The sequence below is a fragment of the Phacochoerus africanus genome, chromosome 4 (genome assembly GCF_016906955.1).
Source record: "Phacochoerus africanus isolate WHEZ1 chromosome 4, ROS_Pafr_v1, whole genome shotgun sequence".
In the NCBI taxonomy this organism is placed as follows: Eukaryota; Metazoa; Chordata; class Mammalia; order Artiodactyla; family Suidae; genus Phacochoerus; species Phacochoerus africanus.
In genome coordinates, this window is record NC_062547.1 from 70,686,177 (window position 1) to 70,758,265 (window position 72,089).

The following is a 72,089-nucleotide window of genomic DNA, read 5'->3' on the forward strand; positions in this document are numbered from 1 at the left end:
ATTTCAATAGAAAACTCCTATTCCACTGTTTTGTTGACATGACTCTCTTATTGATCCATACTAATTTAGAAGTGTGTTGTTTAATCACCACACCTTTAGGGGTTTCCCAACTATCTTGGGTTTAATACCATTGTAGTCTGCAAGGATATTTTGGATTATTTATACTCTTTGAAAAAAATTAGGATGTGTTTTATGTCCCAGAATATGGTCTATTTTCAGGAATGTTCCGTGGGAACTTGAGAAGAATGTGTATTCTGCTGTTTTTGGATGGATTTTAATTAAATCCACTTGTTCGATGGTGCTTTTTGTTCCTTCATTCTTTGTTTTTTCTTTTCTTTTTTTTTTTTGGCTGCTCTTTCAGTATGTGGAAGTTCCTGGGTCAGGGATCGAACCTGGGCCACTGCAGTGACACTGCTGGATCCTAAAACTGCTGCACCACAGTGGGAACTCCTTATGCTGCTTTTAATTTGAAGTTCATCTTAATTTTCTGCCTCCTGAATTCTTTGTTTTTTTTTTTTTTTGGTCTTTTCTGGGCTGCACCCATGGAATATGGAGGTTCCCAGGCTAGGGGTCCAATCAGAACTGTAGCTGCTGGTCTACGCCACAGCCATAGCCATGCCAGATCTGAGCTGTGTCTGTGACCTACACCACAGCTCATGGCAACGCCAGATCCTTAACCTACTGAGCAAGGCCAGGGATCGAACCTGCCACCTCATGGTTCCTAGTCGAATTTGCTTCTGCTGTGCCATGATGGAAACTCCCCGAATTCTTAATTACTGATGGGGTGTGCTGTTTGTCTCTAATGATAATTGTGGATTCATCTATTTCTCCACACAGTTTTATCATTTTTTTTTCTCATGTTTTTTGCCAATCTGTTGTTATGCATATACACACTAAGGATTGCTTTGTCATCTTGGAGAATTTGACCCTTTTATCATTATATAATGTTCTTGTTTACCTCTTTAAGTTTTTTTTTCTCTGAAGGCCACTTTATCTGCAATCCACATAGCTATGCCTCTTTCTTTTGTTTAGTGTGGCAGGGCATATCTTTCTCCATCCCTATACTTTTAATCTATATGATTCTTTATGATTCTTACAGACAACATATAAGTAGGTGCTTTTTTTTTTTTTCTTTTTCTTTTTAGGGCCGCACCTGTGGCATATGGAAGTTCCCAGGCTAGGGGTCTAATCAGAGCTGCAGCTGCCAAATTTTGCCATAGGGCAATGAGGAATCCAAGCCGCATCTTATGTCACAGCTTGCAGCAATGCCCAATCCTTAACTCACTGAGCAGGGTAAAGGATCAAACATCCATCCTCAGGGGCATACTATGTCAAGTTCTTAACCTACTGAGCCACAATAGGAACTCTAGGTGTTATTTTTTGAATGGCCACCCCCATGGCATATGGAAGTTCTCAGGCCAGGGATTGAATCCGAGCCACAGCTGCAGCAATGCTGGATCCTTTAACCTACTATGCCAGGCTGGGGATCAAACCTGCACCTCCATAGCAACCCAAGCCGTTGAAGTTGGATTCTTAACTCACTGCACCACAGCAGGAACTCCTTAAGTGTTATTTTTTTTATCCATTGTGACAGTTTTTTTGTGTTTCATTTGTTTTTAGACCATTAGTGTTTAAAGTGATTATTGATATAGCTGGATTAATATCTGCCATATTTGTACAATTTTAAAAAATTTGTTGCCCTTGTTCCACGCCCTTATTATCTGCCTTTTGAGGGGCATTTTACCTGATTCCATTTTTTTCTCATCTCTTAGTGTACCATTATAACGCTTTAAAAAATTTTTAATCATTGCCCTTGAGTTTGGAATATACATTTACCACTAACTCAAGTACTCTATGAAGTAATACCATAGCACTTCGCTGTATGTGCAAAGTCTCTCCTTGTCCCTTATAACATTTCTGTCACTCACTTCACTCATCCAAAAATTATAATTACTGTATATGTTGTTGCCGTTATTATTTTAAACAAAATGCTGTCTGGCAGATTAAGAATAACAAAAATAAATGATTTTATTATTAAACTTTCATTTGTTCCTTCTCTAACACTTAACCTTCATCATTTACCTTCTTCCTGATGAATTTCTTTTAACATTTCTTGCAAAGCAGGGATATTGGTGATGAATCCCTTCAGTTTTTTGAAAGTCTTTATTTCTCCCTCACTTTTGTATTTGTGGCTGCACTCACGGCATGCAGAGGTTCCTGGGCCAGGGATCAAACCTGCATCATAGCAGTAACCCAAGCCACGGCAGTGACAATACCGGATCCTTAACCCACTTAGCCACCAGGCAACTCCTTCTCTCACTTTTGAAAGATAATTTTACTTGACCCAGAATTCTAGTTAGGTGGTTTCTCTTTCAATACCGTATTTCACAAAATTCTCCTGCTGCTTTCATGGTTTCTGAAAAGAAGTCCAATTTATGTGTTATGTTTGTTTCTCTATAAGATTTTTTTTTGTTTTTGTTTTTGCCTTAGCTTCTTTTAAGGTTTTTATCTTTGGTTTTCTTTGAATTTGAATACATATTTCCATGTGTTCATTTTAGTGTTTTATCCTGTCTGATCATCAATAAGCTGCCTAGATCCATATTTTGGTATCATTAATTTGAAGGGAAATCTCACTTACTGCTGCTTCACTTATTCTATTCCTTTCTTCTCTTGCATATATGTAAATTTTGTGTATGTTACACCTTTATTATTAATTTTCCCAAAACTCTTGGATTTCTGTTTAGTCTTTTTATTCTTTTTTTTTTTTCCACCTTTGCCTTTCAGTTTGGAAAGTTTTAGTGACATCTCTTCAAGCTTGCTGATTCTTTTTCCTCACACATTTCCATTGAAATGATAAGGTCCCTCTCCAAAAGGAATTCTTTATTTTTATTCTGTTCTTTTGGTTTTTTTCTTTCTTTCTTTAGTTTCCTTTTTGATTCTTTCTCAGAGTTTCCATCTCTATGTACATTACCTATCTGTTCTTTTATGTCATCCATTATTTCCATTAGAGCACTCCACATATGGTTGCATTAAGTTTCTAGTCTGATAATTCTAACATATCTGTATATCCAAATCAGGTTCTTTTGCTTGTCCTAATCCTGGCAATGTGTTTTAAATCTTTTATTGTGCCTTTTAATTTTTTTTGAATACTAGACATGATGTACTATGAAAAGGAACGGAGTATATAGGCCTGTAGTATGAAATTTTAGATTTCTCTGACTAGGGTTTAGGCTATGTTTATTATTTGCTCTGTCAGAGGCTAAAGTATCTTCAGGTGTTCTTGCTTTTGTCATCCAATGTCAACTTTAGGGGTAGGACAGAGACTTGTAAATAATTCTGAAACATAGAGTTTTTTCAGTGTTCTACTGAAACTAGACAGGTGTTATTAGACAGGCGTCTTCTTAATGTACTGGCATGTTGAAGGTGGAGAAAAAATGTTCTGTAGTCCCATGACTGGGTCTTAGTATGTGACTGTGGGCTGTGACCTTCTGTGGTATATATAATAAGAAAGATAGGCAAGTTCCCCTTGTGGTGCGGTTGAAATGAACCCAACTTCTATCCATGAAGATGCAGGTTTGATCCCTGGCCTCGCTCAGTGGGTTAAGGATCCGGCATTGCTGTAAGCTCTGGTGTAAGTCATAGACACAGCTTGGATCCCACATTGCTGTGGCTGTGGCATAGGCTGGCAGCTGTAGCTCCAGCTCAATCCCTAGCCTGGAAATTTCCATGTGCCTTGGGTGTGGGCCTAAAAATAAAAAGATGGGAGTTCCCGTTGTGGTTCAGCTGTTTAAGGATCCAACTTTGTCTCCAGGAGGATGTGGGTTCAATCCCTGGCCTTACTCAGTGGGTCAAGGATCTGGTGTTGCTATGGCATAAGTTGCAGATGTGTCTCAGATACAGTGTTGTCATGGCTGTGGCACTGGCTACAACTGCAACTGCAATTTGACCCCTGGCCCAGGAATTTCCATATGCTACAGGTGTGGCCATAAAAAAAAAAAAACAAAATAGTAGAATGATGTCTGGTCTTTGTTCATGGTTCCTAGCAAAGATCTCCTTGGAAAGTCCCATATGATAAGGGTGATAGGAGCATCTTATGTTCTAATGAGGCAACTGTTTGCTGGCCCCTAGATGGCTTCAGGATGGGGAGTGGTCACCAGGAAGATCAAGCTATGATTAGAGGCTTAGAACTTTCAGCCCAGCCCCCAACCTCAAACCCCAACTTGGAAATTTCATCAAAACCCCTAAACCTTGGGATTAAGAGAGATCTGAGTTGGTGAATGCATCACTCTGCTGGGAGGCAGTCATGCCAGAAGAGGGCATGGAAGCTCCCTACTTCCCACTCCACCCTCATCCTCTACTTTGCCCTGTGCACCCTTTCCATATGGTTCTTCCTGACCTATATCTTTTTAAAATTAACTGATAACAAGTAAAGCATTTTTCTTAGTTCTAATAGGTATTCTATCAAATTAAAAAGCACAAGGGGTTCTAGAGAACCTCAGAATTTGTAGTTGGCCATGGAAAAATGTGTGGCCTGGGCCTTGCATTTGCAGCTGGCATCTAATGTGGGGGCAGTTTCGTGGAACTGAGCCCTTAAACTATGGAGTCTGATGTTATCTCTGGTTAGTGGTAGAATTGAATTGAGTTATAAGACACTGTTAACTGGAAAAAAAAAAGCACAACCTAAAAATTGAGAATTGGAGTTCCCTGGTGGCTTAGTGATTAAAGGGTCTGGTGTTGTTACTCCTATGGCTCAAGTTGGATCCTGGGCCCAGGAACTTCCACATGTCAAGGGACTGCTCCAAAGAGGTAATGCAGGAGCCAGGATATATAGGAGTTTTTACAACAAAGACCAGTTAGAATTTCAAAAGATAACTGGTAATTAAAACCAAGCATCTTAATGAATTTAGCACTTTTTTATAGATGGGAAGATGCAAAAGACTGGGCTATGGAAATCATTCCTTTGATAGGCACCTCAGCTCTCTGGGGCCAGTATCCTGTTTTCCCATCCTGAGTCTCCTCAGGGTTCACTGTTTGTGGGTGGCTTCAGTGGCTGCTGGCTTGAGGGCAGGTGTCCTGTTTCTATCCTGAGTTCCTTCAGGGCTTATGGTCAGGGCGGCTGTAATTGATGCCTTCAACATCCTTTGTTCATTGATATAGCAGGCAACATTTTCTCACTCATAGTACAATACCCAGTTGGAATTGCAGAGCTGGAGAAGTGGTTTCAGAAAATACACCATGTGTTTGCTGTCAGGAGTTTAATTAAAAAACAAATCAACTTCATAAGTCTTTCTAAGTTCCCCCTCACCCTCAATTTAGGTCAGACAGGCAGAGGACTCAAGTTGGCCGTTTCCCTCCCACCATGTCAGTTAAGCACTGGTAAAACAGAATCTTTTGAGGACAGGCATTGTTAAGAACAGAATATTGTGGACCTATTTCAAAATTGCTGTTTTTCTGTCTCTCTTCCCAAGTTGGCCCTGTGATTCATGATTTGGTAGATCTGAATCCTTCATTTTAAGTTCGCCTTTTTTTTTTTTTCTGGTGAGGATAATAGGAATGACTTCTAAGCTCTTTTCATGCCAGATGAGAATCCAGAAATCTATGACTCCATTTTTTTTTTTTTTTCTTTTCAGGGCTGCTTCCATGGCATATGGAAGTTCCCAGGCTAGGGGTTGAATTCGGAGCTGCAGCTTGCCAGCCCACACCACAGCCACAGCAACACAGGATCTGAGCTGTGTCTGCAACCTATACCACAGGTGACAGCAGTGCCCACTGATTGAGGCCAGGGATTGACCTGTGTCCTCAAGGATACTAGTTGGGTTCGATACTGCTGAGCCACAAAGAGAACTCTATCTGACTCCAGTTTTTAATGTTTGACTGCTGACAACGTGAAAACCCCCGTCCTGTCTTCTTCCTCTGGTGTCCCACATCTGTACAAGGTGACAAGAAGGTCTGGATCCTCACTCCTTTGATTTTGGCAAGAGATTCAATCCCAGAAGATTTTGTGTGCAAAACCTCACTGTAGTCCACCTCCTAATAGCAATTAAAAACTCAGGCCAGACTAGGCTCCTTTCTTTGTCTGTCAAGGCACTTCTCACCTGCTTGAGAGGTGCACACTTGCACGTGCCCCCACCCCATTATGGTAGTAATAAACTCTTGTAGTTCCTGGCAGTAGTGTGTTGTCACCCCACCAACCTAGGGTGGGGGCCCATCTAACACAGTTACAGAAGGGGAAGGTATATCTATCAATACACTTTGCTTAATTGTTCTATTGATAAATACTCCTGGTTTTTTTTTTTTTTTTTTTGTCTTTTTAGGGCTGCACCACAGCATATGGAAGGCTAGGGGTCGAATCAGAGCTGTAAATGCCTGTCTATACCACAGCCACAGCAACACTGGATCCAAGCTGCATTTGTGACCTATACCACAGCTCATGGCAACACTGGATCGTTACCCACTGAGCAAGGCCAGGGATTGAATTTGCATCCTCATGGATACTAGTCGGGTTCATTAACTGCTAAGCCATGATGGGAACTCTCAGATTTTTACATATCAATACATGCCACTCTTCATTTTAAAATAATTTTTTTTAGGTTTTTATTTTTTCTATTATAGTTGATTTACACTGTTCTGTCAATTGCTGCTGCACAGCAAAGTGACCCCGTCATACACACACACACATATCCCATTTTTTTCTAAATAGATATGTGACTTTTACTGTGGGTGAAAGATGTCGCCTGCCATATCAGTAAACAAAAATGTTGCAGCCATCCAGCCACCAGCCACTGCAGCCACCCCAAGTGTGCTTCCTAAGGGGATTTAGGGTGCAAAACAGGATCCTGGCCCTCGATAGTTGAGGTGCATATCAAAGGAATGAGTTCAAGGAGCCCAGACTCTTAATCTTCCCATACACAGAAAAGCACTAAATTATTATTATTATTATTATTTTTTGGATTTTTAGGGCCACAGCTGAGGCATATGGAGGTTCCCAGGCTAGAGGTCCAATCAGAGATGTAGCCGCTGGCCTATGCCACCACCATAGCAACACAAGATCCAAGCCTCATCTGCAACCTACACAATAGCTCACGGCAATGCCAGATCCTTAACCCACTGAGCAAGGCCAGGGATTGAACCTGTGTCCTCATGGAAGCTAGTCAGATTCATTAACCACTGAGCCATGACAGGAACTCCACACTAAATTACTTAACTTGGGATATTGGTTTTCTTTAATCAGCTATAACTTTTTTATGTTCTAACTACCTGGTTTTCACTGCAAAACTCCTACCTATCCTGGCTCCTCCCTTACCTCTTCAGAGCAGTCACTCAGAGCTATCTGAGAGACAGCTCCCAGGCTTGAGTCTTCAGAAAGTCCACCAGATAAAACATAATTCTCAACTTTTAGATTGTGCATTTTTTTTCAGTTGACATTCCTAATTTTTGCTGCCAAAACCATGAATGAAAACTCAGACTGCCACCTTACAGGGCAAATAAAATATATACAAATTACGTTTTTTTCCAAACTGATTTTCTCTTAAAAATTTTAATCATAAAATATGTTCAGAAAAAATGTGCAAAATGTTTTTTGATAAGATTTATTAATAATGTACATCCTTGGGAGCTACCATTGAGGCTCAGCATGTTAAGAACCTGACTAGTATCCATGAGGATTCCTGGCCTCGCTCAATGGGTTAAGGATTTCACTTCGCCGAGACTGCAGAATAGGTCTCAGAGGTGGCTCAGATCTGGCATTGCTGTGACTATGGCATAGAATGGTAGATGGAACTCTGATAGCTCAGGAATTTCCACATGCCACAGGTGCAGCCCTAAAAAGAAGAAAAAAAAAAAAAGGAAAACATACACACACATACATCCTCGGACTCATCATGAAGATTCTTTTTTTATTTCTTTTTAGGGCTGCAGCATATGGAAGTTCCCAGGGTAGGGGTGGAATGAGAGCTGGAGCTGCCAGCCTACACTACAGCCCCGCAGGATCCGAGCTGTCGGTGACCTACACCACAGATCAGGGCAACTTGGGATACTAAGCCACTGAGCGAGGCCAGGGAATCTGCATCCTCATGGATACTAGTTGGGAACTGGCTGAGCCACTATGGTCACTCCCATCATGAAGATTCTCAAAAGGCCTGTGGGCCCTGGTGAGTGCCTGATGTTCCCATTCCTAACTTATCTCTGTCCTGCTTCATTCATGACCATTGTCCTGATTTTTTTATCTTTCATACTCTTACCATCTATTATTTTTCATTCAGCAGTGTTCTTTCAGTTTTACCTCTTTTGACCTTTCAACAAATAAAAATTTAAGGAAGTCCACTGAAAAGATTTTCCAGTGGTTTCTCTGCTTCAGTGTTTCACACACACTGGAGTCTGAGGCCTGGGGCTTGGCCTAGGACTTTGGGGATCATCCTTCCACTACAGCCAAGTGCCCCTGAGACCTGGGGACTTTTTAAAGTATCAGATGAGGAGTTCCCGTTGTAGCGCAGTGGTTGACCGAATCCGACTAGGAACCATGAGGTTGAGGGTTGAATCCCTGGCCTTGCTCAGTGGGATAAGGATCCGGGCTTGCCGTGAGCTGTGGTGTAGGTTGCAGACGCAGCCCAGATCCCACATTGCTGTGGCTGTGGCATAGGCCGGCAGCTACAGCTCCGATTAGGCCCCTAGCCTGGGAACCTCCATATGCCGCGAGTGCGGCCCTAGAAAAGCCGAAAAGACAAAAAAAAGAAAAGTACCAAATGAGTGGGAATAAGGAGGAATGTATGGTCTCCCACTGGAAACTGTCAAAGATCTAAGTGGAGTCAGACTCAATTTTACCTATGATGAGGTCACTTTTACGTGTCCGTGTGTGTGAGTAAAAAGGGTCACAGTTCCGTGAGGGCCTTGCAGCCATAGGGTTTGATGCAGTGTCCATGGAGCGAGAGAGAACATTTCGGGCCGCTGCAACGACCAGCTTGGTTCCAAGATGCGACCTCTGGGCTTGCCATCACTCAGGCGTGGGAGGGCGGGGCTCTGTGAACTGTCCAATCAGGGGAGTCGCCAGTTATTTTACGTGGCAGCGTCGCTCGGATGATGGCGCAGAGCGCGGACCGCGTTCTCTGTGCCGCTCGCTTTCCTGCGGCCGTGTTACCTCTTGCTGACCTTAAAGGCCAGATGGCTAAGCCACGTTCTGTGTTGTTGTGACCTGCACTTGCCGCAGCAGTTGTAGAGTGAACCTCCCGAAACCCCAGGAACCAAAAAATGGTGAGTGTGAGAAGTCCGGGTGTTGGGAGATGGAGGCGGTGGAGCTGATGGAACCTGGCCTCCTGCAGCCAACTCCGGAGTCTGCGGACGAGAGCCCACTGGTGGCGCGGCACGCAGCCTGGGGGCTGGGTTGGCAGCTGGGAGCCCGTTGGTCACCTGTCCCCTCACTACTAACCTCTGTCTCCCAAGACTGTGCGATGACCATGGGAAGGGTCACAGGGCAATTCTGACTCTGGGGGTTTGTGTGTGGGAGGACCGGTGGGCTGTGGGGTGTCCGGTTCCCCCTTTCTCTCTAGAGGAGTCATTTTATTCTTTTTAAAATGTTTGAGGGGCAGGGTCTCAAATCCACTACCTTGTCTTCCCAGCGTAGCTCTTCCTGGGGCGGGCAATACAGCCGTAAATTTCCAGGTCTTTCCCACATTACCCACTCTCCAGTTTATAGTATTATTATTATTAACTATTTTCTTCCATGGTGAATTTCAAATTGACGCAGTATTTTAATTGTTTATCATTTATCCACAGAGCCATAGATGGTTCTTTTTAAAGACTTATTTGTATGGCTGTTGTACATGGGAGGAAAGCAAAGAATAACTACCTGGAATATGTTATATGGAATCCTTGTGTCTCTCCTGTCAGAATCTTCCTTGGTCACAGGCATCCCATGGGAAGACCTTTGGGTACTCTTGAGAAACTTTCCTGGGTGATCTGTCTTTTTAGCACTGCCTCATACCCCCTCCCCCTGCCCCAGTTTCTTTGAAAAGATTTATTGACTTGAGATTGAGACTTAGTTTTTCAATAAATTTAAATGTTATTTATTCAGCAGACCTGAGAAGACAGTATAAAGTTTTTACAAAAAGGCATGAAAAGTGAATTTCAGAAAAACTATTTCATTATTACATTCTATTTGTTCAAATTTTTGTCTCCCTTTTTCTTACCCTGAATGGATGTAGTTATATTCCAAGGTCTGTTCTTTTGATCTGTTCTTTTAAATTGGCATATCAGGACTTAGACTTGCAATATCTGGAAGTGTTAATATTATTACTTGTTTTCAAATCAGTTTCTTTTTGGGGGGGAAATAATAATTACCTGACATCTTCATTTTCTGAGAGGACTAGGGGTTTCCTTTTTTTTTTTGGTCTTTTTAGGGCCGCACCCGTGGCATATGGAAGTTCCCCAGCCAGGGGTCGAATTGGAGCTGCAGCTGCTGGCCTACACCACAGCCTCGGCAATATGGGATCCGAGCCATGTCCATGACCTACACCACAGCTCGAGACAATGCTGGATCCTTAACCCACTGAGTGAGGCCAGGGATTGAACCTGAATTCTCATGGATACTAGTCAGGTTCGTTACAGCTGAGCCACAATGGGAACTCTTGGGGATTTTTTTTTTTTTTTGCTTTTTAGGGCCACACCCACAGCATGTGGAAGTTCCCAGGTTAGGGGTCTAATTGGAGCTACAGCTGCCAGCCACAGCCACAGCAACGCCAGATCTGAGCTTTGCCCTTCACCTATACGACAGCTCATGGCAACGCCAGATCCTTAATCCACTGAGTGAGGCCAGGGATCGAACCCGCAACCTCATGGTTCCTAGTCGCACTCATTTCCACTGTGCCACTACAGGAACTCCCTGGGGGTCTTCTTAATGAACAAATTGTCTTACAGGTTTCTTTCTTCTTTACGTATAAACACTGGGTTGAGTGATTTTGCTAGATTCTTCAAACTGGCTTCATGGCATTTAAATTATCTGTTTTGATCTAGAATATTGTGACTGAGGAGTAGAGGCCTGAGGCCGGTGACTCCAAACTAAAGCCCCTCCCCACGTCCCCTTGGAACCAGCAATGAACGTTTTCTTTGGCCTAGATGTATTTACATGTTATGTTTGAATTTTGCATGCATGACAAAGGTGCTTGCAGAATGTATTTTGTGTATTGAAAGTTAGTGGTCAGGAGTTCTATCTCCTGGGCAAAGAGTTTATGAATTTGGGATTTTGGACCTGATGTTAAACTGAATCTCCCTAAGTTTCCTTACTGGTGAGAATGTAAGGAGAGTTCTTTCTGGTGACTTCTCAGGTGTCCCCTATCCCCATTTCCTCAGGGACTGATCCACTTTAGGGGTTATATCTCAACCTGGAGTTTCTAAACCCAAGCTTGGGAATGTGTTTAACTTTCTAAATGTAGCTTTTCCTTTTTAACTGTGGGCAGGTAGGCTGCTTATATGAGCTGATTTGAATATTTGTGTTTCTTTTATTTAGATGCCTTTATCTATTGAATATGTCAGTCCTTTAACTGTAGTTTCCCTTAGTTTGAAGTTTTGAGTGTATAAGATTTGTGATTTCTTAGGCATTGAAAATATAAATTGATTGAAAAATATGCGTATAAGGCAAGAAACTCCTGGAACCAAACAGAATTTTTGCTCCTTTTAGGCAACAGAATCTTAAGCTGTGAGATGAATGTATTTAAGTTCTCAGGCACATTTTTCATTTTTAGAGCAATTTTTGTATGTGCATGTCCCTAGAGAACTTTGATATTTAAAAGGCTGTACAAGTATTAAGGCAAATAAATGTCTACTTGGATTGATGAGTGGAAGAAGCTATTAAATTTCTATTTTAATTGATATGGGAAAAACTTAGACTTAGGGAAATCTTTGAAAATCCTAGTACAATTCTTCATGGATTAAATGAAAACTTCTGGAGTTCGCGTCATGCTCAGCAGAAACAAATCTGACTAGTATTCATGAGGATGCAGGTTCGATCCCTGGCCTCACTCAGAGGGTTAAGGATCTGGTGTTGTCTGGCCGTGATGTAGGCCAGCAGCTACAGCTCCAATTAGACTCCTAGCCTGGGAACCTCCATATGCCATGGTGCAGCACTAAAAAGACATTTGAAATTTTTTACTCTTTATGATCTGCAGTTTTATTTAAAATTTTTTAAATTGAAGTATAGTTGATTTACACTGTTGTGTTAGTTTCAGGTGTACAGCAAAGTGATTCAGTGTTTTACATATATATGTGTGTTCTTTTTCAGTTTCTTTTCCCTTAGAGGTTATTACGAAATATTGAGTATAATCCCCTGAACTATACAGTAGGTCCTTGTTCGATTATTATAGTTTGCAGTTTTATACCCATTAGTGTTTAAATAATTAAATCTTAAAATGATTTCTTATGTAGAAAAGTTAAAATTAATTTAAAATTAAATTTAGGAGTTCCCGTCATGGCTCAGTGATTAACGAATCCGACTAAGAACCATGAGGTTGCAGGTTCGATCCCTGGCCTTGCTTAGCAGGTTAAGGATCCAGCGTTGGTGGGAATTCTGGTGTAGGTGGCAGACGCGGCTTGGATTCCGCGTTGCTGTGGCTCTGGTGTAGGCCGGTGGCTACAGCTCCGATTCGACCCCTAGCCTGGGAACCTCCATATGCCACAGGAGTGGCCCAAGAAATGGCAAAAAGACAAAAAACAAAACAAAACAATAAAATTAAATTTAGAATAGAAAAATTAAAGACACTTAAATAGTAAAATATGGTATTTTTACTTAGTAAAATATGTTAATTTTACCTTTTTCTTTTTCTTTTTCGGCTGCCCCATGGCATATGGAGTTCCCAGGCCAGGGATCGCATCTGAGCTATAGTCCTAAGCCACAGCTGCTGCAACCCTGGATCCTTATTAACCCATGGTGCCAGGCCAGGGATTGAACATGCATCGTAGCACTCCCAAGATATCTTGCTGCCTATCTTGTTACACCACAATGGGAACTCCTGTTAATTTTAAATAATGCTTGCAAAAGATTAAAAAAGGATTTAAACACTACTAGATTAAAAAAAATCAGAAGGTATGAAACAATGAGATTTCAGGGTTTTTTTTTTTTTTTTGGTTTTTGTTTCTGTCTTTTTAGGGCCACACCTGCAGCATATGGAGGTTCCCAGGCTAGGGGTCTAATTGGAGCCACAGCTGCTGGCCTATGCCAGAGCCACAGCAATGCCAGATCTGAGCCTCGTCTGCAACCTACACCACAGCTCACGGCAATGCCAGATCTTTAACCCACAGAGAGATGCCAGGGATCGAACTCATAACCTCATGGTTCCTAGTTGGATTCGTTTCCACTGCGCCACGATGGGAACTCCCAGGGTTTTTTTGTTTTGTTTTGTTTTTAAAGAACATTCTAGGTTTACAGGAAAAATTGATCAGGAAATAAGAGTACCACTTGACTCCTCTGCATCTTATTTTGTACTATTTTTTTGCATCTCATATTATTATGGTATATTTGTTATAATTGATTATCAATATAGATGCATTAAAGTCTACTGTTTATATTAGGGTTGACTCTGTGTTATACAAGCTACAGGTTCCGGCAAATGTATAGTGACATTATGCATCATTTCTATATCATATAGGATAGCTTTATTTCCCTAAAAATACCCTGTGCTCCACCTATCCATTCACCCCTTCCTCAAAGCTCCAAATCCTTCACAAAGATCTTTTTTTTACTGGCTCATAGTTTTTTCTCTCTCCCAGAATGTCATATACTTGGAATCATACAGTGTGCAGTTTGGTCAGAGTGTCTTGTTCCACTTAGCAATAAATATGCCTTTTAAGTTTCCTGTTTTTTTAGGCAAATTATGTTCAGAGACTGAGATTGTCTCTGCCAGTAGTTTCACTGCAGGAATCATAATTTTTAATAATGTTTCACAAGCCAGTAGCAAACAGGATAATGTCTCTAAATAAGCCAGTAAAGAAAGAACATACCCCAAACCAGTAGTAGATTAATTATACTACTGTTCCACCCAATGGGAAGATGAGAGAAAGAAAGACAGTTCAAATTTAATTGTTTTATCTTTATATGAATTGGTTCTTGGTAGAGTTGGTCCTTCCAGTGAAAAGCTGGGTATCAGATGCCAGCTTAGGTCCCTCCCTGATGGGGGCATGTAGCTGCTGGGCAAAGGCACCAGTGTCAGCAGGCAAGCTAGGCTGCTTGAAAGGTGGTTATTCCAGGGACCATTACATGGCCTGTACCACTGCCTGTGAGGAGTAGGCTCACCAAGGCAGAAATGAATGTCCCTTTTTTTCTCCGAGACTGCTGCTTGGTTCAGCACCACTGCTCACCGAGAGTAAATTGGCCACAAGCAAGGACAAGTGTCTCATGATCTTCTGAGAGTTGTTCAGATCGGCAAAGAATAGCCTTGCTCAGACCAAACCTCACAAATTCTTGGCATTTAAAGCTTAAATGTCTATCATGTGATTGTCACTCCTCCATATATTCATATTGATAGAGCAAGTTTGATGCCATCCTGACATGGCCTATGCAAAGTAAACAAATTCACTTTTAGACCAAAATACTTTACATGAGCCATAAACAAGTGGATCAAAACAGTTTCACTTCAGCCATAAATAATGTAAATTTGAAATTGTAACAAACCATTATATAGCAGTTTCTTCCTTGTCTGTTCATGGCTTCATAGCTCATGTTTTTATCATCACTGAACAATATTTCATCATATGGCTATACCACAGGTTGTTTATTCATTTCTGCTCTTCTAATATTGAAAGATATCTTCTTTAACTATAAGTCTAGGCAGTTATGCATAAAATATCTATAAACATTCATTTTCATATTTCTGTGTGAAGACAAGTTTTCGACTCATTTCAGTAAATACCAAAGAGTATAATCTGGAACCCAGATTCTATGGAAAGGGTATGTTTAGTTGTATAAGACACTGTCTTCCAAAGCTGGCATACCATTTTCCATTTTTGCCACCAATGAATAAGGATTCCTGTCACTTTACATTTTCATTAATATTTGGTGTTCTGAGTGTTTTGAATTTTACTCTTTGTAGTGTCTAGTGATATTTTTGTTTTATTTGCAAATTACTAACGGTATTTGATGTTGAGCTTTTCATATGTTTATTTAACATCTATATCTTCTTGTGTGTTCAACTCTTCTGCCCATTTTTTTAATTGAATTGTTTGTCTAACTGTTTTAAGAAGAGACCTTTGGACACGTTGGATGCCAGTCATTTGTGAGATAAAAGAGTTCTACAGATATTTTCTTCTACTCTGTGACTGTCTTTACATTCTTTTACCAAATGTCTTTTGTAGAACAGAGGACTTTTCATTTTAATGAAGTGAAGCTTATTTTTTTTCTTTCTTGGATCTTGTTTTTGGTGCTGTATCTTAAAATTTGTCAGTAAACAAAAGGTCACCTTGATTTTCTCCTATGTTGTCTTCTAGGAGTTTTTTACTTTTACATTTTACATTTAGAGCTGTGATCTATTTAAGTTAAGTTTTGTGTGACGTCTGTGTCTAGATTCATTTGTTTGTTTTTGCACGTGGATATCCACTATTACCAGCACTGTTGAAAAGACTTTTTTTCTCTCTATTGGATTGCCTAATAGTCCTTTGTCAGAGATCAGTTGGCTATATTTCTGTGGGTCTATAGGAAAGCAGATGACTTCTGTATTCAGTCTTTCTATACTGTCTTATTAATTCCTAGAGTGATTTCTGGTGTTTCATATTCTTTCAGATGTTTTACGTAGAAAATTGTGTTATATGCAACAAAGACAGTTTTATTTCTTGCTTTTATATATATATATAAAAGCATACATACATACATTTTGTTTCCTTTCTCCCTTTATTGCATTAGCTAAGTCTTCCAGTACAATGTTGAATAGGAACGGTGAGAGGAGATTTCCTTACCTTTTTTCTTATAAGAAAAATATCTAGTTTCTCACCATTAAGTATGATGCTGAGTACAAGTTTCATGAAGATATTCTTTCTCAAGAGCAGGACTTCCCCTCTATTCCTAGTGTGTTATTATAAATGGATGTTAGATTCTATCAAATGCTGTTTCATAGTATGCTCTTTTCATTCTTTTTTGGAGGGCCACACCCATGGCATATGGAAGTTACCAGGCCAGGGATCAAACCTGAGCCATTGCAGTGACAATGCTGGGTCTTTAACCTGATGTCCCATAAGAGAACTCCTTTTCAATCTTGATATTACTAATTTCATTCTTCCCTCCTTTCTCAGTTATCTTGACTAGAACTTTATCAATTTTACTGATTACTTCAAAGCACCAGCTTTCAGTTTTGATAGTCTATATTCCTGCAATTTTGATGTCTTCCCTAATTATTTATATATTTTGGTCATTTTATTTTACTTATTTCTATTGAGGTATTATTACTCTAAAGTGTACAGTGTAATGATTCGATATTCATATATATTATGAAATACTACAGTAAGTTTAGTGAACTAGACTAACATTATCACACATGGTTACAGTTTTTTTCTTGTGATGAAAGTTTTTGAGATTTCTCTTGGTAACTTGCCAGTATGTAATACAGTATTAAATATTCTTAACTGCAGTCACAATGCTGTGTATTATATACCTTGATATATTTTATAACTTAAAGTTTGTAATTTTTTACTTTCTTCACTTACTTCTCCCATCTCTCAATACTTCCCCCCCCCCCCCCTTAATTCCCACCCCTGGCAACCACCAATCTGTTCTCCATATCTCTTTAACTTGGGGTTTTCTTTGTTTTAGATTCCATATATAGGTGAGATCATATGGTATTTGTTTTTCTAACTTATTTTATTTAGCATAACACCCCTAAGGTCCATCCATGTTAGGGAGAAGATGGAGGGACGAAAACAGTTACAAGTAGAGCAGTTTGGTGTCCTTCCAGAGCCCTGGGTAAAAATATCTCTCCTACCACCCCTGCCCACCTACCCTTGAGCAGCCCCCCAAGGGTGAAGGCAGTCAGGGAAACAGGGAGCATCTTGCAGAGTTGAGATGTGTCCATGGTGAATCCCCAGAGTGCAGGAGCAGCCCCCTGTCCCACTCCCCGGGCCTTCCCCTGCTCCCCAAAGAAGGTCCCTCCTCAGCAGTTATGGGATTCTCCCCCTTTCTGCAGTATATCTTTTTTTTTTAAATATTTTTTTCCATTAAGGTCATCTTCTGGTTTTTCTGTTTGGGTTTTTTTTTTTCCCTAATTCATCCCCCCTTCTCTTTTTTTCCTCTCTCTCCTCCTAATACACATTATTATTATTATTTTTTAGTCAGGGGAATACCATGATGTCACTCTAGCTCAGCCCCTGTAGACGTGACCCTTGGCCTGCAGTTAAAACCACTGTAGATTCGAGAGCAGGAACCGTCATAGTTGGTGATCTGGGCATGGTATCAGGCTCGTGGAAAACCCTGGTCTGTCGTGCTGGTGCCCAGTCTGTTTGTTCCTTTTGGGATCACCTTGATTTGTCTTCCTCTAAATAGGGACTCGTGTAAGGCCATGGAAGTCCTCACCGACCCTTTTTCTGAGAACTCTATATATGCAAACCCTTTGGGATGGCCACTAAATTTGTCACAGAGTATAGTATTGTGGTTGACTGAACCACAGCCATGAAAGTGTGCTTCCAGCTCTTCTGCTGTTGCACCAGAGTCCACATTGCCAACATAGATAGAGCGGGTGTCAGCTTCCGTCTTCTCCTCAGTGGACACGATAACTGGGCCAGTATTGCCTGGAGGTGGATTCATATTCATCTGCTACTTTACTTCATTCTGTAGCTCCCTTAGCTTCTCAGCTTCTTCCTCCATCTCCCCGACTTTGATGGCTTCCATCTCCGGGTCCTTAATGGCGCCATCTCCCAGGCCACCCTCCACCATTCCTGGCTCCTCCTCCTCCTGGTGGCTGGGGGCTCCCAAGCCAGGCCCAGAGCCCAGAGCTGTGGTATGGGGGGCGGGGGGCTGGGGCAGCTCCTCTTCAGGCTCAGGCTCTGGCTTGGGCTCCAGCAGCAGCTCCTCAGACTGCAAACTGTTCATGCAGTCCCCTGCATCCCCCACTCCCGGCTTCCCCACAGGCCCGGGCACAAGACAGCGCTGCCATCCCGCCCCAAGCCTGGACTGCCCTCAGCCCCTGCTGCTGCTGCCACAGCCGCCATTGCCCTGTATGAGTTCTTTATATATTTCTTTTTTCTTTTCTTTTCTTTTTGTCTTTTTGCCTTTTCTAGGGCTGCTTCCACGGCATATGGAGGTTCCCAGGCTAGGGGTCTAATTGGAGCTGTAGCCACTGGCCTACACCACAGCCTCAGCAACGCGGGATCCCAGCCGTGTCTGCCATCTACACCACAGCTCACGGCAACGCTGGATCCTTAACCCACTGAGCAAGGCCAGGGATCAAAGCCTCAACCTCATGGTTCCTAGTTGGGTTCGTTAACCACTGTGCAGCAACAGGAACTCCCTGATATATTTGATATATATAGTTATTCCTTATCAGATATATGATTGTACATATTTTCTCCCACTCAGTAGGTTATCTTTTCATTTCGTTGATAATTTCCTTTGCAGTGCAGCAGCTTTTTGATTTGATGTAGTACCTTTTGCTCACTATTGCTTTTGTTGCCTTTGTTTTGGATGTCAAAACCAAAAAAGAAAATCATCTCCAAGATTGAGTTTGCTGTCTGTTTTCTTCTAGGATTCTTATGGTATCAGGTCTTATGTTCAAGTCTTAATCCATTTTGAATTGATTTTTGTGTGTGGTAGAAAATAGTGGTCCAGTTTCATTCTTTTGAGGGTTTTTTTGTTTTTTGGACATTTTGCGAATTTATTTTTAAAGTTTTATAGAGCATGGTTGATTTACTGTGTTGTGAGAATTTCTGCTGTACAGCAGAGTGATTCAGTTATACATATACACACATCCATTCTTTTTCAGATTATTTTCCCATATAGATCATCACAGAATATTGGGTAGATTTCTCCCCAGCTCTCCATCCAGTTCCATATACCTCAGTGTGCATATGCCAATCCATCCCTCCACCCCACCCCTCCCCTTTGGTAACCATAAGTTTGTTTTCAAAGTCTGTGAGATTATTTCTGTTCTGCAAATTTCTATCCTTTTTTTAGAGTCCACAGATAAGTGATGTCCTATGTTTTTTCTCATTTATTTCTCTCGTATGATAATCTCTAGGTCCATTCTTATTGCGGTTAATGGCATTATTTCATTCTTTTTATGGATGGGTAATATTCCATTGTGTGTGTGTGTGTGTGTGTATATACATATATCACATCTCTTTTATCTATCCCTCCATTGATAGACATCAAAGTTGCTTCCATGTCTTGGCTATTGTAAATACTGCTGCAATGAACACTGTGGTGTGTGTATCTTTTCAAATTATGGTTTTCTTGGATAGATGCCCCAGGAGTGGGATGGTTGGATGATATGGTAGTTCTAAATTTTGTTTTCTGGGGAAGCTCCATACTGTTTTCCACAGTGGTTGCACCAGTTTACATTCCCACCAACAGTGTAATAGGGTTACCTTTTCTCCACACCCTCTCCAGCATTTTTTGTCTGTAGACTTTGATGATGGCCATTCTGGCTGGTGTAAGGTGGTACCTCATAGTAGTTTTGATTTGCATTTCTCTAATAATTAGCTACGTTGAATATCTTCTCATGTGTTTTTTGGCCATCTGTATTCCTTGGGAAAATGTCTATATAGAGCTTTTGCCCATTTTTTGATTTTTTTTTTTTATTTTGAACTGCAGGTGTTTATATATTTTGGAGATTAATCTCTGTCAGTTGCTTCATTTGGAAATATTTTCTCCTTTCTGTGGGTTGTCTTTTCAGTTTTCTTAGGGTTTCCTTTGCTTTGTAAAAGCTTTTAAGTATAATTAGGACCTATTTATTTATTTATTTTTGTACTAGGAGGTGGATCTGAGAAGATACTGCTGTGATATATGTCAGCCTATGTTTTCCTCTGAGAGTTTTACAGTATCCAGTCTTCCTTTAGGTCTTTAATCCATTTTGAGTTTGTTTTTGTGTGTCTGGTGTTAGAAAGTATTCTAATTTCATTGTTTTGCATGTAACTGTCCAATTTTCCTAGCACCACTTATTGAAGAGACTTGTTTTCTCCATTGTATATTCTTATCTCTTTTGTTGTAGATTAGTTGTCTGTAGGTGTACAAGTTTATTTCTGGGATTTCTGTAGTGATCCTTAGATCTATATTTCTGTTTTTGTGCTAGTACCATTCTCTTTTGGTGACTATAGCTTTGTAGTATAGTGTAAAATCAGGGAGTCTGATTCCTCCAGCTCCATTTTTCTTTCTCAGGATTACTTTGACTATTCAGGGTGTTTTGTGTTTCCATACAAATTTTAATTTTTTTTTTGGTTTTACTTCTGTAAAAAGGGGCATTGGTAATTCGATAGGGATTGAAATGGATCTATATATTGCCTTGGATAACATAGTCATTTTGGCAATATGGGTCTTCCAATCCAAGAGCATGGTATATCTTTCCATGTATTGGTGTCATCTTGGTTTCTTTTAACAGCATTTTACACTTTTCAGAGTGCAGGTCATTTGCCTCCTGAGGTAGGTTCATTCCTAGGTATTCTCTTCTTTTTGATACAATGGTAGGTGGGATTGTTTCCCCAGTTTCTCTCTCTGATCTTTTGTTTTTAGTTTATAGAAATGCAGTTGATTTCTGTGTATTAATTTGGTATCCTGTAACTTTACTGAATTCACAAATGTGCCCTAATAATTTTTTGAAAGCATCTTTGGGATTTTCTATGTACAGTATCATGTAATCTGCAAACAGTGACAGTTTTACTTTTTCTTTTCCAATTTGGATTCCTTTTCTTTTTCTGTGATTGCCATGGCGAAGACTTCCAAAACTGTGTTAATAACATTGTTGAGAGTGGACATCCTTGTCTTTTTCCTGATCTTAGTGGAAATTGTTTAAGCTTTTCACCTTTGAGAATGATGTTAGCCATGGGTTTGTCATATATGGCTTTTATGATGATGAGGTAGGTTCCCTCTGTGCCCACTTTCTGGAGGTTTTTTTTTTTTTTTTTTAAATCAGAAATTGATATTGGGTTTTGTCAAAAGCTCTCTCTGCACCTATTAAGATGATCATATGGTTTTTATTCTTCAATTTGTTAGTGTGGTGTATCACATTTATTGTTTTGTGGATATTGAAGAATCCTTTCATCCCTGGGATAAATACCACTTGATCATGGTGTATGATCCTTTCAGTGTATTGTTGTATTTGGTTTGCTGTTATTTTGTTGAGGATTTTTGCCTCTGTGTTCATCAGTGATATTGGCCTATAATTTTTTTTTTTGTGGTGTCCTTGATTTTGGTATCAGGATGATGGTGGCCTCATAGGATGAGCTTGGGAATGTTCCTTCCTCTGCAGTTTTTTTTTTTTGAAAAGAGTTTCAGAGGATAGGTGTTATTCTTTAAATGTTTAATGAAATTTGCCTGTGAAACTATCAGGTTCTAGGCTTTTGTTTGTTGGAATTTTTAAAATCACAGTTTCAATTTCAGTACTTGTGATTGGTCCATTCATCTTTTCTGTTTCTTCCTGATTTAGTCTTGGAATATTGTACTTTTCTAAGAATTTGTCCATTTCTTCTAGGTTGTCCATTTTATTGGCATATAGTTGATTGTAGTAGTCTTTTATGACTACTTTGTATTTCTGTGGTGTCAGTTTTAACTTCTCTTTCATCTCTGAATTTTATTGATTTGACCCTTTTCCCTTTTTTTCTTGGTGAGTGTGGCTAAGGGTTCATCAATTTTGTTCATCTTTTCAAAGAACCTGCTTTTAGTTTCATTGATCTTTTCTATTTTCTTTGTTTCTATCTCATTTATTTCTGCTCTGAGCTTTCCTTCTGCTAACTTGGGTTTTGTTTGTTCCTCTTTCTCTAGTTGCTTTAGGTGTAAAATTAGCTTGTTGGAGATTATTCTTGTTTCTTAAGGTAGGCTTGTATTGCTATAAACTTTCTTAGAACTGCTTTTGCTTCATCTGATAGATTTTGGTCTGCTGTGTCTTTTCATTTTTCTCTAGGTATTTTTAAATTTCCTCTTTGATTTTTTTCAATGATCCATTGGTTGTTTAGTAGCATGTTTTTTAGTCTCCATGTGTTTGTGTTTTTTTTTGCAGTTTTTGTCTTCTTGACTTCTAGTCTTATAGCATGCTTGGAAAAGATTCTTGCTATTATTTGAATTTTGTTAAATTTATTAAGGCCTGATTTGTGGCCCCAAATCTGATCTATCTTAGAGAATGTTCCATGTGCTCTTGAGGAGAATGTGTATTCTACTGCTTTTGGATGGAACATTCTATAAATATCTATTAAGTCCATCTGGTCTAGTGAATCATTTAAGGCCTGTATTTCTTTGTTGATTTTTCTGTCTGGATGATTTGTCTATTGCTGTAAGTGGGGTTTTAAGTCCCACACCATTGTATTATTGTTGATTTCTCCTTTTAAGGCTGTTAGCAGTTGCTTTATATATTGAAGTGCTCCTATGTTGGGTGCCTACATATTTACAAGTGTTCTGTCTTCTTGGATTGATCCTTTGATCATTATGTAATGTCCTTTGTCTCTTGTAACATTCTTTATTTTACGGACTATTTTGTCTTGAGTATTGCTACTCCAGCTTTCTTTCTTTCTTTCTCTTTTGTCTTTTTTGTTGTTGTTGTTGTTGCTATTTCTTGGGCCGCTCCCATGGCATATGGAGGTTCCCAGGCTAGGGGTTGAATCGGAGCTGTAGCCACTGGCCTACACCAGAGCCACAGCAACGAGGGATCCGAGCCGCGTCTGCAACCTACACCACAGCTCTCGGCAACGCCGGATCGTTAACCCGGAGCAAGGGCAGGGACCGAACCCGCAACCTCATGGTTCCTAGTCGGATTCGTTAACCACTGCGCCACGACGGGAACTCCCAGCTTTCTTTTAATTTCCATTTTCATGGAATATCTTCCATCCTCTCACTTTGTTTGTATGTGTCCCAGGAACTGAAGTGGGTCTCTTGTAGACAGCATATGGATCTTGTTTTTGTATCCATTAAGCCATTCTGTGTCTTTTGGGTAGAGTACTTAGTCTATTTACATTGATATGTATGTTTTTAACTGCCATTTTGTTAATTGTTTTGGATTTGTTTTTGTTGGTATTTTTCATCCCTTGTTCTTTTCTCTAGTGATTTGATGACTATCTTTAGTATTGTGTTTGGACTGCTTTTCCCTATTTGTGTATGTAACTATTGTAGATTTTTTGTTTGCGGTTGCCATGAGGTTTTGATATAAGGTGTGTGTGTGTGTATGTATATCTTACACATTCACACCCACACACAAGATTGTTTTGAGTTGCTGGTCTCTTAATTGCAAATACATTTCCAGAATCCCACATTCATACTCTTTACTCATGATTGCTTGTTTTGGTATCCTGTTTATGTGTGGATGATTCCCTACCTTTACTATATGTTTGCTTTTCCTCGTGAGCCTTCCCTTTTGTAACTTTCTTGTTTCTAGTTGTGGCCTTTTCTTTTACACTTAGGGAAGTTCCTTTAGTATTTGTCGTGTAGCTGGTTTAATGGTGCTGAATTCTCCTAACTTTGCTTATTTGTAAAGCTTTTGATTTCTTTTTCAAATCTGAATGAGAGCCTTCCTAAGTAGGGTGTGCTTGGTTGTAGGGTTTTTCCTTTCATTGTTTTAAGTATATCATGCCACTGCCTTCTGGCCTGCAGAGTTTCTGCTGAAAAATCAGCTGAAAACCTTATTGGGGTTCCCTTGTATGTAATTTGTTGCTTTTCCCTAGTTGCTTTCAGTATTTTCTCTGTCTTTAATTTTGGTCAGCTAGATTAGTATTTGTCTTGGGGTGTTCTTTCTTGGGTTTATTCTATACGGTATTCATTATTGCTTCCTGGACTTGAGTTAGTGATTCCTTTCCTATGTTAGGGAAGTTTTTGGCTATTAACTCTTCAGATATTTTCTCTGGCCCTTTGTCTCTCTCTCCTCCTTCTGGCACCCCTGTAACACAGATGTTGGTGTGTTTAACATTATCTCAGAGTTCTCTTAGACTGTCCTCATTTCTTTTCATTCATTTTTATTAATCCCATGTTAATGATTTCTGTCAGTCTGCCTTCCACCTCACTTATTCATTCTGCCTCCTGTATTCTGCTAATTGTTCCTTCTGGTGAACTTTTAATTTCAGCTATTGTATTTTGCATCTCTCCTTGTTTAATCTTTAAATCGTCTATTTCTTTATTCACATTTCTTGTAATTTATAGATTTTTGCCTCCAGGTTTTTTTTTCCCTGAGATCTTGGATCATCTTTACTATCATTACTCTAAAGTCTTTTTCATGGAGATAGCTTATCTCTAGTTCAGTTAGCTGTTTTTCTGGGGTTTTGTCTAGTTCCCTCATCTGCCTCATATTTCTCTGCCTTTTCATTTTTTACAGCTTTTTGTGTGGTCTCCTTTTTGCAGGCTATAGGGTTGTAGCCTCTCTTGTTTCTGGTGTCTGCCCACTTGTGGGTGAAGTTGATACAGAGGCTTGTGGCAGGCTTCCATATGGAAGGGACTGGTTCCTGCCCACTGGTAGGAAGAGCTGAGTCTTGTTCTCTGGTGGTTGGGGCTTTGTCTCTGGTTTTGATTAGAGGCAGGTGTATGCCTAAGAGGACTTTAGGCAGCTTATTTGCTGATGGGTGGGGCTGTGTTCCCACCTTGTTTGTTGTTTGGCCTAGGGTTTCTCAGCCCTGATGGGTAGGGCTATATTTTTCCAAAATAACAGCCTCCAGGGGAGTTCATGTCAATGAATATTCTTGGGACCTCTGCCTCCAATGTCCTGCCCAAACAGTGAGCCACAGTAGCCCCCTGCTTTCCCAGGAGACCCTCCAAGACCCACAAGTATGTATGGCCAGATTCTTAAAGAGTTCCTGTATTAACCAGGGATCCAGTGCACATGAAACCCTGTGTGCACCCTCCAAGAATGAAGTCTGTTTCACCCAATCCTGGGGGAACCCAGAATATAAAGTAAGGGAAACCCATGCTCAAGCCCTGCTGGTCCAAATGGCTCTGGGGGCTCCTCTCCCAATTCCAGACTCCCAGTCTGAGAAACCTAATGTGGGGTTTGGAATGCTCCTGTAGGAGAGAGCATCTTCGCTATAGGTATTTTCCAGTTTGTGGGTCACCCAGGGGTATTGGATTGCTTATATCACAAAAGCACTCCTCCTACCATCTTGTTGTGGCTTCTTCTTTGTCTTTGGGTGTAGGATATCTTTTTTGGTAGCTTCCAGTCTATTCCAGTTGATGGTTATTCAGCATTCAGTTGTTATTTTGGTGTTTTTGTGTGAAGAGGTGAGCTCCAGTCCTTCTGCTCTGCCGTCTTGTCTTGACCACCCCAGTTCCATTCTTTTGCATGCTATTGTTCAGTTTTCCCACACAATTTACTGAAGAGAGTCTCTTTTCCCTTACTTTATATTCTGGGTTCCACTACCTGAAATTAATTGATCACATAAGCATGTCCCCCCCCCCCCCGACTATTCTGTTCCCTTTATTTATGTGTCTGTTTTATGCCAAAAGCATGTTGTTTGATTAGTTTTGTAATGTCATTTGAAATCAATGCTAACAATTTATTCTTTCTCAAGTTTGCTTTGACTATTCAGGGTCTTTGTGGGTCCCTATAAGTTTTAGGGTTGTTTATTCTATATCTGTGGAAAAAAATGCCATTGAAATTGTGATAGGGATTGAATTGATTGATTTGAATTGTAAATTGCTTTAGGTGGTACAGACATTTTAACAATATTAATTCTAATTTATGAGAGTATTATACCTTTCAATTTCTTTCCTCTATGCCTTGTACATTTCAGTATACAGGTTTTTCATCTCGGTTAAATTTATTCCGTGTTTTATTCTTCTTAATGCAGCTGTAAATGATTTTGTCATTGAAATACAGAATTTTACTTATTTTTTTATAGAAGGTAAAATTTAAGTTTATATTGAGAGACTACAGGATTTTAGTCTCTCTAGTAAATGTGTATCTTTTTTCTCATGGTGGAATTTCTAGTTCTAATCATAATATGCTCTAATTTGCTAATTACTAATTTGCTTTTTAATTGAAGTATAATTGGTTGACAATGTTGTGTTCGTTTCAGGTGTACATCACAGTGATTCAAATGTGTATATTATTTTAGATTATTTCCCATTATAAGTTGTTATAAGATACTAAATATAGTTCACTGCGCTGTACAGTGTGTCCTTGTTGTTTATGTATTTTACATATAGTAGTGTGTATTTGTTAGTCCTGAACTTTTAATTAGGATTATTTTCTTCTCTTTCTGATACTTCATTATTATTGTATAATTGATATTGTATCCTGCAGCTTTATTGAATTAATTTATTGGCTCCAGCAGTTTGGTGGCATCTTTAGGGCTTTTATGTATAACGTTACCTGCAAATACTGACAATTTTACTTCTTCTTTTCCAATTTGGATCCTTTTATTTAATTTTCTTGCTTAATTGCTATAGTGAGGACATCTAGTACTAGGTATATGCACCCAATATAGGAGCACCACAATATATAAGGCAGTTGCTAACGGCCATAAAAGGAGAAATCAACAGTAACACAACAATAGTGGGGGATTTTACCACCCCACTTACAGTAATGGACAGATCATCCAGACAGAAAATCAGCAAGGTAACACAGACCTTAAATGACAGCTTGGACCAGACAGACTTAACTGATGTCTATAAAATTTTCCACTCCAAAGCAGTAGAAAATACATTCTTCTCAAGTGCACATGGAACATTCTCCAGGATAGATCGCATCTGGGGCCGCAGATCAATCCATGGTAAATTAAAACAAAATTTTTTTTTCTTTTTTAGGGCTGCATCCACAGCATATGGAGGTTCCTAGGCTAGGGGTCGAATCAGAGCTGTAGCTGCTTGCCTACACCACAGCCACAGCAACACCAGATATGAGTCGTGTCTGTGACCTACACCCTAGCTTATGGCAGTGCCGGATCCTTAACCTACTGAGCAAGGCCAGGAATTGAACCTGTGTCCTCATGAATGCTAGTCAGATTCGTTTCTGCTGTGTCATGATGGGAACTCCCATGGTAAATTTTTAAAAATTGAAATTATTTCATGTGTTTTCTCTGACCACAATGCTATGAGGCTAGAAATCAACTACAAGAAAAAAAAAATCAGCAAGAAACACAAACTCCTGTAAGTCAAACAATATATTGCTGAACAACCAGTCAATCATTGGAAAAAAAATCAGAGGAAATCAGAAGATATTTAGAGACAAATGACAATGAAGATAGAACAATCCAAAATCTATGGGACACAGTAAAATCAGTTCTCAGTGGAAATGTTCTGTCCTATTTTTTTTTTTGAAGAATTTGCAAAGTATTGGCATTAATTTTTTAAAAAATATTTGTTACTATTCACCAGTGAAGCTAGCTAGTCTTCGATGGGAGGTTTCAGATTACTGATTGAATCACCTTACTAGTACCTGGTCTGTTCAGATTTTCTTTTTCTTCATGATTCAGTCTTGGTAGATAGTATGTTTCTAGGAATTTCTTCTATGTTGTCAAAAATTTTGGAGTATTGTTGTTCATAGTAGTCTCGTGATATTTTGTGTTTCTGTAGTACTTGTAGCATCTCTCATTTTTGAATTTGGGCCTTCTCTTTTTTTTTTTTTTCTCTTTATCAGTGTAGCTAAAGATTTTTCAGTTTTATTGACATTATATTTTAAAAGCTCTTAGTTTCACTGATTTTTCTACTATCCTTTTGGTCTATTTCATTTATTTCTACTATGATCTTTATTATTTCTTTGCTTTTATTAACCTTAGGGTTTGTTCATAATTTTTTAGTTCCTTGATGTGTAAAGTTGGGTGTTTTGAGATCTTTTTTGTTTGTTTCTTTTCTTTTTCTTTCTTTTTTTTTTGGTCTTTTCAAGGCTGCACAAAGGACTTATTAGTTGGATACTAGTTGGGTTTGTTACTGCTGAGCCCTTTTTTGTTACTTTATTTATTAGGATGATAAATGCTTTTGCTGCATCCTGTTTTATATATTGTACAGGAGTCTCCCATTGGCTGCAATTTTGCTTTTTATAGTTTCAGTTACCTGAAAAGCTGTAGTCTGAAAAAATTAGGTGGAAAGTTACAGAAATAAACAATTCATAAGTTTTAAATTGTGCATTGTCCTGAATATTGTGATGGAATTTTGTGCCATCCTGCTCCATCTACCCTGGGAGAGTGAGCCATCCCTTTCTTCATTCTATCCACACTGTGTGTGTATGTATGTATAGGAGAAAATATATAATATAGGAGAAAATATATAGTATTTCTGGCCTTAAGTGCTATTCAGAGTTTCAGGCATCCACTTGGTGTCTTGGAATATATCCAAGAGAGTTATGCCTCCTGTTTTGTTTTTTTTTCCCCACCTCGGGATTGCCTTGGCAATTCTAGGTCTTAAATAGTTTTATATAAATTTTAGGATTATTTGTTATAGTTCTGTGAAAAAGGTCATGAGTAATTTGATAGGGATTCTTTTAAATCTGTAGATAGCTTTAGGTAGTATGGCCATTTCAACAATTCTTCTAATTCAGGAGTGTAAGATATCTTTCCATTTCTTTGAATCCTCTTTAATTTTCTTTATTGTTTATAGTTCTCAGTGTATACATCTTTCATCTCCTTGGTCAGGTTTATTCCTAAGCATTTTATTTGGGGGTTCAATTTTAAAAGGTATTGTTTTTTTTTTAATTCCCTTTCTAGTATTTCATTGTTAGTACAAAGAAATGTAACTGATTTTTTTTTAATTTTCAAAAAAACTCAGTGAACTTTATTATACTAACCTAATTTTACAACATTTCCATCCCAAAGCCCCAGCCCATCCGTCCCTCCACCAACCTGTCTCCTTTGGTAAGCATAAGTTTTTCTAAGTCTGTGAGTCAGTTTCTGTTCTGCAAATAAGTTCATTGTATGCTTTTTTAAGATTCCATATATAAGTGATAACATATAATGTTTTGTGTCTCACTGTCTGACAAACTTCACTTAGCGTAATTTCTGGGAACATCCATGTTGCTGCAAATGCCATTATTTCATTCATTTTTATGGCTAATATTCCATTGTGTATATGTACCACATCTATATCCACTCCTTTGTCAATGGATATTTAGGTTGCTTCCATGTCTTGTCTATTGTCTGTACTGCTGCAATGAACATTGGGTACATGTATCTTTTTGAGTCATGATTTTCTCTGGATAGATGCCCAGGAGTGGGAATGCTGGATCATATAGTAATTCTGTTTTTAGTTTTTTGGGGAATCTACATACTGTTTACCATAGGGGTTGCAGCAATTTACATTTCCACCAACAGAGTAGAAGCGAGCATTCCCTTTTCTCCACATCCTATCCAGAAGTTTGTTGACTTTTTGATGATGGCCATTCTGACTGCTGGAAGGTGGTACCTCATAGTAGTTTTGATTTGCATTTCTCTAATAATAAGTGATATTGAACATCTTTACATGTGTTTTTGGCCATCTATATGTCTTTGGAGAATTGTCTGTTTAGATCTTCTGCCAGTTTGTAGATGGGGTTATTTTTTTGGTATTGAGCTGTGGGAGGTATTTATATATTTTGGAAATTAATCCCTTGTCCTTAATTTCACTCAGAAATATTTTCTCCCATTCTCTGGGTTATCTTTTCATTTTGTTTAGGGTTTCCTTTGCTGTGCAAAAACTTTTAAATTTAATTGGGTCCCATTTATTTATTTTTGTTTTTATTGTCATTACTTTAGGAAGTGGATCTGAGAAGATACTGCTGTGGTTAATATCAGTGAGTGTTCAGCCAGTGTTTTCCTCTTAAGAGTTTTATAGTATCTGCAGTGTTTGATCTATGTTTTCCTCTACAGTTTTATAGTATCTGGTCTTATATTTAGGTCTTTAATTCCTTTTGAGTTTATTTTTGTGTATTTCATTCCTTTTTAGTTGTCCAGTTTTCCCAGCACCACTTATTGAAGGGACTGTCTTTCTCCATTGTATTTTTTGCCTCCTTTGTCATAGATTAGTTGACTGTAGGCACATGGGTTTAATTATGGGCTTTCTATCATGTTCCATTGATCTGTATCTCTGTTTTGGTCCCAGTACCATACTGTTTTGATGATTGTAGCTTTGTAGTATAGTCTGAAGTCAGGGAGCTTAATTCTTCCAGCTCCATTTTTCTCTCCTAGGATGGCTTTGGCTATTCTGGGTCTTTTGTGCTTCCAAAGAAACTTGAAAATATTTTGTTTTAGTTCTGTGAAAAATGCCATTGGTAATTTGATAGGGATTGCATATTAAATCTGTAGATTGCCTTGGGTAGTAAAATAATTTTGACAGTATTCTTCCAGTCCAAGAGCATGATATATCTTTCCATCTGTTTCTGTCACCTTTGATTTCTTTCATCAGTGTCTTACAGTTTTCATAGTACAGGTCTTTTATCTCTTTAGATAGGTTTATTCCTAGGTATTTTATTCTTTTTTGATGCAATGGTAAATGGGATTGTTTTCCAAATTTCCCTTTCTGATCTTGGTTTGTTTTTGTTTTTTTGTTTGTTTGTTTTTGCTTTTTAGGGCTGCATCTGTGGCATATGGAAGTTCCCAGGCTAGGGGTCTAATCGAAGCTACAGCTGTTGGCCTACACCATAGCCACAGCAGCGCCAGATCTGAGCCACGTCTGTGACCTACATCATAGCTCATGGGAACTCCAGATCCTTAACCCACTGAGTGAGGCCAGGGGTCGAATCCACAACCACGTGGTTCCTAGTCAGATTCGTTTCCTCTGCACCACAACAGGAACTCCTGATCTTCATTGTTAATACATAGAAAAGCAATAATAATCTCTGTATTAATATTGTATTCTATGATTTTACCAAATTCATCGATGAGCTCTAACAGTTTTGTGGTAGCGTGTTGAGAAGTTTCTAGGTATAGCATCATGTCATCTGTAAACTGATAGTTTTACTTCATCCTCACCAATTTGGATTCCTTTTATTTTTCTTCTCTGATTGCTGTGGTTAGGACTTCCCAAATTATGTTGAATAGTACTAGTGAGAGCAGACATCCTTGTCTTGTTTCTGATCTTTTTTTTTTTTTTGTCTTTTTGTTGTTGTTGTTGCTATTTCTTGGGCCACTACAGTGGCATATGGAGGTTCCCAGACTAGGGGTTGAATCGGAGCTGTAGCCACCGGCCTACGCCAGAGCCACAGCAACGCGGGATCCAAGCCACGTCTGCAACCTACACCACAGCTCTCGGCAACGCCGGATCGTTAACCCACTGAGCAAGGGCAGGGACCGAACCCGCAACCTCATGGTTCCTAGTCGGATTCGTTAACCACTGCGCCACGACGGGAACTCCCTTGTTTCTGATCTTAACAGGAAATCTTTGAGCTTTTCAGCATTAAGGATGATGTTAGCTGTGGGTTTGTCATGTGTGGCCTTTATTATGTTTAGGTTTTTATCAGAAATGGGTGTTGGATTTTGTCAAAAGCTTTTTCTGCATTTATTGAGAGGATCATATATTTTTTATTCTTAAGTTTGTTAATGTCTTATATCACAGTGATTGATTTGCAGATGTTGAAAAATCCTTGCATCCTGAGTAATTGCCACTTGATCATCTTGTACCATCCTTTTAATGTATTGCTGGATTCAGTTTGCCAGTATTTTGTTGAGCCACAATGGGAACTCCCGGAAGGTTGTACTTTTCTAAGAATTTGTCCATTTCTTCTAGGTTGTCCATTTTATTGCCATACAGGTGCTTGTAGTAGTCTCCTATGATCCTTTATGTTTCTGTGATGTCCGTTGTAACTTCTCTTTTTTATTTCTAATCTTATTGATTTGAGTTCTCTCTTTTTTATTCTTGATGAGTCTGGCTAAGGGTTTATCAATTTTGTTGATTTTTTTCAAAGAACCAGCTTTTGGTTTCATTGATATTTCCTATAGTTTTCATTTATTTCTGCTTCTGATCTTTATGATTTCTCTGTCTACTAATTTTGGGTTTTGTCTGTTTTTCTCTCTCTGGTTGCTTTAGGTGTGAAATTATTTAAGATTGTTGTTTCCTGAGTTAGGCTTGTATTGCTATAAACTTCCCTCTTAGAACTGCTTTTGCTACATCCCATGGGTTTTGGATTCTTATGTATTTGTTGTCATTTGCTTCTAGGTATTTTTTAGTTTCTTCTTTGATTTTTTTAGTGATCCATTGGTTAGTAGTAGGTTGTTTAGTCTCCATGTGTTTGTGGTTTTTTTGCACTTTTTTTTTCTGGTTAATTTCTAGTTGTATAGCATTGTGGTTGGAAAAGATGCTTGATATGATTTCAGTTTTCTTAAATTTACTGATGGAGTTTCCATCATGATTCAGTGGTTAGTGAATCCGACTAGGAACCATGAGGTTGCAGGTTTGATCCCTGGCCTTGCTCAGTGGGTTAAGGATTCAGCGTTGCCATGAGCTGTGGTGTAGGTTGCAGATGCAACTCGGATCCCGCATTGCTGTGGCTCTAGCATAGACTGGTGGCTACAGCTCCGATTAGACCCCTAGCCTGGGAACCTCCATATGCCGTGGGAGTGGCCCAAGAAATCACAAGAAGACAAAAAATAAAGTGATCACAGTAAAAATGCATAAATAATTTGCATGTGTTCATTATGCTGTTAAATTTATGAAGGGTAGACAGAGTAAGTTTTTGATGACCAAGACATAAGATAAATGTTTGACGGTGACAGAATCACATGTAACCTTCCTATTAATTGAGTATAAATCCCTAGTTCTGTTAGGCTCACTTATCTTACTGGAAACATATTTGGGATGTTTTAGGACCCAGTGACCTTTGAGGATGTGGCTGTGAACTTCACCCTGGAGGAATGGGCTTTATTGAATCCTTCACAGAAGAACCTTTACAGAGATGTGATGAAGGAAACCTTCAGGAACCTAGCATCAGTAGGTAAGGATGATAACATTCTTTCACTTTTTTCTTGTCCATAAACATTATTCCCAAGATGTGGAAAGTGGAAAATGAATATAGAAGTCCTCACTTATCTGCAAAGGATACTTCCAAGACCAGTGATGGATTTTTGAAACTGCAGATAGTACTGAATTCTATTTATAATGTTTTTTTCCTATACATACATATTTAAATTTGGCACACAGTAAGAAATTGGTAACAACTAAGAATAGAACAGTTACAATACATGAACTTAACGTGCTCTGTGTCCATAAATGTTATGGTTTGAGATGAGACAACAAAACTAAGGACGGTTTCTTTTTCTTCCTCAGTTTCACTTATAGGAGAGATGGAATTTTTCTTGTAGATCTTAGCAACATCAATATGCAATTTTTTTTATCATTGATAAATAAACTAAGCATGGTCACACAGCTCACTGGATCTAGAATCTATATTTTTCTATATTTTCTAAAAATTTGCATTATTTTTCTGGGTCTTCATTTTAGAGAAAAAATGGGACAGTCATAACATCGAAGACTGGTACAAAACCCAGGGGAGAAAAGCAAGGTGAGTCACAAGCACAGTAGATATCAGTGTCTCACACGAGGATCCTAGTATGTCATAAACTTTTTAAAACAAGAAACTAAAACAACCTCAACTTAGTATGAGAAAAAGAAAGTATATCTATGAATGACTGGGCTGCTATGCTGTACAGCAGAAATTGACACAACATAGTAAATCAACTATAATAAAAAAATGAAATCAGCAAGAATGGAAAAAAACCCACAACTTTAGTTTCAAATTTATTTATCCTTAATTTTTCCCCACCAAACTCATTTACTTAAATGTGACATAGCTGTTCAGTGTTTTCATTTTTCAGCCTTATTCACTTTTGGAAACAGTACTAAGGAACCTCATATATTAATATTTCTATTTTCATAATAGCTATGGTCAAGTCTTCTTACAAAACTAAGTATATTCACCTTCAAACAACTTTAGAAAGGGTAGACAAATCTTAATTTTTGCTGTAAAATATAAAAATGAATTCAGTACCCTCCTAATAAATATGAAACTATTTTTTTAACAGAAGTCATATGGTAGAAAAACTCTGTGAAAGCAAAGAAAATAGTCAACATGGAAAAACTGTCAGCCAAATTTCAAATCTTAATCTGAAAAAGAAAACTCCTTCTGGAGTAAAACCATGTGAATGTCATGTGTGTGGGAAAGTCTTCGTGCGTCCTTCATTCCTTAATAGGCACATCAGATCTCACACTGGACACAAACCATATGAATATCATGAATATGAAGAGAAGCCATATAAATGCAAGGAATGTGGGAAAGCCTTCAGTTACCGCAAGTCTGTTCACAGACATGAAAGAACTCACACTGGAGAGAAACCCTATGAATGTAAGGAGTGTGGGAAAGCCTTCACATGGCTCACAACCTTTCGAAGACACATGATAACACATACTGGAGAAGGACCCTATAAATGTAAGGAATGTGGGAAAGCCTTTAGCTGTTCCACTTCATTTCGAGCACATGAAAGAACTCACACTGGAGAGAAACCCTATGTATGTAAAGAGTGTGGTAAATCCCTCAGGTCTCCTCTAGGTTTGCAAATACATGAAAGAAATCACACTGGAGAAAAACCCTATGAATGTAAGCAGTGTGGTAAAGCCCTCAGTTGTCCTAGTTCCTTTCGAAGACATGAAAGGACTCACATGGCAGAGAAACAATATGAATGTAAACAATGTGAGAAAACCTTTAGTTCTCCTCTAGGTTTGCGAATACATGAAAGAATTCACACTGGAGAGAAACCCTATGAATGTAAGGAATGTGGGAAAGCCTTCATTTCTCTTTCAAGCATTCGTACACACATGATAACACACACTGGCGATGGACCTTATAAATGTAAGGAATGTGGGAAAGCCTTTATTTGTCCCAGTTCGTTTCGATCACATGAAAGGACTCACACTGGAGAGAAGCCGTATGAATGTAAAGAGTGTGGTAAAACTTTCAGTTGGCCCAGTTCCTTTCGAATACATGAAAGAACTCATACTGGAGAGAAACCTTATGAATGTACAGAATGTGGAAAAACCTTCATTTATCGCACAACCTTTCAAGGACACATGAGAAAGCACACTGGAGAGAAACCCTATAAATGTAAAGAATGTGGGAAAGCCTTCGTTTCTCCCTCAAGTGTTCGAACACACATGATAATGCACACTGGAGATGGACCTTATAAGTGTAAGGACTGTGGGAAAGCATTCAATTTTCCCAGTTCATTTCGAATACATCAAAGAACTCACACAGGAGAGAAACCGTATGAATGTAAACAGTGTGGTAGAGCCTTCAGTTGTTACACGTCTTTTCGAACACATGAGAAAACTCACACTGGAGAGAAACCCTATGAATGTAAGGAATGTGGGAAAGCATTCATTTATCGCACTACCTTTCGAGGGCACATGAGAATGCATACTGGCGAGAAACCTTACAAATGCAGAGAATGTGGGAAAGCCTTCAGTCGTCCCAATTCCTTTCGAAGGCATGAAAGATCTCATACTGAATAGAAACCTTGGATATAAGTAATGTGGGGAAAACGTCAGTTGGCCTTCATTCTTACATGTGAAAACTTACTGGAAAGAAGTCCTATGAAAAAACCTGCTACAAATTAACCCATGTATAGTATTCCAAAAAAAAGTCACATGAAATAATTAAAAGTTATAATGTCTTTATCAGTGCCTCATTCTTAAAGTGGATCTCTCGGCTGGATATGTACTACTTACTTTGAATACAGAATACTGATGTGAAGATAATTCTGTAAGTATTCACTTTTTTTTGGCTTTTTTCTTTTTAGGGCCACACCCCTGGCATATGGAAGTTCCCAGGCTAAGGTTCGAATCAGAGCTACAGCTGCTGGCATGTGCCACAGCAATGCCAGATCCAAGCCACATCTGTGACCTACACCATAGCTCACAGCAATGCCAGATCCTTAACACACTGAGTGAGGCCAGAGATTAAACCTGCTTACTCATGGATACTAGTTGGGCTCATAACCTGCTGCACCATAATGGAAACTCTGTAAGTATTCTTTAAGTGATACTACATAAAGTTAATAGATATTGTGCTGTCCTTAAATCATTTAACATTTTTCTCATTTTGGAGCCTATATGATCTATGGTTGAATTGACATGTAATATACAGTTGGTTTAACTTTCACATTTTGATTGTTTAATAAGTTTAAGGCTATTGGTAAGTGATTTTTTTTTTTTTTTGTATTTGTTGGGATATTCCTACTGGCTTCCTGTAGTGCTAGGTATTGGATACCCCTTACCAATTATATATTTCTTCTTTCTTATGAGAACATCTACTCTTGTTTTGGCCCAAGGAGCCTTATTCTGTTTTCCTTGCTAGTAAAAGATGGCATAAATTTGTAAATATGCAACGTTTATCATAGAGTATAATCTTGTGACTTATTTCAGTCTTTTGCCCTTTGCACTATGTCATTCTTTCTGGCTTGGATTCAAATAATAGACTTTGCATTAAGACAGACCTGTCATTGTACAATAAAATGTAGATTGGAGATGGCTCTCCTACATTGTTTTATCACTTAGGTAATGTGACATGTTCTAGAATCTGTTTCCTCTATGGCTCCATGTGAGAATTTACCTGGAACCTCACTCACATGAGATGTGGAATGTACAGGTGTCAGCACCCTACAGGGAGAAAGATGGGCATAGGACCTTTGAGGACACTTGCTTCCAACCTAATTCCCTGATTCCCTACCCTGTCAATCAAGAATGTCCTCAAAACCACAACCAGTTGACTTCCATTTTATCAGAGGTGTAGGTTTCTACACATATCTCCACAAGTTCCACAATTTTGTATTTTACTGCAAGTTTCCATATGTTCACCAGGCAGCTAATTCAAATTTTCATAGTTTGGAGCATTCTTTGATGCTTGGACTTACATCTTCTCTAGATCATATTTTCATAAGGTTAAACACCTCATTCTGGTAATTTGGCTAGTGACCATGTGTTCCTGATTCCACTGTGACAGCTATAGTTGTGTAGTCCAAAAGAACCTCATTGGAGTTTGTTCCTCTACTGCAGCATGCAGTAACTAACCTGACAGTCCTTCCATGTGAGAATTGGCACCTATCTCATATCGGGCAGATTATGGATGTTTTCCATTACTCACAACAGTGCACAATTCTTCATTATGTTTTTAGTTATGTTGATGATGGTTAAAAACAATATATTTTTGTTGAACAATATCTTCTGTTGTTTCTTAGGAGTGTTTTCATACAATTTTCATACTAACAAGTACAATATTTTTCATTTCCTGAGCACATATATTAAAATATCTGTTGTAATTATGGATTTTCAGATCAACTTTGTACTTGATCAAGTTAATTGTTACACATTCTCAATATTATCTTGTATATACATGTTGATTTTTGTAAATTTTATTTTTTTATTCCTCTATAGTTATGATCTTTGTTTTGAAATGAATTTCTTATTTGTTTTGTCAGTGTCATGTTGCCAGAACCTACTGGGATCACACCAGCAGTCAACAAGAGTGATGTCATGAATTGTAGTACTCAGAATGATTGCAGACCCTAAATGACTGGATTTATTAGTAAGAGGGTGCTTAAAAGGACTTACCTAATTTGGGCTTGTGCTAGGTGCTCTGATTGCTATTCAAGAAAGCAAGATGTTTCTGGATTGTACTGGATGCTGCAAGAAGATGACCTTAATTTTATCATAAGTAATTGTAGTCATTGTTTTCTAGAAGACAAAAACAGTGTAATGGAGCTAAATCTAATTCATAGGAAGCTCCAATCAGTCATATTATTATGAAGAGGAGAATTTTGGTCATTTTCAGGGGTATGATTACAAAATACCCTTATTTTTGTCTTGATCCATTGTGGTCACTGAATAGCCTTGTCTGATGGTGGAAGTATTTGAACACAAGGCCAGCATCCAGTCCCCTAGTACAGCTTTTGCTTTTCCTACTGATTGTGCAAACACTGATATATTTCCTGTGATGTCCTGGATGGATACTGTTTACCATAAAGTACTTCAGTGACAATATATAAAGTCACTTCTTAGTAAACTACATGGTTCCTTTAATATTTCCTTTATAACTCAACTGAGGCCTATACTTTCTGATAAATTTATGAAAACACAAACCTAGTGGGAGAGAAAGACGAGACCACTGTTTCAGTTAAGCATTTCTTGCTCAGAGACTACTCTTGATGCTATTTCAGTATGCCTGGCACTGGATTCAACATATATCCAGTTTAGCACAAACAAGGTACTCCAGGGATTGGATATAGAGGCATGAAGCAAATAAGGTTTTGCAGTACTGGTGCTCATATTTTTGTGGGAAAAGGAGGCTGGTTAGCAAATGTTAAAGCTTTGGTTTATAAGATGAAAATAAGAGCTTTGAAAGAAAGTGAGTAATGACATGTAAGAAATAAGCTGGAAGTATGTGTATATCTTTCCTGTGAAGGTAGGAGCCTCAGTCATGATGTCATTATTGATCACTTGAATTTCTACCACCTTAACACTGTTATTAGGAACTGCTTGGGGATGGAAGTAAATAGAGGGCAGCAATGTAGAAGGTCCTGCTTTCCTCAGTTAATAGTGAAGATTCCCTATAAAGATAGTCATTTTTGCAGTTTTCTATAGAAAATATGTGACCATGATTTTGGACATTGATTTGGACCACACATATTTGTGGCATCTTTTTTTTTTTCTGTCTTTTAGGGCCACACCTGTGGCATATGGAAGTTCCCAGGATAGGGGTCGAATCGGAGCTGTAGCGCTGAGCTACACCAAAGCCTCAGAAATGCAAGATTTGAGCTGTGTCTGTGATCCACACCACAGCTCACCGCAGCACCAGATCCTTAACCCACTGAGCAAGGCCAGGGATCAAATCCATGTCCTCGTGGATCCTAGTCGGGTTTGTTACCACTGAACCACCACAGGAACTCCTGTGACATCTTTTTGTATTTAACATCATTTAAAAGTATTCATTTATTTTTAACTATTTTAAATTTTATACTTGGCATTTTCACTTATGTACTTTAACAATATATACTCTATTAAGTTCTGGCATTCACCCCAGTCTGAGAAAAGTTTATGTTCATCTCCACTGTTCTAACCTATCCTGAGTTTATTCTGTAAGTAGAGTGATACTTATGCAAGTCTACTATGATTTCCCAATGGATACAACAAAATGAACAGTGAATGTCTATAAGGCAGTTATTCAAGAAATAATTGAGGAGAGCTGCAGAGAGAGGGGATCATTTTGAGTAATATCCTAATTCAATGTAAAAGGAGATAAGGGAAAATTTTAATGCCTTTCTATAAGAGTACTGGAAGCTTCTTTTCCCCCAGTGACTCACAAATCCCCATCTGCTGTTCACAAGTATCATTAGACTTCCAGCACACATTGTGGACTATAAAAGTAACAGCTCTGAATTTTATTACAGAGTAAAGGAAAGCCAAATTTTGTCCATTTTCTTATTAGCACTGTAAAGATTGTCATTTCATAATTATTTAATCTCCTTTGATGTCCTGTCAATTATTCCTTCCATCTTACAAATGAGAAGGTTAACTACAGTAGAACAAACTCAGACTCACAGAGATCACAGTAATATAATGTCTCAGTTTTGAAGGCCTAATGTATACCACTTAACTTAGCACTGTCAAAATTTTAAACTCAGAAGAACACTGCAAAAATTACATACTCTGAAAGAAAATTATGGCATATAATTTCACAGATGACTGAAATGGCAGTATGTTGGTTTTATTTATATTACATTCTAGAAAGGCATACATAGGGACCTAAAATATGTCAGTGGAGAAGGGGTTTAGTAAAAAGGGGCATCACAAGAGTGTTGTTTTTTCTTTTTCCTTTTTAGAGATGACCCCCCAGAATATGGAGGTCCCAGGCTAGGGGTTGAATCAGAGCCATAGCCACTGGTATACACCACAGCCACAGCAAATGGGATCTGAGCCACATCTGTGACCTGCACCACAGCTCATAGCAACAATGGGTCCTTAACCCACTGAGCAAAGCCAGGGATTGAACCCATATCCCCATGGATGCTAGTCAGATTTGTTTCTGCTGAGCCACCATGGGAGCGCCACAAGAGTATTCTTTTGGGGTGAAGGAGTATCACCCATCTTTTGGTGGCAGTAGCGTTACTATACATTTGTAAGAACTCACAACTACACTAAAAATAGTATACATACATATTCAAAATAATTAGTAGAAAACAAATGACAAAACTGCTTTCACATGCTAGGAGAATGTTAAACTTTGCTGAACCTTGATCTTTGCATGTACGAGTTATTTCCACCACCTTGCAGTACTACTTAGGAAGAACTGAAGGATTCAGTCCTCTACAGGCCTTTTTTGAAATCCCTCCTTAATTTTAAAAACACTCTCTAGGGCTGCACCTGCCCTCATAACAGGAGTGGAGTGAGAGGGCTCCCAGATCTGTCTTGTGAGTTTAAGTTCGGTTCCTTGGTCAGATCTTGGGAAGTAATATGATTCTGAAACATAAAAGTATATCCCACAGTCTCCCCAGGGATGATCTGCCCAGGAACATCCTAATTCATGAGCATCAGCAGCATAGCTTTTCCAGGGTCATCCTGAGGCCAATTCCAGCTCTCCATTTCCTAGCTCATGCCTACTCTGTGCCTACTTAAAAAGATCTTTAAAAATCCACACCTTGTCCCATTCTAGAAAAGTTCTCTGTGGCAACACCAGGGGCTGTGAGCTGAAAGAGTGGAAGAAGCAGTGGTCAAAACCATGTCATGGGCGCATGCTCCTCAGCTGCAGCAATCCCAGGTGGTCCCATAATTATCTTAACTATTTACAGAATACAAAAGGATCTAGACTCTGACCAAATAATAAGCATGCCATTAGTGTTGCCCCCACCACCACTATCCTACATCAGAGGTCCTGGCCACCTCTCATGCCTCCTGAGTCTCTAAGCCACCCATGATGGCCATATATCAGGATGTTCTAGTTAAAGACACTATTCTCAGCTTAGTGCTAAACAATTAGAGCGGCCACTGTTGTTATCACCTCCTCTGAAATGGAGGCTTACAGGCCCTGAGCTGATGATTCAGGGTAGCCGCTTTTCCATTTTGCCTTGGGTCATGAGGCCAGAACCTCTCATTGAAAAGATAATGGTACCTACAGGATAGAGTCAAAAAGGGGATGACATATCTGGCATATCTCAATTACAAGAGGAAGTGTGTTCCACTGTCTTCTGAGTGGTGCAGCTGTTCTAGAGGTGGTCGTCTCTTTTTTAGACTCACTGGCCGTGCCATGTGGGCAGCCACTTGGGATCACATGAAAGACCATGATAGTTTGTATATTTATAGACCATATGCCACCACCATACCCAATAGAGTCCACTGGAAAGATGCTGAGTTCTGTCTCCAGATCAAACAAGACATCCCTGATTAAAACTGTACCCATGTACAAATACCAGCAAGCATGCTGGCACTGCAGGACACCCTAGCAAAAAGTCAAATTCATCTATGCATTTGCATAGATCCTTTGACCATTGCCAATGATCTTGCTATCCTGTCCCACCAATAGTGACAAGAACTCCTTATCTAACTCTATCACCCACTTTGGAAAAAGAACTCTGGGGATATCTTGCATCACAGTTACCCTAAGTCACTCCTAATTCTGCACATATGAAACCTCAAACTGGAGAGGAATATTTCAGTGCTTAGGGTGATTAATTAACTCATTTCTGAGACACCTCAGACCTAATGGTAATAACTTTGGCCCTGCAGGCCCATGAAATATGAAACTATTGAGATTCCTCTACCCTAAAACTCTAGGAAGAATGCAGGGGACTTCCCTCCTCTGCCATGACTAAGTTAGTGACCTACCAGTTCCCCTGATAAGGAGAAAAATGCCACTACTAATATAATTGATGGACATAATCCCCAGGCTGAGGAAGGGGTCCTTACAGGTGATAAAAATAGACTTTATAGGACCCTTCATCCCCTCAGCTCAGCTATTTGCTATGCTCTGACTATGGTATGTACTTACATCAACATATTACTCAGTAATCCTATTAGACATGCCACTGATGAAGCCAAAACACAATGAGTCACCAAGATAATTATGAAATCTACTCATTTCTCATAAAAGTAAAAAAAAAACCGTCAAAACACTGGGCTCTAGAAAAAGACATTCAGTGGGACTTTTCTCTCTTATGACCCCAAGATCCAGCCCTCATAGAAGCTAGAATGGCTTCCTTAGACATGTTAGTTTTAAATAAGTCCTCCTGCTGTTGAAGGCATTAGTTAGACCCCCCTCAGTGTATGGGCCCATTACTTTGTTCTGACCTGCAGGCTTATTAACACCTCATATGTAGAGGACTTTCTCTACCAGACATTTCTGTCACATGGTCACTCTCACAAGCCTTTTGCTTATTGTAAGAGTGTCAGTAGCAAACATTTATATCCTACCCCCGGACTGTTTTCCTAACACATCTGTACTCTGTTAAGATTTCATTTTGGGCACCCTCCTTCAAAACACTCTCTGGTCTTTCTCAGCACCAGTGTGTTGTTTTCCTCCCAGTTGCACTCACATTCTTTGTCGTGGATGTTACTGGCACTGCCCGGGGTAGTGATGATGCCATTTAACAAGCTCACATATATCCCAATCAAGAAATATCTAAAACATTCAAAACACATGTAGCAGACAGCTAATGTTTTATTTTTATTTATTTATTTTATCTATTTAGTTATAATTTTATTTTTTTATTGTTCACATTGATGGGTTATATATATATATATATATATATATATATATATATATATACATATATACTTTTTTTTTCCCACTGTACAGCAAGGGGGTCAGGTTATCCTTACATGTATACACTACAATTACATTTTTCCCCCAGCCTTTCTTCTGTTGCAACATGAGTATCTAGACAAAGTTCTCAATGCTATTCAGCAGGATCTCCTTGTAAATCTATTCTAAGTTGTGTCTGATAAGCCCAAGCTCCCAATCCTTCCCACTCCCTCCCACTCCCTCCCCCTCCCATCAGGCAGCCACAAGTCTCTTCTCCAAGTCCATGATTTTCTTTTCTGAGGAGATGTTCATTTGTGCTGGATATTAGATTCCAGTTATGAGTGATATTATATGGTATTTGTCTTTGTCTTTCTGACTCATTTCACTCAGTATGAGATTCTCTAGCTCCATCCATGTTGCTGCAAATGGCATTATGTCATTCTTTTTTATGGCTGAGTAGTATTCCATTGTGTATATATACCACATCTTCCAAATCCAATCATCTGTCGATGGACATTTGGATTGTTTCCATGTCTTGGCTATTGTGAATAGTGCTGCAATGAACATGCAGGTGCACGTGTCTCTTTTAAGTAGAGTTTTGTCCGGATAGATGCCCAAGAGTGGGATTGCAGGGTCATATGGAAGTTCTATGTATAGATTTCTAAGGTATCTCCAAACTGTTCTCCATAGTGGCTGTACCAGTTTACATTCCCACCAACAGTGTAGGAGGGTTCCCTTTTCTCCACAGCCCCTCCAGCACTTGTTATTTGTGGATTTATTAATGATGGCCATTCTGACTGGTGTGAGGTGATATCTCACGGTAGTTTTGATTTGCATTTCTCTTATAACCATCGATGTTGAGCATTTTTTCACGTGTTTGTTGGCCATTTGTATATCTTCTTTGGAGAAATGTCTGTTCAGGTCTTTTGCCCATTTTCCCATTGATTGATTGGCTTTTTTGCTGTTGGGTTGTATAAGTTGTTTATATATTCTAGAGATTAAGCCCTTATCGGTTGCATCATTTGAAACTATTTTCTCCCATTCTGAAAGTTGTCTTTTTGTTTTCTTTTTGGTTTCCTTTGCTGTGCAAAAGCTTTTCAGTTTGATGAGGTCCCATGGGTTTATTTTTGCTCTTATTTCTGTTGTTTTGGGAGACTGACCTGAGAAAATATTCATGATGTTGATGTCAGAGAGTGTTTTGCCTATGTTTTCTTCTAGGAGTTTGATGGTGTCCTGTACTACTTGAACTGATTCATAAATTCAGCAAAGTAGCAGGATATAAGATTAACATTCAGAAGTCAGTTGCATTTCTGTATACCACCAATGAAATATTAGAAAAGGAATACAAAGATATAATACCTTTTAAAATTGCACCTCACAAAATCAAATACCTCGGAATACACCTGACCAAGGAGGTAAAGGACCTATATGCCGAGAACTATAAAACTTTAATCAAAGAAATCAAAGAAGATGTAAAGAAATGGAAAGATATTCCATGTTCCTGGATTGGGAAAATCAATATTGTAAAAATGGCCATACTACCCAAAGCAATCTACAGATTCAATGCAATCCCTATCCAATTACCCATGACAGTTTTCACAGAACTAGAACAAACAATCCAAACATTTATATGGAACCACAAAAGACCCAGAATCGCCAAAGCAATCCTGACAAACAAAAACCAAGCAGGAGGCATAACTCTCCCAGACTTCAAGAAATACTACAAAGCCACAGTCATCAAGACAGTGTGGTACTGGTATCAAAACAGACAGACAGACCAATGGAACAGAATAGAGAATCTGGAAATAAACCCTGACACCTATGGTCATTTAATCTTTGACAAGGGAGGCAAGAACATAAAATGGGAAAAAGAAAGTCTATTCAGCCAGCATTGCTGGGAAACCTGGACAGCTGCATGCAAAGCAATGAAACTAGAACACACCCTCACACCATGCACAAAAATACACTCAAAATGGCTGAAAGACTTAAATATACGACAAGACAGCTAATGTTTTAGAGCCTTCCTGTGAAGGAAAACTCTCTGGGAGCCATGGTGGTTGATGACTACGTGGTTTTAGACTATTTATTGACCAACCAAAGGAAGTTCTATTCCCTTAAAGGATTACTTGCTGCATATGGGTAGACAACATGGCAAAGTGCCATTAGTAACTCAACAAATCAGACAACAAATTAAAATAACCAATAATATTATTAAGGTAATTGGATTGAATTCTGGAACCCCACATTTTCCTGGATCTCTCCAACACCTTAGAGTGACTGGATTTGAATGCTTTTTCAAGGCTTCATCCTAATTTTAACATGTTGCTTGTGCTTTTCACATTGCTATTGAAGTTCTTATGAGATGTGGCATAATTCAGTCAATCATCAGTAATGAACTTTTAATGCAGACACTGGCTCCATTTTTGATGTGTGACTGTTAATGTGTGAGTGGGCTTTAGATACCTACTCACTTTGCCTGGTCCACAGTAGGCAACCAAGTTATAAAAGTAGAAACATGCCCCTTTTCTTTTGTGCCAATGAGTCAAACCTTGAAAATCTGAACTCTCAACTCCTTGACACATTAAAGGCCCAACCACCCTCTTCTTTGCTCCAGCTGCCTGAACCCACTTTTAACACTTGCTCTACTCTCCTAAAAATTACCTTCAAGTAATAAACCAGGAGCAGAAGCCAGTTGAGTCAGTAAACTATAGAAATATATGAACCATTACAGATGAATTTCTGGAGACACAGTATAAACTAGCTTGTGAATTAAAAGGGTGATCTGGGGAACCCAGTCTTATGGAACTCCCCACAGTTCATGAATTCCTCCTGCAGGAGCCACACCAGGTTATTACCATGCAGAATGAAAAAAAAAAATTGCCTCCTAATTCATGCAGTAAATGGATTTTTTTTCTTTTTAGAGCCACAACCACAGCATATGTAAATTCCCAGGCCAGGGGTCGAAATTGGAGCCTATTGCCACAGCCACAGCAATATGTGATCTGAGTGCATCTGCAACCTACACCACAGCTCACAGCAACACCAGATCCCTGACTCACTGAGCAAGGCCAGGGATTGAACCCACATCCTCAAAGATGCTAGTCAGATTCATTTCCGCTATGCTGAGATGGGAACTCCTGAAAGTATTTTGATATATACACATTTTTTGATATATACGCAGTGCATTCATTTTCTATACCTTAGGCTATTTCTCAAGGGGAACCAGCTTGCCAAAGCTTTATTTGATTAGAGAAAGAGCAGTTGGACAACTCCAGCCATTTTTAGCTTTCCTCTGATTAAAACAGAATATTTGTTTAAAAAGACTGAAAGCCTTCTCTGATTTTTTTCATAGTTCAGGGGTTCTGTTCCACCAAAACTTTGCAGGCTTAATAATAACATAATAGAACATAATTTCCCCCAAATACCTTACCATCCTATCACCAGGGCCCCAGAGTAGTAACAGTAGGTTAAAACAGTTGGAGTTCCCATTGTGGCTCAGTGGTTAATAAATCCGACTAGGAACCATGAGGTTGCGGGTTCGATCCCTGGCCTCGCTCAGTGGGTTAAGGATCTGGCGTTGCCATGAGCTGTGGTGTAGGTTACAGACGTGGCTCAGATCCTGCATTGCTGTGGCTCTGGTGTAGGCTGGTGTCTACAGCTCTGATTAGACCCCTAGCCTGGGAACCTCCATATTCCATGGGTGCAGCTGTAGAAAAGACCAAAAATAAATACATAAAACAAACCCCAGAGAGTTGTTTAAGGCATAGAATATACTCAAGAATGAGTTTCGGGGGTTATGCAAATACACTAGGGAGAATTAAAGGACACTAGATGATACTGAAGCCCCTGATACGTGTAGCTATGACAAATATTAACCATAGTCTATCTCCTACTTAAGAACACAGAACATACTAAAGGTCTGTTCTGTTTATCTCAAATTACCTGATCCATCTAGCTTTCAGCCAAAAATTAGAAGAGAAAATGCGTTCTGAAAAGGTAAAAGCAGTTGTCAAAATAAGACTCAGGTACAGGAGAGATTTTTGAATGACCAGATTGTGAATTTTAAATAATTTCATGCAAAGCTGACTTCAGAACAGGGAAGATTATCAGGGAGAAAGAGAGGCATTACATACTCATAAAAGTGGCAGTTCTCCAAGAAGACATCATAAGCCTTTATATGCACTGAAACAGACAAAATAAATGCCACAGAAGTGTACAAAACTGCAGGTTCAGGCGGACAATCTACAATTCTAACTGAATATTTCAACATCACTCTATCAGTAATCAGCAGATCCTGCAGGCAGAAAATTTACAAAACATTTTTTTCCTTTGGCTGTTTCTGCAGCATGTGGAAGTTTCTGGGCCAAAGATCAAACTCATGCTACAGCTTCAGGGACACCAGATCCTTAACCTACTGTGCCATCAAAGAACTCCATATTTTTTAAAAGAACAGTTAACTATCAATCAACTGGTTTTATTTGGTATTTACAGAATGTTTCATCCAACAACAGAAGACTACCTTCTTCTCAAGGTAACATGGAACACTTACCAGATAGACCACATTTATTTAAAGAACAGAATCCTACAAAGTATGCTCTTAGACCACACTGGATTTAAACTAGAAATCAGTAACAGAAAGATGGCTGGATAATCACCAAATGTTGCAGACTAAACCAGAAATTTCTAAATAACACATGCAGTAAAGGAAAATTCTGAAAAGATAATAAAAATTTCAACAAAGATAAAATGAAAGTGTCTTAACAAAACTTGTGGGATGCAGTGATAACAGTACTTAGGTAGAAATGGGTAGCACTGAATGAATATATTAAAAATATAGCAAATCGGTAATGTAGCTTTGAGAACTATGAAACATTGATAAAAGAGATTGAAGATGATTCAAAGAAATGGAAAGATAAATATCCCACGCTGTTGGATTGAAAAAATCAATATTAAATGGCCACACTGTCTAAAGCAATCTACATATTTAATGCAATCCCTAATAATAATCCCTACATTATTCACAGAACTAGTACAAATAATTTTATAATGTATATAGAACCATACAAGACCCTGAATTGTCAAAGCAATCCAAAGAAAACAGAGTAAGGCTGGTAGTATAACCCTCCAAGACTTGTGGGTATACTACAGAGCTAACAGTAATGAAAACAGTGTGGCACTGGCACCAAAAGCACCAAAACAGACACATAGATCAATGTAACAGAATATAGAGCCCAGAATTAAACCCTCACACAGTCAACTAATCTATAACACAAGCAGCAAAAATATACAATGGAGGAAAGTCAGTCTCTTCAACAAGTGGTGCTGGGAAAGCTGGATAGTGACATGTGAAACAATGAAATTAGAACATTCCCTAACAACATATACAAAAATAAACTCAAAATGGTTTAGACTTAAATGTAAGAAATGACACTGTAGGGAGTTCCCATCATGGTGCAGTGGAAACGAATCCAACTAGGAACCATGAGTTTGCAAGTTCGATCCCTGGCCTTGCTCAGTGGAGTGGGTTAAGGATCCAGCATTGCCATGAGCTGTGGTGTAGGTCACAGATGCAGCTTGGATCTGGCATGGTTGTGGCTGTGGCATAGGCCAGCAGCTGTAGCTCTGACTAGACCTGTAGGCTGGGAACCTCCATATGCTGTGAGTGTGGTACTAAAAAGAAAAAAAAAAAAAAAAAAAGACACCACAAGGCTCCTAGAAGAGAACACAGGAAAAACATTCTTTGATATGAACAATGGAAATATTTCCTCAGATTAGTCTCCCAAGGCAAAAGAAATAAAAGCAAAAATAAACAGGCCCTAATTAAAGCTTTTGCGCAGCAAAGGAAACCAAGCAGTGAAATGAAAAGACAACTATCAATAGGAGAAAATATTTGCAAATGATTCAACCAACGAAGAGTTAATAGCCAAAATAGACAAACTGCTGATACAATTCAGTATATAAAAAGACAAAAAAGACCTAAATAGATATTTTTTTCAAAGAAGACATACAGATGACCATTAGGCACATGAAAAGATGCTCAACATTACTAATTATTAGAGAAATGAAAATCAAAACCAAAATGAGGTAAAACCTCATACTGGTCAAGATGACTGTCATAAAAAAAGTCTACAAATAATAAATGCTGAAGATGATGTAGAAAAAAAAGGAACACTGGTACACTGATAGTAGGAATGTAAACTGGTACAAACACTATGAAAAACAGTATGGAGATTCCTTAAAAAACTAAATATAGAACTACCATATGTTCCAGGTTTTCCATTCCTGGGTTTTATATATCTGGAAGAAAAGTGAAAACTCTTAATTTGAAAAGATACATGCAACACAAGTGTCCATCAGCAAACATAAATGGATAAAGACAATGTGATATACAGATAGATATAGAGATATATACATACATACACATATACATGCTATAGAATATTACACAGTACTGAACCATAAAAAAGAATGAAATTTTGCCATTTGAAGAAACATAGATGGACTTAGAAAATATCATGCTAAGTGAAATAAGCCAGAGAAAGATAAGTGCTATATGATATCACTTATGTGTGGAATTTAAAAAATAATACAAATGAACATATATACAAAACAAACATGTAGAAAACAAACTTGATGTTACTAAAGGGGACATGGAGGGAGGGAGAAATTAGGAGTATGGGGTTAACAGATATAAACTACTATTTGTAAAATAGATTAGCAAAAAGGATAAGGAACATAACATAATAAAAGCCATTTATGACAAACCCAAAGCTGATACAATAGTCAATGGAGAAAAGCTAAAACCCTTTCCACTAAAATCTGGAACAAGACAAGGATGCCTACTCTCACCACTTTTATTCAAAATAGGATTGGAATTCCTAGCCACAGCAATCAGACAAACAAAAGAAATAAAAGGCATCCAAATAGGAAGAGAAGAGGTAAAATTGTCACTGTATGGAGATGACATGATACTATATGTATGTATGTATGTATGTATTGTGTATATATATATATATATATATATATATATACACAAAACCCCAAGGACTCCAAACAAAAACTACTCCAACTAGTCAACAAATTTAGCAAAGTAGCAGGATACAAGATTAACGTTCATAAATTGCTTGCATTTCTATATACTAACAATGAAAAATTAGAAAAGGAATAAAAAAATACAGTACCCTTTAAAATTGAACCCAAGAAAATACTTGGGAATAAACCTGACCAAGGAGGTGAAAGATTTAAAGGCTGAGAACTATAACATATCAATCAAGGAAATTAAAGAGGATTCAAAGAAATGGAAAAATATGCCATGCTCCTGGATTGGAAAAATTAATATCGTAAAAATGGCCATACTTCCCAAAGCAATCTACACATTCAATGCAATCCCTATCAAATTACCCATGGCATTTTCCACAGAACTACAACAAACAATCCAAAAATTTATATGGAACCATAGAAGTCCCAGAATTGCCAAAGCAATCCTGAGGAACAAAAACCAAGCAGTAAGGATAACTCTCCCACACTTTAGGCAATATTCCAAAGCCACAGTCATCAAGACAGTGTGGTACTGGTACCAAAACAAACAGACCAATGGAACAGAATAGAGAATCCAGAAATAAACCCAGACACTTACAGTCAATTAATCTTCCACAAAGGAGGCAAGAATATAAAATGGGAAAAAGTCTGTTCAGAAAGTGGTGCTGGGAAAACTGGACAGCCACATGTAAATCAAGGAAACTGGAACACACCCTCACACCATGCACAAAAATAAACTCAAAATGGCTTAAAGGAGTTAAGCATAAGACAAAACACCATCAAACTGCTAGAAGAGAACATAGGCAAAACATTCTCTGACAACAGTAAAAATGTTTTTTCAGGTCAGTCTCCCAAGGCAACAGAAGTAAAAGCAAAAATAAACCAGTGGGATCTAATCAAATGGACAAGCTTTTGCACAGCAAAGGAAACTGTTAAAAAAAAAAAAAACCAAAAAGACAACCTACAGAATGGGAGAAAATAGTTTCAAATGATGCAACTGACAAGGGCTCAATGTCTAAAATATGCAAACAACGTATATAGCTCAACAGCAAAAAAGCCAACAACCCAATTGAAAAATAGGCAACAGACCTGAATAGACATTTCTCCAAAGAAGAGATACAGGTGGCCAACAGGCACATGAAAAAATGTTCAACATCACTGATTATTAGAGAAATGCAAACCGAAACTGCTATGAGGTACCACCTCACACCAGTCAGAATGGCCATCATTAATAAGTCCATAAATAACAAATGCTGGAGAGGGTGTGGAGAAAAGGGAACCCTCCTTCACTGTTGATGGGAATGTAAATTGGTACAACCACTATGGAAAACAGTATGGAGGTACCTCAGAAAGCTATATATAGAACTACCATATGACCCAGCAACACCACTCTTGAGTGTATATCTGGACAAAACTTTCCTTGAAAAAGACACATGCACCTGTATGTTTATTGCAGCACTATTCACAACAGCTGAGACACTGAAACAACCTACATGTCCATTGACAGATGAATGGATTAAGAAGATGTGATATATATATATATATATATACACACACACACATATATACACACATACATACAATGGAATACTACTCAGCCATAAAAAAGAGCAAATTAATGCCATTTGAAGCAACATGGATGGAACTAGAGACTCATACTAAGTGAAGTTAAGTCAGAAAGAGAAAGTCAAATACTATATATATCACTTACATCAGGAATCTAATATTTGGCACAAATGAACCTTTCCACATAAAAGTAAATCATGGACTTGGAGAAGAGATTTGTGGTTGGCAAGGGGGAGGGGTGGGAATGAGGTAGGCTGGGAGTCTGGGGTTAATAGATGCAAACTATTGCCTTTCGAATGAATTAGCAATGAGATCCTGCTGTATAGCACAGGGAACTATATCTAGTCACTTATGATGGAGCATGATAATGTGAGAAAAAATAATGTATATATGTATGCATGACTAGGTCACCTTCTGTATAGTAGAAAATTGACAGAACACTGTAAACCAGTTATAATGGAAAAAAATAAAAATCACTAAAAAGTTTTTTAAAAAGAAATAAAAGGTATCCAAATTGGAAGAGATTAAAATTGTCACTGTAGACAGATGACATAATACAATATATAGAAAACCATAAGGACTCCACACAAAAAACTTGAACTGATAAATGAATTCAGCAAAGTAGCAGGATACAAGATTAACATTCAGAAGTTTGTGGCATTTCTTTATACTAACAATGAAATATTTGAAAATGAATATAAAAATACAACACCACTTAAAAGTCACACCCCCCAAAATTAAATACTTAGGGATAAACCCGATGAAGGAGATGAAAGACTTAAAGGCTGAGAACCATAAAACATTAATCAAGGAAATTAAAGAGAATTCAAAAAATGGAAAGATATGCCATGCTCCTGGTTGGAAAAATTAATACCGTAAAAATGGCCATACTACTCAAAGCAATCTACACATTCAATGCAATCCCTATCAAATTACCCATGGCATTTTCCACAGAACTACAACAAACAATCCAAAAATTTATATGGAACCATAGAAGTCCCAGAATTGCCAAAGCAATCCTGAGGAACAAAAACCAAGCAGTAAGGATAACTCTCCCACACTTTAGGCAATATTCCAAAGCCACAGTCATCAAGACAGTGTGGTACTGGTACCAAAACAGACATACAGAACAATGGAACAGAATAGAGAACCCAGAAATAAACCCAGACACCTACAGTCAATTAATCTTCCACAAAGGAGGCAAGACTATAAAATGGGAAATATGAAATGGGTTTGGGATGGAAATGCTGTAAAACTGGGTTGTGATGATCGTTGCACAACTCTAAATGTAATAAAAATCATTTAGTTGAAAAAACAACTCAGTATAATGGCCTTGAAAAAGAAGAAACATCCAAAAAGGATAGTAAAAAAGGAAAACAAATTTTACTAAGGGCAATATAACACTGGATTATTTTCCTTTTTTACTTTTTTGAAATTCATCTTTTCAGTTTACATTTGTTGTAAAAAGGAGATTTTAAAAAGTGGACAAATCTTTTCAGCGTGACAGACCCAGGCACGGGCAATGCTGATAGGCACATCACCTGGGAAATTTTTCCAAGAGGTACCCATGCCCAAAAGATTTCCCATAGGATGTAGGATGTCTGCCCAGGAAAGCTTCTGGGAGGAGAGGCACAAGTATTGCATACAACACAGTTACTCGGTGGCTAGTCCCTTCTTTCTTCTCATGGTAAGAGAACCACAAACCAAAAATAAATTTTTTAAAATGAGAAATTTCTTGGTTGTAGGGTAATGATAAGAACATATTACACCTTTTGAAATGCACCACAGAGGACTAATAGTTGATAACGATGCAGTGAATCAGAGAGAGAGTTGGCTTTGGGAAGGTGGGGAGGGACCTGAAAATTTAGGAATTTATTGCCAGCTCTTGGAAGAGCTGGGCTGGAAGAGCAGGGTCCTGAATGTGAGAATATGCTTCTAAATATTTGGAAAATTCAGGAGAAATCAGATTCCCTTGGGGAGACAAGAAGGGTTGGGGACCCAAAGAACACAACTTCTCCCATCTATAAAGTCGAGACACTGAGTCCAATGACCACCTGTGGTCACTGCACAGCCTGGGGGAGACTTGGGGCTGTGGGCGCAGAGCTGCCTAGAGAGGGGCCAGGCCCAAGCCGCCAGGTGCAGAAACCCTACAGGACTCAAGGGGTCGGGGCTGTTGGCCTAGCCCACCCAGTCAGAGCTGGATGGGACTGAGATCTAAGTGGCATCTCTGGCGGATTCGAGTCTACACACTCCAGAATTGATAGCAAGAATCCTGGATCCCAGCAACTTCCATTTCTGACTCAACCACTCCCTCCTGACCTGTGAGAACAGACCCCTCAAACTCACCATGTCCTGGCTTCAGGGGTCCTCCAGGCGTCCTCCCTTCCAGTCTTGCGGCTGAAGCAGATTAGAGCACTGGATGCTGCAGCAGACACACCTGGTTCTATTAAGAGCAGGTGAAGCATGATACTGAGCACTTTTAGAAGCTTCCACGTGGTTGGCTGACCTGTTGCCCCACCCACCTTGCAATGCTGCAGCACATATTCCCTGCCCCTTCCCCTGACAACCAGGCAGGAGGTCATGTGATTAAAGGAAGGGCTTCTGGCAGTGGGCAGGAGGCTTTCCCCTCCAGGGAAATTTGCATTTAAATAAGAATGGTTCATAGGTCTTTGTGGCAAATGCTATGCAAAAATCACTCAAGAAATCATATGACTTATGGGAAAAATGGGACTGGAGCACAACACTCAAAACTTAGTCATATATTAAAAAAAAAAAGGAGTCTAATGAAACAGCAGTTTTGCATATGTTGAATAGTTAAGAAAATTAAAGAAAACCACGATAAGAAATAGAGCCATTTAACTTGAAAGAGGCCTGTCTTTTGCTTGTACAAGTAATCATCGGAAGGGCTGAACTTTGTGAATTACGATGAAGAGGTGGAAGGAGATTTACCTGCAATCAGAAAGTCAGAACCCAGGTTGGAATGGGAGCCCTCAAAACACCTGAGGGGCACTAATTGAGCTGGTAGATTTTTGAGCTCTGTGTATGCATTTGTGTATGCCTTTATAGCTAGGATGAGCTGAGTGCAGTTTTCTGCACTTATTTAATGTTCCGCTTGTGTGCCTTGCAGATGAAATTGCACATTAGCAAATGTGAAACTGAAATTATGTTCAAGTTGTTCCCTAATGTATCAATGACCTGAAAACATTATGCTTTCAAAACAAGCATTATAGCAGAAATGAATGTCTAAATGGAGACAATTTTAGCTGAACAATTTAAAAGTTGAAACTATTATGACATTTCACCATTAAATATAGCATGAATAACAAAATTTTTTAAAACTTTAAGTGCATGTGTACATTTAAGAAGCTGCTGGGCATTCCTGGCATGGCTCAGTGGTTAATTAATCCAACTAAGATCCATGAGAATGTGGGTTTGATACCTGGCCTTGCTCAGTGAGTTAGGGATCCAGCATTGCTGTGAGCTGTGGTATAGGTCACAGACGCGGCTCAGATCTGGTGTTGCTGCATCTGTGGCATAAGTTGGCAACTGTAGCTTTGTAACTCCAATTGGACCCCTAGCCTTGGAACCTCCATATGCCACCAGTGCAGCCCTAAAAAGCCAAAAAAAAAAAAAAAAAAGCTACAGTACCTTTATGATTTAATTAAGGACTTTTAAAGGGAAATCCAGTTGTAGGTTGTCCTCTTTCAATGATCATTTTTGCACTTTTTAATTTTCTCTTAAATAAACATTTATTAGTTTTAATGAGATATCATTGACATACAGCCCTATATAAATTTAAATGTGTGGCAAAATGACATGACATATATGTATATAATGAACTGATTACCACAATGAATTTAACATTCATCCCATATAGTTACAAAAATTTTTTCTTATGATGAGAATTCTTGTGATTTATTCCCTTAACAACATTCATATATATGGTAGTATTAATTATGGTGTCCATGTTGTACGTTATATATTTTATATTCATTTTTTATATAAATGGAAGTTTGTACCTTTTGACGACGTTCATCCTCTTTCTCCTCCCACCAATTATCTAACTCTGGTAACCACAAATATGATCCTTTTTTTCTATTAGTTTATTTGCGTTCATTTTTTGATTTCACATATAAATGCAATTATCTGTCTTTCTCTGACTTACTTCACTGAGCATAATGCCTTCACTGGCCATTCATGTTGTAGAAAATGGAGGATTTCCTTATTTTTTTGTTGTCGTTTTTTATTGAGATTCATCATCATGACCATTATTTTGGCTCAAGATCCACAGAATTAGGTGCAATGGATAGAGAGTTCTTTCACATTGCTTATACATAGATATATAAATGCCATGTTTATTTGGAGAAATCTGCCACTTGGGGCCTTTTAACAATCTCTTTAACAAGAAATTATACCAGATAAATATTTCCTATTTTAGGGTGAAGCGCTGTAAAACATCCAAAGACAATTCATAACAAAATATACAGGAATCAAAAATTAGGAAAATCTATGCTCTCTCTTAGAATGTACCCAGTGCCAGAAAATACTGGCACATTGACAATTTCTGACTCAGAAATTTCATCAGAGGTGCCACATATTCTGTGGTCTAAGCGCTCCATGAAATAATATTGATTAAAACAGAACTGGCAACTACACTGCTCACTGCCATTCTACACTGAGCCTGAAAAACAAACTATTGTTAGAACTATTCCTAAAGTACATGCAAACAATCAAAGGAGCAGGGACCATGGTCTCAGTATAAAATGTGTGACCACAGTTACTTAAAGGGTCAGGATATCTTACTGTGTTATGAATGTATTTATCCAGGGAGATCCTGTCATGAGTCAGTGGGTTAAATACCGCACATAGTGTTCATGAGGATGCAAGTTTGATTCCTGGCCTCTCTCAGTGGGTTAAGTATCCAGGCTTGCTGTGAGCTGTGGACTAGGTTGCAGATGGAGCTCGGGTCCATTGTTGCTGTGACTCTGGTGTAGGATGGCAGCTCTGATTCCACCCCTAGCCCAGGAACTTCCATATGCCACAGGTGAGGCCATAAACAGAAAAAAATAAAAATAAAAAATAAATGTATTTATCTGAATTTTATCCCAGGCTTCTCTGAATCTACTTCTCCTTTATATGATATATTTAGGAACCTATGTTCTCATACACAAGGCATAAACATATATAACCAAGTTTCTGATGAAAGCAAAGTAATTAATTAGATTGAATACATTTCTAGCTTTTAGATATCTTAATAGGAAATTGAATCAAATATGTATATATTGAAATTCACATGTGAATGTTAATTTACTGGATGATTTTTACATTATTAACAATAATATGTGACAAACAACTTAGCACTTATTTAGTTTTGGCTCTTAGAAAGTAGGTGACCTAATATAACTTCCCAAGATGTGATTCTGGATTATTTAGGATGTGTCTGCCACAAGTGAAGTTGCTTAAAAAATAAAAGTTAGATGTCAACAAAAAGAGCAAAGTAGAGAATTCCAAATGTGTGTCCTTCCAAGAAAGTGTTAAATAGCTGGCAAACAATAATCAGAATTAGCCTTTTCAGAATTCTGGCATCCACAAAACAACCAAGAGTTTCTATGGTTCGAGGATCAAAAGGCTATATTAACATCATTAATATTCTGTGATTTGTAGATTTTACTTTTCTCACATGGTGAGCATGTTCACTCCATTATCACTAGACAATTTTATTCTTGGTCAAAAAATATGAGAAAAAATTCCATGTTGTACTCCTTTGCAGTACAGGTATTTCCTTCCAGAAGCCCTAAGCAAACTTTGTGGCTAAGGGTGGTTCCAAAATATATGATGAATGCATATTGTGAACAGTATCATAATTGAATTCAATCCCTTCTCTCTGTGTTTTCAGAATAAGAGATAAAGTTCATGTCACTATAGTCTGAGGGATGGTAAACACCCAAACACAAGAATTTCTACCAACAAGAAAGCTTGAGGGTGGGGAGTTGAGAAAGAATGGTTGCTTTGTAAATATGGGTCTTCCATGTTTAATTTGAATGCATGTAGCGTTTTTTCAATTTTTCTTCTCCATCAGCTTCATCTATTCTTGGGTAAAATCCAATTTATAAACACTACAGGGGAGCACATATCCTCAGATGAGAAAAGACACCATGTTGTAGAGTGTGATATCCTGAATGTTGTGAGTTTTCCAGGTGGTCTTGGGCTCCTGATGAAAGTGGGGGAGTTTGGTTCTGATAATCCATATGATCAAAGCTTGGTGATCAGTGAAGATGATGGAATGGCCTATTAGATTCAAAGAGGTATGGCACCTTTTCAAGATTAGATGTATACACTGTAAAGATATTAGAGCAGAATCCTCCTATGAGAAGAAGTATGAAGCCATTAAATTGGGCACTAAATTCACTATTTGAATGCAACATCTTGACTTAATATTATGTCATCTTATACAAAATCTGAGCCAATGTCTAAAAGGAACAGGTTTGTATATGCCATTATTATTTTTATTAAAATAGAGTTGATGTACAATATTATATGTTACTGGCATGCAATACAGTGATTTATAATTTTTAAAGGTTATATTCTATTTATAGTTATCACAAAATATTTGTTGTATTTCCTCATATGACAAGTGTATATATATATATATCCCTGTAGCTTATTTATTTTTCCTGTGGCTTATTTTAACATTGTTGATTTCACCTCTTAATATCCTATCACTATTTTGGCAATTCCCCTATACTCTCCCTACTGGTAACCAGTAGTTTGTCCTCTATAACTATGAGTCTTTTGGTTTTTTGTTATAGTCACTAGTTCATTGTATTTTTAGATTCCACACAGTGTTTGACTTTCTCTGACATTTCACTTAGCATAATACCATCCAAGTCCACTCATGGGGCTGCAAATGGAAAAATGTCATTCTTTTTTTATGGCTGAGTAGTTTTCCATTGTGTACATATGCCACATCTTTAGCCATTCATCTTTTGATGGACATTTAGGTTGCTTTCATATATTTGCAATTTTAAACAATGCTGCTATGAACATATGGGTGCAATTATCTTGTCAAATTAGTCTGTTTCTTGGATATAAATCAAGGAGTAGAATTTCTGGTCATATGGTGGTTCTATTTTAAGTGCTTTGAGAAACTTCCATTCTATTTTCCACAGTGGCTCCCACCAATTTACATTCCTATTTACTGTATAGGAAGGGCCCATTTTCTTCACATCCTTGCCAACATTTGTTCCTAGTGTTCTTCCTGCTAATAGCCATTTTGAGCGGTGTGAGGCAATATTGCACTGTAGTTCTGCTTTACATTTCCATTGTATGTATATATACCACATCTTCTTAATCCATTCATATGTCAATGGATATTTAGGTTGGTTCAATGTCTTGGATATTGTGAATAGTGCTGCAATGAACATATGGGTGAATGTGTCTTTTTCAAGGAATGTTTTGTCCAGATATACGCCCAAGAGTGGTATTGCTGGGTCATATGGTAGTTCTATATATAGCTTTCTGAGGTACCGCCATACTGTTTTCCATAGTGGTTGTACCAATTTACATTCCCATCAACAGTGCAGGAGGGTTCCTTTTTCTCCACACCCTCTTCAGCATTTGTTATTTGTGGACTTATTAATGATGGCCATTCTGACTGTTGTGTGGTGGTACCTCATAATAGTTACTGTTTTTTTTTTTGTCTTTTTGCCTTTTCTAGGGCCCCTTCTCACAGCATATGGAGGTTCCCAGGCTAGGGGTCTAATCAGAGCTGTTGATCAGCCCTAAATACTTTCTGTGGGCTTGTTGTAAATGGCTTTTATTATGTTAAGGTATGTTCCTTCTAAACCCACTTTGGTAAGAGTTTTGACCATGAATGGATGTTGGACTTTGTCAAATATTTTTTATGCATCTATTGAGATGATCATATGGCTCTTGAATTTTCTTTTGTTAATGTGGTGTATGACATTGATTGATTTGCATATGTTGAACCATCCTTGTGAACCTGGGATGAATCCCACTTGGTCATGGTGTATGATATTTTTTATATGTTGTTGGATTTGGTTGGCTAAAATTTTGTTGAGAATTTTTGCATCTACATTAATCAAAAATATTGGCATATAATTTTCATTTTTGGTAGTATCTTTGGTTTTGGTATTAGGGTGATAGTGGCACCATAGAATGTCTTTGGGAGTGTTCTTTCTTGTTCAACCTTTTGGAAAATTTAGGGAGGATGAATGTGAGTTCCACTTTATGTCAAACACATTATTTAAAAAAAGAGTCTAGATTTTCTTACTTTCCTTCACCACATTTTATGATTTTGTAGTCTTCTTTTTAACATCTTCATATTTGTCCTTTTGCTGTTCCTTGTGTTTATTGCTGCTTTTACAATAGATATATTTTTTCCTTTTAGTTCTGTATACTGGCTTATTTAATGATTGCTTTCCAATTGTGATTTCCTCCACCCTGTTTCTTTTTCTTGTTTCTTTAGAGGAGCTCTTTCAGCATTTCTTTTAGAATGGGTTTAGTATTGCTGTACTCTCTTAGCTTTTGTTTGTTGGAGAAATTCTTTATTTCTGGTTTTATTTTAAATGATATTCTTGCTGTATAGAGTATTCCAGGCTGCAGACTTTTCCCTTTTAGAACTTTGAATATATTTTGCCATTCTCTTCTGGCCTGTAGTGTTTCTTTAGAGAAATCAGCTGATAGCCTTATGGGTGTTCCCTTATAATTAACACTTTGAGTTCTCTTGCTGACTTTAGAATCCTCTCTTTATATGTACAATTTTTATTATAATATGTCTTGGTGTGGACCTGTTGGGGTTTAACTAGTGTCAGGCCCTCTGTGCTTCCTGTATCTTAATATCCATTTCCTTTAAATTTGGATAGTGTTCAACCATAATTTCTTCAAATATATTTTCAATCTCCTTTTCTTTTTCTGCTCCTTCTGGAATCCATATTTTGCATAGATTGGCCTGCTTTATACTGTCCCATAAATCTCTTATAATGCTCTCATGTTTTTTCATTTGGCTTTCTGTCTGCTGTGCCAACTGTGTGATTTCCATTATTCTATCTTCCAAGTCACTAATTCATTCCTCTGCATTATTCATTCTGCTCTGCAGTGCCTTTAACTCAGCTTGCATCCCTGCAAATGAATTTTCTAATTTTCCTTGACTCCTCCTTATATTTTCTAGTTCCTTTCTAAAGTAATCTGCATTACTGTACATATCCACTTTTAATTCATTCATATTCACTCTTAATACCTTCTTAATTCCGTCAGTACCTTCCCTGTCTCCTTTTTGAACTCAGTGCTTGTTAGAAAGCAGAAATCCGTTTCATTGTTTGCTGCTTCAGGTGAATACTCATGTTCTTTTAACTGGGAATCATTCCTGAGCTTCTTCATTTTGCTTATATTTTTCTTATTCTGTGAGTTAGGGAAAACAACTGCTATAGTCTTGGAGGGCTATTTATATGCTTAAGTGCCTCTGGGTATTTTGTGAGAGGTACTTTTTATTTTTAGGGTGCTGTGATTGCTTCCAGGGAGATGGAGGCAAGGGGCAGGGCTTGTAGCTAGTGCCTAGTTGCTGGGCCCTTGACAGAGGCAAGGACCCATGGGAAGGTGGTGCAGCCTGGTCCTAGTTGTAGGGCCCTGGGAAGTGACAGTGTAGGGGGTTCCCAGAGTGTTTGGCTGTGGCAGCAGCAGGGCAGGTGCATTCCCAGGGGAGTGAGAGCAACAATGGGTGGTGCTTAGTTGCAGTACCCTCTTCTTTGCTGACCTCTGAGGTGCCTGAGGGTGCTTGTGGTTTTGGTTCACAGAACCCTAGTGGTGGTGGGCCATGTACACATCTGGTGTCTGAGATGACTGCTGTGGTTTGCCTTGTTGCCTGTAAACCATGGAGAAGGTGCATGTTATGCTTAGGCCCCTCCCAGTGCCCTTAACCCACACAAGAGGTGCATGGCAACCCATAGCCCAAGCAAGTGGAGCCTTGCCATCTGTAGTCTACGCCAGAGGCACCTGCCCTCTGAGAGTCTATGCGTGCACAGGGAAACATATTTCTGTGGCCATCTGCCCCTCCATCTCTCACCCTCCCCAACAATGGTGCCTTGCTTCTCCTTCAGGCACAGACCTCCTCCAGGGTTCCCTTGGCTGTGGCACTTGGCTTCCTAGCCTATGGCACACCACTCCCTATCCCCTCAGGTTCTCTCCATACAGCCAACCCTAGTCCTCTCCCCAGAACTGACCTCTGGAGCTTGTCTCAGCACCCAGCTCCCCATCCAAATATCTCAGGCTATGGTGTCTGGGGATAGTGGTGTAGATGGTCTGTACAGCTCTCACTCTGCTTTGCCCTCCTCAGTCCAATTGCTGTGATTTTCTCCACAACTTTGAGATCCCTCCATCTTGGCTAATCTCCCCGTCAGTTGGGTGGCATTCCAGGGTGTGGGTTCCTTTCCTCTTTAACAGCTCCCTTTCAGGAGTGCTGGGTCCATCCTGATTCCTTTTTTCTCTTTTTTTCTTCCTTTGGTTCTGCCCATTTATGTGGAGGATTTCTTGCCATTTTTGGAAATTTAAGGTCTTCTGCCAGTGTTCAGCAGATGTTCTGTATGAATTGTTCTACATGTAGATGGTTGTTTTTTTTTTTGGTTATGTTTGTGGGAAAAGGTGAGTGCCACGTCTTACTCCTCTGCCATCTTGATCTGCTCTCAAGGAGAATCTGTCTTGATCTTCTTGCTTAAATTTACCTTTTTTGGCTACCTGTTGCATATGGAGTTCCCTGGCACAGATCTGAGACACTGTTATACTCCAAGCTGCAGCTGCAGCAATGCAGTATCCATAACCCACTGTACCAGACTGGGGATCAAACCAACGTCCCAGAGCTCCCAAGATGCTGCAGATTCATTGTACCACAGCAGGAGCTCCAATTTACTCTTGAATAAAACTATACTGGAATAGAATTATTCAGGAAGTAAGTCACATTAAATGCATAAAGGAAATAGTTGGCAAGCAGCTCCTGCAAATTCTCAAGGGACACATTGGAGGACAAATGTGTCCGGGAGGGCCCTAAAAATTGCCCTAGTAGGAAGAAGAAACTGACTCAAGCCAAGACATTCTGGTGGTTCCTAACTCTGTCTTTCTCACATGCTTCCAGGCCAGTTGAACTTAGTGGAAGAGTTTTGAAAGATTTCAAAGTTAACAAGGAAAAAGATATGACCACTAGATAGCAGTAGCACACACAAGCTTTACTGGGTTAACACTAGACTGGCTTGCACGTAGAGATAGAACATGACACCTTCAAGAGGTTGTGGCATGGGGATCACTACTCAGGAGGGAAGAAAGGCAGGGGAACTCCCACTGGAGAGAGGGTACACGGTCACAGAGGAAGCTTAGATGTCTAGGTGATGTCACTCAGCAGCCTGGTGGGGAGTCTGGCTTAGACAGTTCTGAAGGGCAGCAGGGGCTCAGGAATTTTACAGCCACAGGGTTTATCTGTCTTATGGCTATCAGATGTTGGATGCAGTTTCACAAGGTATGCAAATGAGGCAGTCTCTAAATGACTAAAATATCCTGCTTAAGGCAATATTTAAAACAACTGGAAGTGTAAAATCTTGAGTTTTGTCCCAGCAGGTTTTTGGATCTCAGCTTGCTGTGAAGAAATAAAACATCTGTGGGCTAATTTAAAGGCACCATCTTTGGCTCACTTCTGGAACATCCAGACACCACCATCTTCAGTTTCTGTATGTGGCCAAACCTGGGGCCCACAAAAAATAGAATATACCACTTCTTCCAAGCCGCTGCCCACTCCATCTCCATCCTCACATGAACAAAAAATGATACCCCCAAAATCCCCAAGAGGCTACTCTCTCGTTTATTTAATAAAGTTGTTAATCTGAGAGAATTAAGAAACTATGATTTAAAAGAATGAGGTAAACACATTTCAACAGTTAAAATTGCCCAATTAGGAGTTCCCGTCGTGGCGCAGTGGTTAACGAATCCTACTAGGAACCATGAGGTTGCGGGTTTGGTCCCTGCCCTTGCTCAGTGGGTTAATGATCCGGTGTTGCCGTGAGCTGTGGTGTAGGTTGCAGACACGGCTCGGATCCTGCGTTGCTGTGGCTCTGGCGTAGGCCGGTGGCTACAGCTCCGATTTGACCCCTAGCCTGGGAACCTCCATATGCCATGGGAGCGGCCCAAAAAAATAGCAAAAAAAAAAAAAAAAAAAAAAAAAAGACAAAAAAATTGCCCAATTATTCATTCAATAATCCTATTTTGTTTAAATGGAATATAATTAATTTACAATGTTTTGTTAATTTTTTAAAAAATAATTTTAACTTAAAATTTAATGTAATATAAAATTTAAAACTGTAACGGAGTTACAATATCATATAGGAAAGGCATGCAAAACTTAATTGTGTCAGCCAGTATGAATTTTTAACTGTCAGTTGATGAAACAAAACAGACAAATTATAATAAAGAGTGATTGAAAAGATTTTAGATGTAAAATGAGTTTTCTGGGGTACAGGAGTGGCTGAAGAAATAAGGATGTTCCCACTATATACTTAATGATGGAAGAAATGGCTAGATTCAACACAAAGGCATTAAAAATAGTCATTAATCTAAGATAAAATCATGTCTACTAGTCTTGATGACTAAGAATATATTAACACAGAGACTCTTAATAAGAGGGGGGATACATTGATAAATACATATGAAGAAATTTTGGGAGTTCCTGTCTTGGTGCAGCGGAAATGAATCCGACTAGGAACCATGAGGTTGTGGGTTTGATCCATGGCCTCGCTCAGTTGGCTAAGGATCTGGCATTGCCCTGAGCTGTGGTTTAGGTTGCAGACGTGACTTGGATCTGGCATTGCTGTGGCTCTGGCATAGGCTGGCAGCAACAGCTTCGATTAGACCCCTAGCCTGGAAATCTCCGTATGCCACGGGTGTGGCCCCAAAAAGATGAAAGACAAAAAAAATTTTTTTGACTATATTCTAATATCTAAAAAAAAATACAGTGTTATTTCCCTGAGTGGGTTACTGTACAAAAACCAAAAATTTGATAGAGACTTATGAGATAAAACTTGAGTGCCCTATTTCTCTTAGGTACACCAACTTTATCACCATACAAAAGCCAGATAAGGAAACTACAAGTAGATCAAATGAAGACCAATATCCCTGATACAAATAGATGCAAGACATGCCACCAAAATAAGTATCAAATTAATTCAGCAGTACATTAAAAGGGTATGCACCATAACCGTGTGGGATTCATCTCTGGGATGAAAGATGGCTCAACACAGGTATAGTCTAAATAGGACACATTATATTAATAGAATGAAAGATGAGAATCACATGATCACCTCAGTTGATGCCAAAAATGCATTTGACACAATTCAAATTCAATTTGTCACAATTCAAATTCAATTTGTCATAAAAACCCTCAGCAAATTCAGTACAGATGGACTGTACCTCAACATTTTAAAAGGCCATGTGCAACAATCCCGTAGTTCATATCATACTCAATGATGAAAGCTTGAAAGATTTTCCTCCAATACCTGGAAGAAGACAAATTTGCCCCTATTTCTACTCCTATTCAACATAGTACTAGGTGTTTTAACCAGAGTAATTAGGTAAGAAAATAGCCTTTCTGTTGACACCTGCCATTATATATAATTGTTACCCTTTTACTATTCTGCTAAAGCATAAGCTGAAACTATGCTAAAGGCTCCTATGTTGATTCCAACACCAGCTTGTCCTAATGCAGTTAGTCCCTTAGAACAATAGCTTGACACAGCAATCATGAGTTGCTTGCAGGGACATTAATCATGGACACAGGATGACAGAGCTCTTGATGTCAGGAAGGACTTTTCTCATCCACACCTTCTTTCTGCCACCATCCCAATGTCTTATGGTTACGTTCATGATGAAATCATAGAGGCAAAGGGAAAAACATGTTTTTCCTCATTGTTTTTAGCCAGGATAGAGGGGCACAGGTACAGATCCTCAGGAGAGGAGCCCCATGGGATTGAGCTGAAGCAGAAGGGGGAAGCCAGACTGCTCTTGTCACAGCAACAATGAATTGACATCTCAGCTTTATGACTCCCTTATAAATACCTACTTTAGAATTCTAAGTGTGTCTCTGTGGCAAAATAGCGTGGCACATGCCCTGCTGTGTGTCCACAGGCTGAGAGACAGAGTAATAGTGGGCATATGCTATGATGTACAGGAGGAGAAGTTTTCCTTTCCAAGAGCAGAGCCCAGACTCACTCACGATCCATATTTTTCTCAGCTGTGCTTAGACACAAGGTCTTGTCCCTCTGTTGGACAGACCCTGCCATGTCATCCTCTCTGATTTGCCTTTTTCTAATTCAGCAGCCTTTACACTCTGCATGGACAATGACTTGTCTGGACTGTCATCTATACGTGAAGCCAAGTGTCCACAGAGATGGGGACCTGGTAGTGGGTGGGTTTTTCCCACTTTATGTCATGAGCCAGAAAGCAGACATATTCCAGCACTCTTTCATGCTCAGGCCAGAAGAAGTCTTATCCAACAAGTAAGTACTTATTTGTACGTGTATATATGTGTGTATGTGTTTCATTCCCATAAAATGATCTAAGGTGTGCACAGAAATGGCAGAAATGCAGACCAATGGGATGCTGAATAAACTATCCTTTCTTTGTCTCTATATTCCCATAAAAATGTTCCCTTCACTCTTTTCAAGACATAGCAGAGGATTATGAATCTTTCATGTCCACTCCATGGGTCTGATATCCATGATCAATCCCTGCAAGTCTGAGAATTAGTGAGACTTCTCAACCCCAGTCCCTCCTATTGTCAGGACCCTTAGACTAAGGCACACAATCCCTTTGATACACTAATCCCCATGGCCTGAAGTCACTCTTAGGAGGAATTGGCTCAGCCTGGATGCTCACTCCTGACAAAAGCATTGTTGAAATTCCACCCCCAGAGTGTACCTAAGTGCCTTGGACACCATCCTAAGAAAATGAGGCCCCCTAAATTAAAGACCATTAATTTAATCCCATCACAAATGAGGTTATTTAGTCCATTATCCTGGAAGCCAAAAGAAGAAAGGTAGGTCATATCTCAGAAAAGGTTAAAGCCCTTCATTTTTATCTGAATCATTGAATTCTCCAGGAAAAATGAGGAACAATGCCTTAAAATCTAGACTTTATCCAAAAGTGTGGCATGCGTGTCTCCGTGTTACAGCGATGATTCGCCATGAGGGGTTTCCACAAAAAGCCTGTGTTCCCTTCATGATTTTTTGGTTGAAGGTTTTGCTATTTCTTCCGCAACATTGATTGACATGTCCATATCCTCAGAAGAGTGAGGAGATGTTTAGAAGCTACGCACTTTTTTTCATGAGGTGGACAAGACAGGTTTAGGGAGGCAGGAAGGAACCTCTCTGATTTCAGGTACTGTGTAGGGAAAGAGAAGACCTGTTTTGTCCATGAGGTCAGTGTGGAGGATCGTCAGTCTTTAGTAGTGTCACAAGTCTGGAGGTCAAACACTGCATTTTCCCTTCTGTACTGCCACCAGAGAACTTTCTGCCCATCTCCATTCTAGGCAGGAGAGCTGCAGGCACAATGTAAAATTCTAGGATATATTTCTTAACTCTGTGGGTTACTACATGGGAATATATACCATCAACTCGATGTTGTAGACTGCTTCTCATATACAATAATTTACTACGGATAGAATTTAATATAAGCAAATGTACACATATTATTGTTTAATGTATAAAACTGTCAATTCATATAGATATATAAATATTTTATTTAGATAAGGTCATTAATTTTGTGCGATGGCATATAATAATGATCAATTCTTAGCAAGCATGGATTATTTCTCTGTTTTAGATAATTGTAAAATTGTTGGATCAAGACATATGCACATTCACACAGCTTTTGCTATATGAGGCCAAGCACCTTCTGGGTTCTGAGCACTTCGCAATGCAGCCTATAGGGAGAGGGAGCAGTTTCCTTTTCCTACTTTCTTGCCAAATTGAATATTCATTCTACTTTTGCATCACTCCAAGGTACAAATATAAGGCCATTATTTTAATGTGTACCTCTACTAATTATCAAAATTGATGTCTGTAGTGTTTAAACATTGTACATATTTGCAAAGGTGTGTGTATGGTCATAGCCTTTATTTTTAACAGTATTTCTACTGGGGTTGGGTTATGCATTCATAATATTTTATGTAATAATTATCTGACCCTGTTGTCACAGATTTAACAGTTACTTGTACCTAGTTTCTGTTTTGCCACTTAATAGTCTAATGGTGTGGAGACTTATAAAATGCTCATATTTGTGTAGTTAAATCTTTTATTTTTGCACATTGTATTCCTCTTCCATCTAACTCAAGCATATATGGCTATGTTTCCACATTGAATTTTTCAACATAATGCTTTAATGAGATATAATTCATCATAAATTGAATTTCTTAGTGTACATCAATTGCTTTTTTTTATTCACAGGGTGGCACAACTTTCACTACTAATTTTAGAATATTTGTATCACCCCAAAATGAAATTCCATACTCCTATCAGTTTCTTCTCATTTTTCTCTCCTTCTATCCTAACCCAATAACTTACTAACTCTATGAATTTTCCTATTTGGGAGATTTCATATGAATAGGATTATATAGTATGTGGCCATTGTGAGCTGTTTCTTTTACTTCATGATTATCTTTAAGCATGCTCTACTCACTGCTGAAACTGGGGTGTTGACATTCCCTACTGTTACTGAATTTTGGTCTACTTCCCCCTTCTGATCTGTTAGTATTTCCTTAGTATATTGAGATACTCTACGAAGTAGGATGTAACTACTAAGTTTTTAGTAGAAGAGCTTTATCAAGTTGAGGCATTCCCTCTTCTCATAGTTAGCTGTTATTTCATTCATAAAGGATTGTAGATTATTTGCTACATGTTTATTGGTATGTATTGAGATGATCATGTGTTTTTCCTTCTTTGGCTAATATGGTAAATTAGATTGACTTTTCAATGTAAGGAAAATCTTGACTTTCTAGGGTTTTTTGTCCTCTTTCACTGATAAATTTTTACACTTCCACATTTTCTTTTAAATAAATATTTCCTGCTTTTATGAGCTATCATTGACATACAGCCCTAAGTTAAAATGTGCGGCAGAATTATACAACATATACAAATACATATCATGAAATGATTACAACAATGAATTTAACATTCATCTCATATTGTTACAAATATTTTTTCTTAAGATGAGGATTTTTATGATTTTTCTCCCTTAACAACATGCACATAGGTCTTTCAGTGTTAATTATGGTGTTCATGTTATACATTATATATTTCATACTCATTGGTTCATATAAGTTTGTACTTTTTGACAGCCTTCATCCCCTTTTCCTCCCTCCAATTACCTGGCTCTGGTAACCAAAAATATGACCTTTATTTTGTCTTAGTTTATTTGTGTTTATCTTTTGATTCCACATATAAATGATATCATACAATATTTTCTCTTTGTATTTTGTATTTCGTTCCTCTGACTTACTTTACTTAGCATAATGCCTTCACTGGGCATCCATGCTGTTGGAAATAGAGAACTTTCTCTTTTTATGGCTCAGTAGTCTAACATTGTGTGTGTGTGCACACGTGTGTGTGTGTGTGTGCGTGCATGTGTGTGTGTGTGTGTGTGTGTAAGCTCTGATTTGCTAAGATGAGACCATAAACCTGGACAGTGAATGATCCTAAATTTTCCCTTGCTGCTGATGGGACTTCGAGTTTTATGTGGACCATATGGTGCATGGACTCAGACAAACATCAATTTACAAACTCAATTTTGTTGTTACTGATGTGACAAAAAGTCACAGCTAGCCTGAGTCCATAGAGATTTAGCTTCTGGGAGGTATATGGGAAAACTTGAGAAAGGCTGATTTGAGGAGTCAAGAAGGAATGTCACTAAATTGTTGCGTTAGGATGCATGGACATAGCCTTACCAATTAATGGTGTGGTACACCATGATAATGGATAAAATATCTACATTCCATGCATGCTGACTTTGACTGAGGCATTGCACGAAGGGAAAGAAAATATGTATTCAGAGTAAGTGTCTATCTCTAAAAAATACCTCTCCTTCATGGACCAAATTAGTTTATTATTTATTAAAGTATAGTTGATTTACACTGTTTCTTGAATTTCTGTTGTATATCAAAGTGACCTAATCATACAGAGTTCCCTGTGCTGTACAAAGGGACCCCACTGCCCATCCATTCCAAATCTAAAAGTTTGTATCCATCAACCCCAAACTGTCTGTCCAACCCACTCCCTTCCCCCTCCCTCCTAGCATCCACACCTCTGCTCTGCACAGCTGTGATATGTTTCTGTTTTGTAGATGGGATCATCTGTGCCATATTTTAGATTCTGCAAATAACTGGATATCATATGGTATTTGTTTTTCTCTTTCTGACTTACTTAGTATGAGAATCTCTAGTTCCATCCTATGTTGCTGCAAATGGCATTATTTTGTCCTTTTTATGGTTGAGTAATATTCCATTGTATAAATGTGCCACATCTTAGTCCATTCATCCGTTGAGGGAAATTTAGGTTGTTTCCAGGTCTCAGCTATGGTGAATAGTGCTGTAATGATCATAGGGGTGTGTGGAACTTTTTGAAAGAATGTTTTGTATGGGTACATACCCAGGAGTGAGATTGCTGGATCATATGTTAGTTCTATATTTAGATTTCTGAGGTATTGCTATACTGTTTTCCCTAGGGATTATACCATTTATATTCCCACCAATAGTGAAGGAGGGTACCCTTTTCTCCACATCTCCCCCAGCATTTTTGCTAAAGTCTCCTACTATGACTGTATTCCCATCAATTTCTCCTTTTGTGTCTGTTAGTATTTGTTGTATGTATCTGGGTGCTCCTATATTAGGGGTATATATATTGATGATTGTAATAGCCTCTTCTTGAATGGATCCTTTAACCATTAAATAGTGTCCTTCTTTGTCTTTCTTTATGGTCTTCGTTTTAAAGTCTGTTTTGTCTGATATGAGTAGTGCAACTCCTGTTTTTCTGTCTTGTCCACTGGCATGAAATATCTTTTCCCATCCCCTCACGTTCAGTCTATATGTGTCCTTTGCCCTAAGGTGAGTTTCTTGTAGACAGCATATTGAAGATTTTTGCTTTTTTATCCAATCTGCCACTCTGTGTCTTTTGATTGGAATATTCAGTCCATTGACATTTAAGGTGATAATTGATAGAAATAATGCCATTTTAAACCTTGTTTTCCAGTTGATTCTGTTTCTATTTTTTTTTCCTTTCTTTTTTTGGTTGTATGGTTTCCTTTTTTTTTTTTCCCCGTCTTTTTGCCTTTCCTAGGGCCGCTCCCGTGGCATATGGAGGTTCCCAGGCTAGGGGTCAAATCGGAGCTGTAGCTGCCGGCCTACGCCAGAGCCACAGCGACGTGGGATCCAAGCCGTGTCTGTGACCTACACCATAGCTCACGGCAACACCAGATCCTTAACCCACTGAGCAAGGCCAGGGATCGAACCTGCAACCTCATGGTTCCTAGTCGGATTCGTTAACCACTGCGCTCACGACAGGAACTCCCTGGTTTCCATTTTTTTAATGCCCGAGTACTTTTCTTTTCAGTTTTTGTGAATGTAATATTTGATTTTGATTTGTGGTCGCCCTGTTTTTTAAGTATGTTAACACCTTCCCTATCTCTGCTTGCTTTAGCCTGATAGTCATATAGGCTGGAACGCATCATTAAAATAAAAAAAGAATCTATATTTTTTTTGTACTTTCCTTCCCCACATTGTATGATTTTGATGACTTTTTTTTCTTTTTTAATATCTTCATGTTTAGATCTGTACGCTGGCTTATTTAAGTGACTGCTTTCCAATTGTGGTTTCCTCCATCCTAATTCTTCTTCTTCTTTTTTTGTAATTTAGAGAAGCCCTTTTGGTATTTCTTTTAGAATGGGCTTAGTATTGCTGCACTCTCTTAGCTTTTGTTTGTTGGAGAAATTCTTTACTTCCCCTTCTATTTTAAATAATATTCTTGCTAGATAGAGTATTCTAGGTTGCAAATTTTTTTCTTCCAGCACTTTAAATATATCTTGCCACTCCCTTCTGGCCTGTAGTGTTTCTGTAGAGAAATCAGCAGATAGCCTTATGGGGTTCCCTTATAACGAACACTTCCAGCACCATTCATTGAAAAGACTATCTTTCGGAGTTCCCATCGTGGCGCAGTGGTTAACAAATCTGACTAGGAACCATGAGGTTGCTGGTTCGATCCCTGGCCTTGCTCAGTGGGTTAACCCGGCGTTGCCCTGAGCTGTGGTGTAGGTTGCAGATGCACCTCGGATCCCACGTTGCTGTGGCTCTGGTGTAGGCCGGCAGCTACAGCTCCGATTGGACCGCTAGCCTGGGAACCTCTATATGCCGCGGGATCAGCCCAGGAAATAACAAAGACAAAAAGAAGAAAAAAAGAAAAAGAAAAGACTGTCTTTCTTACACTATCTGTTCTTGCCTCCTTTGTCATAGATTAGTTAACCATAGGTGCTTGGACTTTCTAATTGTTCCATTGATCTATAGTTCTGTTTTTGCGCCAGTACTGTATTTTTAAATAACTGTAGCTTTGAAGTACTGTCTGAAGT

At 38.7% G+C, this 72,089-nt stretch overlaps 1 protein-coding gene and 1 pseudogene across 1 annotated transcript; one reads left to right on the forward strand and one right to left on the reverse strand.

Moving 5' to 3' along the window:
- The first annotated feature begins 9,073 nt into the window (after positions 1–9,073).
- On the forward strand, positions 9,074–38,729 carry LOC125125738 (zinc finger protein 709-like). Its single transcript, XM_047777170.1, has 5 exons — positions 9,074–9,246; positions 32,852–32,978; positions 33,485–33,545; positions 34,066–35,798; positions 37,513–38,729. The coding sequence occupies exons 1-4, from the start codon at positions 9,244–9,246 to the stop codon at positions 35,546–35,548; spliced, it is 1,674 nt and encodes a 557-aa protein (XP_047633126.1). The 5' UTR covers positions 9,074–9,243; the 3' UTR covers positions 35,549–35,798; positions 37,513–38,729.
- LOC125123882 (polyadenylate-binding protein 2-like) lies at positions 17,292–18,171 on the reverse strand (annotated as a pseudogene).
- Positions 38,730–72,089: the final 33,360 nt, after the last annotated feature.

Excerpts from the sequence above, each read along its gene's own strand:
- LOC125125738 (XM_047777170.1), top strand. Across the intron at positions 32,979-33,484 it reads CAGGAACCTAGCATCAGTAG|AGAAAAAATGGGACAGTCAT; the intron begins GTAAGGATGATA and ends TCTTCATTTTAG. Across the intron at positions 33,546-34,065 it reads ACCCAGGGGAGAAAAGCAAG|AAGTCATATGGTAGAAAAAC; the intron begins GTGAGTCACAAG and ends TTTTTTTAACAG.